The 72,089-nt window shown below is 40.0% G+C and overlaps 2 protein-coding genes across 3 annotated transcripts in view; one reads left to right on the forward strand and one right to left on the reverse strand.

Moving 5' to 3' along the window:
• The window catches only part of LOC149022020 (endoribonuclease Dicer homolog 2-like), a 63,191-nt gene extending 60,148 nt beyond the window's left edge, over positions 1-3,043 (forward strand). The window contains exon 17 of one of the 2 annotated variants that reach the window (XM_089150219.1): positions 2,134-3,043. In XM_089150219.1, coding sequence (XP_089006345.1) covers positions 2,134-2,484 — 351 coding nt within the window. In that variant the 3' untranslated portion in view covers positions 2,485-3,043. The remainder of the gene's footprint in view (positions 1-2,133) is intronic. The other variant, XM_089150218.1, reaches the window with a different exon arrangement.
• Positions 3,044-17,400: 14,357 nt separating this feature from the next.
• On the reverse strand, positions 17,401-30,184 carry LOC149022021 (GPI-anchored adhesin-like protein, putative (DUF936)). The gene is made up of 4 exons (XM_089150220.1): positions 28,318-30,184; positions 27,648-27,914; positions 27,138-27,229; positions 17,401-18,691 (listed from the first exon to the last, which is right to left on the reverse strand). The coding sequence occupies exons 1-4, from the start codon at positions 29,317-29,319 to the stop codon at positions 17,824-17,826; spliced, it is 2,229 nt and encodes a 742-aa protein (XP_089006346.1). The 5' UTR covers positions 29,320-30,184; the 3' UTR covers positions 17,401-17,823.
• Between the last annotated feature and the right edge of the window lie 41,905 nt (positions 30,185-72,089).

The following is a 72,089-nucleotide window of genomic DNA, read 5'->3' on the forward strand; positions in this document are numbered from 1 at the left end:
TGCTGTTTTGTAATTTCAGACTTGGTTCTAATGGTTTTTAGAGTGTGTGTGAGGTTAGGTTGAAGTAGGGTTTAGGTCTAAAGGTTGAAGATGAATTTGAGAAATTTTAATGAAGAAGATGAAGTGCACAATTTTAAAAGAGTTAGGTCTTTGGGTTTTAGGTGGAATTAAAGGTGGCAATGAGATGAGGGACAAGATGTGATCCAGTTAAGAGGGAAAATGGGGATTGGGTGTGGGGATTAGAGACATAACAGGGGAGGCCTGCTGTTGCTGCCGAAGGGAAGAAGAAACAGAGAAAGAGGGCTGCGGGGGTTGGAGAAAGGAGGGGAGGGTTCCTAGGGCTTGCGCACAACAGGGGAGGGGCTGGGAAAGAGTTAGGGTGTTGTAGGGATGACAGGAGGGGGAGTGGGATGTCATCAGGGGTTGGGGAAGGCTGCTGCAAGGTAACAGCAGCAAAGGGGAACAGGAATGGGGTTGCACAGGGGCATGGGGAGGGGCTGGGGGTGAAGAGGAAGGGTGGGGGGATCCTTGCGTGGGTAGGGAAAAGGAGGGGGAAGGGAGCTGGGGTGTTTTCTTACTTTGTGGAGGCTTTGTGGTTGTAACGGTTGCTGGAATTTGAGAATGGTTGTTGATTGTTGAGGAAGAATGCTTCAAAATCCGCCGTGGCCCTCCCAAAGAGAACCACGACCCAGTTTCTCACAAACACCTTAATTTTATTCAATCAGACTTAAAGAATAGGTTTTAGCTTATAACCTACTAAAATGAACTAGACACTAAGTGGGATTCCTTTACAAATTAGGATCCCATCACATAATCTTGTCCATTGAAATAAAATCTAAACATCCAAAGGTCCCTAATGGACACATGCTGAAAAAAAGAATTAATTATCTTAAACTCTAATAAGCACATGCTTAAATTCTGTTTTAATTAAAACTGTAATTGCCACGTGCTAGAATTTAGAAGAACTAAGGACTCAATAACTAACTCAACTACCAAGTCAAAAGAAGACTCTTTAACCAAAATGGATTCTATAATCAAACTGGAATTATTCCAGCAACCAAATAGGGCAGAAAGTGTCCAAAATGCCCCACGTAGGGGGTTTGGCCAGCCTAGGGAGGTTTCTTAGAGCCATCTTGTGGGCGCCACTTAGGGTTTCAGCCAGGGGTCTGAATCATGTTCACATCAGCAATCTATATAAACATGGCTCTTTAAGCTCCTTGTAGAGAAAAGTATTGTTCACATCAAGTTGTTGGAGGTTCCATCATTGGTTAACTGTATAGGAGATAATTACCCTTAACAATGTTCATCTTATCAATTGTGCAGATGTTTCTTGATAGTTGATCCCATGAGTTTCGGTTAAACCTCTTGCTGCCAACCTAACCATGTATCTTGCCTCTGATCCAACAACCATCTGGTTGACCGAATAATTCTATTGTCAGATTACTAATGTAAATAAAATTAGTAGAGAAATTGCAAAGATGTAACATGGAGGAAAGAGATACAGGATTGCAGTTATGATGTCTTTCCCAGTAACAAGAGAAAGGGAGCCATCTGCCACATGAACTCTACTGATATTATGACGCTGACAATTCTTCTCGTTGTAAAATCAGTCAATTCTGCTTCTTGTTATAGAGACCCTATGTTTCAAGATGCTAAACTAGTCCTATGCTTTCTGACTTGCATGCCTACGCACACTAGTCCATGGTGCGAGAATCATTGACTATTTGTCACTGCAACCTGGTCTCATGACTTTGTGTCAATTACAGTGATGCCCTTGCTAACCCTTGCTTACATTTTACTATAACCAGGTCAAAATTTATTATTCTAGTGGACTCTCAGCCATAAGGTGATGAGATTATTATATGATCCATGCAACTAGGTTTTGGCTAATGCTTTTTTGTTGTTGTCTGCTGACAGATCAGTATATGCACATGTTATTTCGGCTCAGGTTGTTTTCAGGTTGGCAGAGAGCCTCAACACAAGCCCAACCAAATGGGCGCCGCTTCTAAACCCACTCTATATTGTTGCTCAATTTCATTGGCTGCACTTTTTTCCTTGTGTATGCTTTAAATGCAATTTTTTGTTATCTTGTTCTCTGAGTATGACGAAGATGTCTCCATATAATCCATGCAGGTGCTTGGAGATATAATGGAATCTATAGCTGGGGCAATTCTTGTTGATACTGGATATAATAGCATTGTTGTCTGGGAGAAAATACGACCTTTTCTAGAACCTATGGTGACACCAAATACTGTAAAACTCCATCCTGTGAGAGAACTGGATGAGCTATGCAGTAGAAGACATTATCCAATTAGAAAGACTCCACCACTGTTTAAGGAAGGTGCGGTTTCTGTTACAATTGAAGTTAAAGCAGAAGGCACTACTTATCAGGAAACAAAATATGGGGCAAATAAGAAGGTTGCAAAGAAACTAGCTTCCAAATCTTTACTGGAGTCCTTGAAGGCAAGTATTCCCAGTCTCTGAATTGCACAACAAAATCAGTTTCATCTCAAAAAGCCATGATGGTTAGACTTTCCTGCATTTCCATCTCCACTAAATGAACACAGGCAAAATCTCCTCTCTACTCAGCATTTGTAAATCAGTGTTTCCAGGAAATGATGGTTACTGTTAAGTTACTATCTTTTCAAAGCTCGACCTCCATTCGTTTCCAGGTAAAAACCACGTAAAAGGAATAAATTCAAGTAAATTTTGAAAATTTGCTTCTGGTTTTTACCTGTAAACAACAAGCAGAGTTTTGAGATACTGAAATATGATGTAAGCACATTGTCTTTCCCAAAAGGAAGTGCATTGTTGACAAATTTTCTATTGGAATAACATTTGAAACAAGAACAGTTCTGATTTCAGAAATATGTATGATACTTCAGGTAGTGAATTCAGTTTTTCACTTGCAATAATAGTAAGTTTCCGTTGTGGTATTAGACTAGAAGTGAAAAATAACACCAGGTGGTCATGTGGTAGGGTGGTTCCTATGCCTAGACACAAACACACCCGTTCGGCCGTTCCCTTTTAATAGTACTTGAGAAGTTGGAAATCATATCAAGGTCGATGCATGTGCATGCACTCTCATTATCTAGCCTGTGTTTGCAGGTTCTAGAGAACCAGGCAGCGTTCTCTCGTCCCAAAGGTCCAATGTTATTCACTTTCCATCTTCTCTAAACATACCATATTCTAGGTGAAGCAATCTAAATCCCAGATTTCTAGTAGCATAATCGGTTGAAGATTTGATATTACTTGAAAGTTGAGCTGGTATATTGAAGCACAGCTGTTTAGAACCTGTTCAAACCCTAACTGGACCAAGCATATATATGTCATATATGTATATATATAATTTTTTGAGCAAATTGCACTGGCACCCCAAAATAGAGGCCTTAAAGCACTGACACCCTACTTTATGTTTAAAAAGCACAGAGACCCCAAAATTGAATTTTTATTAGATAAATTTTTCAAAATTTTCACTGAAAACCTTTCAGACATTGTTTATCATAGGGATATAACCAGTGACAAATAGTAATTTAATTGTTTTCAGTGATAAATTTGACAAATATATACAATAAAAATCCAATTTTGGGGTCTCTGTGCTTTTAAACATAAAGTGGGGTGTCAGTGTTTTAAGGCCTCCATTTTGGGGTGCCAGTGCAATTTGCTCAAATTTTTTTATCATGACAATATTAACTATTCAAAAAGGGCAGGTTTTAGTGCAATCATTGGTTGACACAGTTCTCATTTGATGTCAAGGTGTCTATGAAAGTCTTCAACATTAGGTTTTTCTTTTTCTTTTTCTTTTTCTTTTTTTAATATTAAATATTTAAGAAAAGACAAATTACATATAGACTCCATGTGTTTGGAAGCAATTATATTCACTACAAAAACAAAATTAATTACAAATATTCCTTTAGGGTCTGTTTGGTTATATGAATTCAGAGATCTCATGAACGCGAGATTTATACCCATTTGGTTGTGAAAATTTCTAGATTCATCTTTTTATATTAAAAACGTGAATCTGTAGATTTATGGGTATGGGGATGAAATCCATAGATTTCATTCCTACTATAAAAACGCTAAACATTTGCACGTTCACAAAAATCACAGATGAATCCAAAGATTTCATTCCACATATATTCGGTTAACCAAACACTTAATTTTATAAATTGTGACTCCATGGATTTGAAATCTCCAGACTCTAAGTAATCTCTGGATACTCCATCAGCAAAGCTACTTATTTATAACTTTCAAATCATAAGAGTAGGGGACATCTGTAATTGATTTTTTTTTTTTCTTCAGAGATAGTAGATGTAATTGATTGTAAACACAAGAGGTCTATATGTAATTTTCCTTTTAAGAAAATGTCTAATGACAAAAAAGATTATAAGTTGTCGTGACCAAAATGCCCCCAAACCCTAATTTTAGATTCTTTATTATTCAATTGTAATTGTGTTAGATGAGTAGAGAAATTGGCAGATTCAATCCCACATTATAATATAGAAAAACTATGATATCTCTCTGATATCTCATTTATCAAAGATGACTACTTTGTTAAATCCCTTGGAGGAACTTGTTTTGCTTATCCATAAAAGACATGGTCTTTTAGCTCTTTACAAAGAAAGTCACCAATTTGTTCATCAAGCAATTTTGCTGTATTTGCTTTGTCTTCTTATTTTTCCCTGAGAAAAGGTCAAACTAGTTTGATTTTAAAAAGTCGAATCACCAAATTTTCTGAAAATCGAAACAAAGAAAACAAGACAGTTCTCCAACTACTCGTAGGGCTACAATTGGGTGGGTTGGGCCGGGTTTTTGCAATCCCAAGCCCAGCCCTAATCTGATCCCATTCCTGCTTTGACCCTAATTCAGAGCAAAGAATTATTGTCTCTAGTCCTAAGCCCTATGGGGCCAAGCCAGGCCCATTCCCGCCCTAATTGGGTCGGGACTAGACGGGTTGGCCCTAATTAGCCCTGATTGGCCATGTCCCTGGCCCTGACCTTGATTGGCCCTGATTGGCCCTGTCCTTGACCTTGATTGGCCCTGTCCCTGACCCTGATTGGCCCTGTCCTTGACCCTGATTAGCCCTATCCCTGGCCCTAATTGGCCCTGGCCCTGACCTTGATTAGCCTTGTCTCTGGCCGTGATTGACCCTATCTTGGCCCTAGCCTTAATTGGTCCCATCCTTGGACCTAAAATATCAAATGTAAATTCATAAAAATAATAATAATAATAGTAATAACAAAAGTATCACAAGGAAACTAAAAATAAAATTCATAGAATAAGATGATTCAAGATAGTCAATAAGTTGATAGTGTTGCTTTAAACATAAATAAATTCATACTCATAATTCTATATTGAGCTCTGAAAGTCTCTCATTGCTTTGGTGATGGAAATTGAAACCTCTCCCATTACTTTGGTGATGGAAATTGAAAACTTCTCCCATTGATATCCTTATTCAACAAAAAAATCCATATTCAAAACTTTGTTAACAAGTAAATCAACAATAATTTAGTACTGATATTTTTTTTTGTAATTAAAGAAAATGATATTTTATAACAAACATAGCTATCTGTCCTCAATAAGTTTTTTTTTTTTTCCTGAAATATCACATTGGAGGCAAAAGAAAGATGTTAATATTCATGATGAGAAAAGTTGGGGTGTAGATTTGTTAGATGTCAATTCTCTATATACTAATTGATACGGAGAAAATATGATTGGACTTGGTTCATTCATGGTTCGACCCTTGACTCCGGTCGAGACGAAGGGAATCGACTCACTTCCGAGTGAGCCGGGTTCAGGAGATAGCTTGCTGAGGAAGAAAACTAAATCAGCCACAAGCACGCCCTAATCCAATACTTATGGAGGAGGTTAATTAACCTAATGACGGCAGGAAGATTTCGGCGGCTGTCACTTATCGCTTTCAAAAGGATAATCATCAGATAACGATCGGGTTATCCTAGGAGTCCTCTACTAGTCCAAACTAGTAGAAGTCTATCATTCAACGGATCTATCTGTTGAGATCCAACGATTATCCGAAGAAGGCTCAAATACATCCAACGAAGAAGATTCGAAGGTACACTCTATATAAACATCACCTCCCCACAAGGGAGAAAAACACACACTTGGACGTGAACACTCAGATGCTTACTATTTGAATCGTATTCCAATTATTCATTCCTTAGCTTTGTGTTCTAGCAGAGCCGTTTGTGATTAAGTTCATCAACTGACTTAGCCTTCGGAGGTGGACTCTCGACCCCAGTGGTCGGGCCACATCTGACGCTTTGTTTTGCAGGTCATTCTCAGGAGATCTAAGGGCTGAGCAGATTTTGGACGCATCATTTGGCGCCGTCTGTGGGAAGCGTTTCAAAAAGCTATGGTGACTAGATCAGCGGCAGCAGCAGCAGCGGCAGCAGCAGCAGCTGCTGCACAGCGAGATGTTGGCGTCCAAATTCCTGGAGTAAACAATCCAGATATTCCTCAAAGAAGTCGGCCGCTCGAAGTAGATGGCGGTCAAGGAGGTAATAATCCTCCAGATTCACTCCAGCATCAACTGGATCAACTGAAACTCCAGATGCTGGATGTAAGTCAGGCACTCCGGGCACAAACCAGGCAGGTGGTGGTGCCACCAGAGCCTGATCGTCGTGATGCAGGAAGGCGCGCATCACAGCGAGACCGGAGACTGATTGACGAACAAAATGTCGGTCAAAACTTCCATGAAGGCAACCGAATACCTAGCAGAACTGAAAATCTCCATAGGCATGATGATCGATTCGATGGACCACAAGGAAGTACTACTAATTCAAATACAAGGTTGGTTACAGGAGTGAGAACTCACTCACCAACTATTAGACGTGATGTTCGTGATGATCGTGATGTTCGAGATGATCGCGCTGTTCGTGATAATGATTACGTTGTTCGAGGTCGTGATCGTGTTGTTGAAGATCGATCGACACATATTGGTCAGGAACTGGCTAATATCAATTAGAAGCTCGGGCAATTGGTGAAAGGTAGGATAACTGATGATATCTATTCAGTTATTCGAAAGACTCCGTTTGCCGAACCCATTGCCGAATATCAGTTTCCTCACAATTTCCGTCTGCCAACTTTTTCTACATTCGACGGCTCCGGAGATCCTACGGCCCACATCGGTTATTATCAGCAGACTATGGCAGTTGCAAGTAATTCTGATGAAATTCTCTGCAGAGTCTTTGGTTCATCTTTAACTGGAGCGGCATAGAAATGGTTCTCGAACCTCCCATCGGGAAGGATCGTGAATTTTGACGAGTTGGCACGCAAATTCATAGGGCGGTTCCAAAGTGGAATTCAGATCAAGAAGACCGAAGAAAACTTGTTTACTATTAGACAAGGGAAGAATGAATCAATTCGGAGATTCAACAGGGTTACAATGGAGATAGAGAATCTAGATGAGCAAGTAGCTAAAACTGCTTTGTTCACTGGTCTCACTAATCAAAGACTCTTGGAGTTATTACTTCAGGATATGCCCACAACTTATGCCGAGTTGGTACAGAGATGTCAAAAACAGGCCGAGGTCATGGAAATCTTGGACTCCCTCCAGGGGGACAATAAAGCCTCCGTGAAGGAGCAAAAGGCTCCTGAAAACAAGCAGAAGCCGAAACAGAATATTCGAGATCGAGTTGGAAAGCCTCATCAGGCATGGCAGCAGAGATCTCCCGACAAAAGTGAGTACACTCCACTAAATATTCCTCGGGGTGATATTCTAAACATTATCAAGAAGCAGAATATCTTGAAGTGGCCTCCGAAAATTCCTTCAAAACCAGGGGAGCAGGATCGAGAAAAACATTGCCATTTCCATAAAGATTACGGTCATTATACCAATGAGAGATTGATATCCCAAGGACATTTGTCCAGTTTCGTCAATAGAAGGTGAGAGGAACCACGCGATGCAGTAATAAAAAGGGACCGTTCAGTTAGCCCGGATCAACCGGCAGAGGCTCCTAAGTCTAAGAAGGGTAAGGAGGTAATTGATGCTACTCGGTCACCGATCCTTACAATTTTCGGAGGTCCTGAGCCTGAATCACTTCGGAGGCTGAAAGGAAAATCAAAATTTGCTGAATACGGAGAAATGTGCCTTTGGAGTCTATTCGGGCAAATTCTTAGGCTTCATGGTATCACAAAGGGGTATTGAGGCTAATCCAGCCAAAATACAAGCTTTGATTGACATGGAGGCCCCCAAAACTGTTCGGGATGTACAATGCTTGACGGGGAGAGTAGCCGCTTTGAACCGTTTCATCTCACAATCAGGAGAAAAGTGTCTACCTTATTTCAAGGCTCTCAAAGACTTGAGGGGAAGCAAGGAGGCAAAATGGACTGAAGAATGTCAGAAAGCTTTCGAGGAACTAAAGGAGACACTAGGAAGACCACTGCTATTATCTCGACCCGAGAAGGGAGAAGTCTTGCAGCTATATTTAGCATCATCCCCTTCGGCGGTCAGCGCAGTTCTTGTTCGGGAAAAGGACAAGAAACAATGGCCAATTTATTATGTCAGTCACGTACTACTGGACGCAGAAACACGATATTCTCATATCGAGAAGCAGGCTCTAGCTCTTATGATAGCAGCTAGAAAACTACAACCATATTCTCAGGCTCATTCCATCAAGGTATTTACTACTTTTCCTCTTAGTAAAGTTCTTCGTAAACCTAATTTATCTGAAAGAAAGGTGGAGAAATTCGTGCTCGAGTCAGTTATATACCGGTTCGGAATGCCAAAAATAATCGTTACCGATCATGGCACTCAATTCGACTGTCCACAATTCGAACAATTTTGTGGAACTTATTTGATCAAGCATCATATGTCATCAGTGGCATACCCCCAAAGCAATGGTCAAGTGGAGGTTACAAACCGAACACTACTTGAAGGAATAAAGAGAAGACTCGAAGCTGATAAAGCCTTATGGGTCGAAGAATTGCATAATATCCTGTGGGCCTACTAAACTACGGTTCGGACACCTACAGGAGAATCTCCTTTTAAACTGGCATACGGATCTGAGGCATTGGCACTGTGGGAAGTAATGGCTGGAACACTACGGGACAGAGAATTCGAAGAAAAAGCGAATGAACAAGGACTGCTGATAGCCTTAATTTATTGGATGAGGTTCGTGCAAAAGCAATAGCACGAACTCAACATTATCAACGGAGGATAGCGTCGCATTATAATTCCCGAGTAAAGAACCGTCGGTACTCAGCAGGAGAAATGGTATTGAGAAATACCTTACCTTCAGATCCACGCCATCAGAGGAAATTGGACCCTTCATGGGAAGGACCATATATGATTATTAAACCAGTCGGTTCGGGGGCTTACAAGCTAAAGAACATGACAACTCAGAAAGAGTTGGATCGTTCGTGGAATGCCAGGCATCTAAAGAAATATTATCCTTGAAGATTATCATTTTCGTTCATGATGTAACAAATTTCAAACTCAATCAATACAATTTTCAGTTTTCAACATACTGTCTTTTGATTAGGGGCATCATACAACACATTCGAGGAACAGATCCAGCGACAAAATCAAAAGGCATCAGTTTAAAACCCGAGTGAATTCCTTCTACAAGGCATCGGTTTAAAACCCGAGTGAGTTCCTTCTCAGACTTATTGAATTTCTCTGGAAATTCTTAAGTAAAGGCATTGGTTTAAAACCCGAGTGAGTTCCTTCTACAAGGCATCGGTTTAAAACCCGAGTGAGTTCCTTCTTAGACTTATTGAATTTCTCCAAAAATTCTTAAGTAAAGGCATCGGTTTAAAACCCAAGTGAGTTCCTTCTACAAGGCATCGGTTTAAAACCCGAGTGAGTTCCTTCTCAGACTTATTGAATTTCTCCGGAAATTCTTAAGTAAAGGCATCAGTTTAAAACCCTTGTGGGTCCTTCTACAAGGCATCGGTTTAAAACCCGAGTGAGTTCCTTCTCAGACTTATTGAATTTCTACGGAAATCTCTAAGTAAAGGCATTATAAGACCTACTGCAACAATGACTCAAGTGACTGGCAAAGTTCAAAGATGAAGTTCAATTTTCTTTAAACGACCAGAAGAGGCCAACCTTTACATCAAGCATTCATATGGGACAACAAGTGTTGGGATACAATCTTCGCTCGGTCAAAAAAGAAAGTCATCATCGGTGATCATTAAGAAGTTAAACAAGATCGAAGGAGCTTTGCCAGAAGTAACACATAGTCAAGAAGCAACATAGATTCAAGAAAAGGAAGAAGAACAAAGTCGGGAAAAAGCATGTTATCAAAATCCTCTGCAATTCCATACTCTTTATCCAGCTTGACCGGAAGAAGCCTGATCATTGATCAAACCTGCTTTCAGGGCAAGCTCTTCATAATTGAATCCTTGGAGAGGAGCATAAGAGGGGAATCATCGAGATAATGCATGATATCCGGATCTGGAGGTGGAAGATCGATCGTATCCTTGGACCAGTCAGGGAGAGGAAGACCCAGCTTTGCAAACACTTAAGGATGACAATTGGCGTTGTAGGGAGTCGTGTTGAAATAAGGATCTCTCCTTAATATTGATCCCATACTTCGTTTTCGCCATCCCAGTATGCCTGCAAGTTATAAGCATTCAATATGTCAACAAAAAGCTTACTGTGCAAATACTTGAAGATGCAAGCTCTACGAACATCAGTTAGAAGGGATTCGGGCAAAGGAATAATAGCTTGTCTTTGGGGTAACGCTTTAGATCCTTCCGCCCCTGACCTTCCTGCTTCTCATTCCTGCCGCCGGATCTTCTCCCTGGCATCATCCAAATCCGAATGGAGACGTTCGATCACGGAATTTTTCTCCCTTGCAACTTCCCAAGCTAAGTTTCCAAGACGAGCAATTTATGCGTCTTTGGCTTTGGAGTCTTCTCGAAGCTTGGAAACTTCATCACTCAGTCTACTGAGTCTAGAGGCTGCTTCCACTTGGTTGTGGAAGTTACCAGTAAGACTCCTGCAACAACTTCCGAGTTAGTCATGAGCAAAAGAAAAATCTTCAGAACAAAAAAGGAAATGAAGAAAAACTTACATCACCAGTGACTTCATAAAGTCAATGTCTGGAATGGTGGAGAGGACTTTGCTCTTGGCAGGCATTTGAACAGCAGTGCACCACTCTAGTGCCTTGTCAAACTCGCTTGACACCAAGTCAGACTTCCTCGAAGAACAAGAAGGATGAGCTACATCAAGAGAAGGATGAGCTACATCATCCACCAACCTAGGGCACTTCCTGGTGGCAAAATCCTCCAACTCCAGAGACGGGGAGGAGGAGAATGCCAAACAAGCCTTAGAGTTGGAAATAGAAGCAGCACCTGCAGGGACCACACCTTCATCAGATGCCAACATAGTTGCCTCAGATGTCCGAAGGGTCTTCATTAGGGGATCCCGAACGGTTTCTCCAGCAGGGGCATCAACAATACAAACAACGGCGGAGGGAGCCACATCCTCCTTGGAAGACCGAACGGTTTCTTCAGGCAAAGGGAGCGTAGGAGAAACATCACCAGAAACTATGGGAATCTATCTGAAGATTCACCAACAGCAGTCTCCTTACGTTTAGAAGATTCACCAGATGCAATCGCCTCACAGGAAGCAACCTTCGTCGGTACTGGGGCAGTTTTTTTACAGGAATTCGCCCTAATAAAGCTCAAATCAATTATGGGAGGCACTGCAAATACAAAAGAAGTAGTGTCAGTACGAAGATCCTACAACATACAGAAAAAGGGGAACCCTAGGTCTCTGTTAAGCATGAATAGTTCAGAACTTCCATCATAAGTAAACCCAAAGTATGAATGTTGTGGAGTTTACTCAAGGAGAAGAAGAGATAAAGATTCGTGACAAAAATGGAGCAAAAGACTTACTTTTTCAACTTCTGATTGAAGATGGTGTTGAAGGACAAGAGTACGTATAGAGCAAAAGAAGACGAAATGTTGTTTTGCAAATCTATCAGACAGAAATAATTTGCAGATAGCAAGATAAGGGTGAAGTACCTTTGAGGGGCTTAAATAGCCTCAAGGTGTGATGTGATGGTTGAAACCCCAAGGTAATCAAGGGACAGGATCGAAGAGACGCTTCGAACTCCTCAAAACGAAGGATCAACGGTCAGGGGATAACGGCGCTTCAAATTCAAAATTCGAAGGCTGATCAAAGCTTCCACGTGGAACAATATTCACCTGATACGAGGATACTACCAACCGTCTCACCACATGAGGTATTTCTAACTCATTGGGAGAAGTGATCATACGAATGCAGGAAAACGTTTGGACTTCGCAATAAATAGAGGAACGGTTGGGAGTAAATGTTCAGAGGAAAATGAACACATCTCTCCCGAGCGCATCTCTGTGATATCCCGAACGTTATCTCTAGTTAAGGTACAAGTTACTCTACAAGATTAACTTGTATCATTTACGTCTTGACCTAAAGACGATATTTTGGGATATGAGACGAAGAAGCATTAAGGCAATCATTGGAAGAGATCGAGAAAAAAGATTGATTTCTATTTCATCAAGAACGTAGAGGGCCAACCCTTACAAAAAAAAAAAGAGATATACATATGGGAAATGGTTTCCTATGTTTCTTCTTCATTATCAACCAAGGAGTCTTTATTAGGATCTCTTTCCGAAGCAGGCTGAGAAGGTTCTTCGGGAAGAGGCGGTGAATCAGCAAGATACTCCTCAATATTTGGGTCCGCTGGAATAGGATCCTCCTCTTCCAAAACCCAATCTGGAAAAGCCAACTTAAGCTTCCTGAAGATTTCTTTGTGACACACCTCTCAAAAGGGAGTTGTATCAAAGGAAAGGTTAGATTCAAGGATCTTTTCCCAAACGTCATTTTTCTCTGCTCGATAAGCTTGAAGGTTGAAGCGGCCCATCAATTTGGTAAAGGGGACGCTGTTCAGATACTTCCAGATGCATTTCCTCCAAAGATATGGCTTAATATGTTCGGGTTCGCTGGGAACTGCCATTTTCAATAGGCACTCATTATCCAAGGACTTAAGCTAGAGGCTCTCGCCAAAGGCAATAGCCTCCTTTTTATGCTTCCTAGCCTCACGCTCAGCAACCTAGGCACGGACATTTGATGAGTCAAGTTCCTTCCTTAAGTAATTCAGCTCCTCATCATGCTTCTCCTTTAACTCTTCAGCTTCCTTCTTCAGCCAGTCTACTTCAGAATTGGCCTTTGCCAAATTCTCTTCACAGGTCTGCAGCAAGGAGCCATTGCGACCAACTCGGCTCAATGCCTCCATGTGTTGATAAAAGCTCAACACAACATTCCTGAAAAAATAAGGAGATTATCAAAAAATCTCAGAGAAGATTACAATGCAATTAGCAAACGATCAAGAAGATTAATACCTTGTGGAATGACTAACAAGAACGTCATCCTCCAGAGCTTCAAAGGCCTGACGATCGGCAGGCAGAAGACCGAGAGAGCTCCATTCAGCAGCCTTCTCAGGATCCTGAGTTGCCCGATCTATCCGTGTCAGCGTCCATTGAGGCATGAAGATCTCCTCAGAGTCTTTATTCTTTTTGGATTTCTTCGGGGCGGAAGCATCAACTGAGTCATGCTTCCTTTTGGATCGAGTGGGAGAGGGGAGGTCTATCTCTTCCACCATTGGTTTTTTCCCTCTCCCCGAAGCTTCAGCTACTGGCCTCAGGTTCCTGATACCCTTGTATGAAGGGTCTGGAGGAGGTGCAGAAGATACTTGTACTGCAGTCAAGGCTCGAGGGGACCGTCGTTCAGCAGTCACAACAGCCTTGGCAGCTTTTACCCGAAGACTTTCGGGATCCATTCTTGGAGGCACTGTAAAGAAAGACAAGAGTCAGAGTTGAAAGAATTCTCAGTATCTTCAAGAAAGTAAAACATGGTGGATAGAAAACTCACGTCGAGCCAACCCCTAGTATTGAAGGATGGAGTTGTATTCCATCTCATATCCATATATCTCATGATACCATGGAATTGACTTGATCTTCCCAACAGCTGCTCTGTCTTCTTGGGATAAGGGAAGGACCCGGTTACCCTCAGAGTATGAAGTGTACTGCTTCCAGACGGTTGGGAAGTTAAGATCAGATTGAGGCGCTTGGCAGAAGAAATATCGCTTGCGCCACCCTTTGTGGTTAGAAGGGCAAGTTCCTTTGGCAAGAATGCTACCCATCCAGTCAAGTTCCACTTTGTTGCGCTTGGAAAGCACAATCCAACCAGGAGGATGGGAGATGGAAAGAATGTGAAAATGTATGAAAAGAGGAAGAGAAGGCGTGATGCCAAGTTCAAAACATAAACCCAAGAAGCCGACGATGAGACGCCAGCTATTGGGAAGAAACATTCCGGGACAGATGTCCCAATGGTTTAGAACGGCTGAAAATAAGGGATGGAAGAAAGGAAAGCGAACCCCGCTTTCCAATGCATCTATATACAGGGAAAATTCGCCAGGAAGGGTCGAATCAACTCTTTTATCTAGTTTGGGAGCCCTAAGATGGTACGAAGAGGGAAAGCCAAAACCCTTGACAGCTAAAGGAAGATTTTTTTCATTATAGGAGGAAGCTACAGAGTCAGGTCCACCGGCGGATTTGGTGGATTCTTTTGACCGCTCAGAAGACTCGGCAGTCACCATAGGAGTCATGGAAGGTCCGGACTCAGGATGAACAGAAGAAGTCTCAGTTTTTTCTTTTACTCTTTGTTGGCTAACTTCTGCAAAGTCACGCCAAAGAGCAGTTAGGGTTTTGTTGTCACTATCCGACTGCTCAGAGGGGAGGGAAACAAAGGCCTCATTGCCACTATCGCTTTTATCGGCGCTTGGCACAGGGGAAGTCTCAGAGGAAATCCTACTATCTTCCATTACTAAAAGGTCTGTCTGTAGTTTCCAGAGAAAAAGAAACCTGGAGACAGAAATTAAACTTTGCAAAAAGATCAGTAAACTTACTGATTCACTGAGGCAGAGAGCTCGAGAACGAAAGAATCGTAAAGGCGCAAAGAAGATGACGAGGTTTCAAAATTCCAGACAAGAAGAATGAAACCTACGAAGACAACGAACCGCTTTTAAGCACCCGCACGAATGTTCGAGGACGTGAACGATCGAGATTAATTCGGCACCAACGATCGAGATTTGAAGACGGTTCGAAAGTTTGAACTCACGAATCCAAAACAGGTGTTCAGAAACCGTCGTTTTGATTACGTGAGCCACGATAGTCTCACTGCAGGAGGATGCGTAGTGGTACCCTCACAAAGCTCGAGGAAAAAGAGACACTACCGCATTAAATGCGAAATGACATTTAAAGGATTATGCAAGACTATTACTTGACGATGAACCCAGTTAAAAACCAAGCCCTCGGGATCGACCGAACGCTTGGTCTGGGGGGCTCGTGATACGGAGAAAATATGATTGGACTTGGTTCATTCATGGTTTGACCCTTGACTCCGGTCGAGACGAAGGGAATCGACTCGCTTTCGAGCGAGCCGGGTTCAGGAGATAGCTTGCTGAGGAAGAAAACTAAATCAGCCACAAGCACGCCCTAATCCAATACTAATGGAGGAGGTTAATTAACCTAATGACAATAGGCAGATTTCGGCGGCTGTCACTTATCGCTTTCAAAAGGATAACCATCAGATAACGATCGGGTTATCCTAGGAGTCCTCTACTAGTCCAAACTAGTAGAAGTCTATCATTCAACGGGTCTATCTATTGAGATCCAACGATTATCCGAAGAAGGCTCAAATAAATCCAACGAAGAAGATTCGAAGGTACACTCTATATAAACATCACCTCCCCACAAGGGAGAAAAACATACACTTGGACGTGAACACTCAGATGCTTACTATCTGAATCGTATTCCAGTTATTCATTCCTTAGCTCTGTGTTCTAGCAGAGCCGTTTGTGATTAAGTTCATCAACTGACTTAGCCTTCGGAGGTGGACTCCCGACCCCAGCAGTCGGACCACATCTGACGCTTTGTTTTGCAGGTCATTCTCAGGAGATCTAAGGGCTGAGCAGATTTTGGACGCATCACTAACTTTTATTATTTATAATATATTATCTCGCTTTAGTCCCAAAAAAAATCACTAATTTTTGGGAACTAAAAATGACTTAGTTCGAAAATAAAAATTATCCTAAAAATAATATAAAAGCTGAACTCATGGTCTAATATGATCAAAACGACTGAAGGTCAAAATCGAGACTTATAGTTATATCAGTGTTAATATGAACAATAGGGTAAAAATCTAGTACATGATCAGGGCAATTTAACATTAAGACTAGAGCCAAAATTAGGGTTAGGCTCGGGCCAAAATCAGATGGATGCTTACAACATTGGTAATGAGGATATAATTTATTTTTATTAATTTTATACAAAACATGATCATGTTTTTAAAAATTTGACACGTGTCAAGTATTCACTAATGTGGATTAGAATTAATTCATCTCCATATGGGTGGAGGGTCCAGACTCAAATCAGGGCCAAAATCATGGGCCTAGCTAGATCAATGCCAAGATTATGGTCAATATCAAGCCAAGATCAAGGCCAGAATCAGGGCCAAGATCAGAGCCAATATCAGGGTCAAAATTAGGGCCAGAATCAGGGCCAAAATTAGGGATGGAATGGGCTGGGCGGGCCAGAGAGTAATCTTAGGCCCGCCCTTGGCCCTAGTTCCAGGGCGGAATATTTTGGCCCTAACCCGTCCTTAGGGCCAAAATCTTTAGCCCAAGCCCTATTCGGGCTTAGGGCGAGTTAGGGCTGCCGAGGCCAAACTTGTACCCTAATGACTCGAACACTTGATATGGAAGGGTTTCCTCATAAGCATAGTCTGGGGAGGCGAAAAAGAAATAAATAATGTATCCAAGCATTTATGCCTAATGAAGTTTAGTCATTCACTATTTTTTCTTGGTAATACATGAATTAATCCATAGATTAGTGATTCCACATTATTCTCTGACGCCCTAATTTTAAGCCCAAAAGTATGGACGTTGCTCAAAACTCGAATCCTGAGATTTAGTGACCTCTTCAGGTTTCCGCATGTTACGGGATATAAAAAAGCTTTCGCCTTCTTCCATGTTGTAGTTTAACGAGTGACTATCAGAGAAATCAAGAGAAAACATACCGGCTTGGTACTTCTGTTAGGCATACGGTACTTCTGTTAGGCATACTTTGAATACCATGTATTACCTACTTCAGTAACTGAAGTGATTTTTTTTACAAAAACATCCCCCGATGGGATACGTTTTGCCTTTGCAAAGAGATATCTTTCCTCTAATAAAATGCCCACTAACATGGAGATGAACATAAAATACAAAATGACATACTATGTAATTTTAGCAACTTAACTCATTTTAAACTGAAATTATTATGCCCTGAGATGATTTGGACAATACCACCTTGTGGCATATGGTAACGGGAAGAAGAACCACATTTCTCACTCATAAACAAATCATTTATTTGCTTATCAAACTCCTTAGATGGTGCACTAAACTGCATTCTCTTTACATCTCAGTACATTTGAGCATATATTAGTGCAATAAACGAATACTTGTGTAAGTAAATTGCAATGAGTGCTCTCCCACCCAGTGTTCAAGAGGGGGGCATAAAGCTTCCACCCCCATGGCCCCCAACATAAAGAAACAAAGGAAAACCTAGTGTAAAATTCCAACCAATTCTATCCCATCCCATCTGTAAGGATTTGCAGTAACATCTTGTGTTCCTATCAAACACTTTGCATCATGATAATAAATTATTAACACCCAACTTTATGCTTCTGACCTGCAGGATATGTATATACATCAATTAGTAATCTCAACATGAACACTTGCTGGATCAGTTGGATCTCTTTTCATGTCATCTTGTCATTTTTGTTTCTGTGGTACGATTTGATGGTGTACTCTGAGCTCCACCACCAACAGCAACTGCAGCAGATTCTACATGTGTGAGAAGATATTCATAGATCTTCTTCCTCAGCCTATCAGTTGTCTCACCTAAAGCAAGAGACCCCTCATCATCTGTTGTTGAAGACCCAGCAATTTCATCCAACCAGTCATTCACATTCTTGAGCTGAGACAGCATACTTGCTATCTGGCTATTGTCTGACATAGATCTGGTTTCACTATCAGTGTCTAGGAACCTCTCAATAAATCCCAAGAACCAGTCCTGGGACTCAGCTCTCAATGTCTGTGCCAAGTCAACAGCCTCATCAATGCCATTTCCTCGAATCCACTCAATTGGAGGAGCTTGTGGCTTCAAACCTAAGGATGGGGCAGTCCCAGCTCGGCGAGGAGTGCCGGGGGTAACAGGCTTCGAGGCAGCAGGAAAGCGTGTTTTTGCCTGGGGTTTTGTAGAGGAAGAATTCTTCATTGAGTTCTCCAGCACTAGTATCGCAGGTTGGTTGGCAGGGGTAACTTGTTGGCTTTGAGATGGAATTTTAGCTGGTCCCGAAGATGGCTTATTAAATACGGTGAATAATGATAAGTCAGTGGCCAACGCAGCTTGAACCCATGAAGCTGCATGTTTATGTCTCTCTGAAGATATCTTCAGCGCTTCTTCAGATGGATCATCTTCACTATCTGGAGAAGACACTGTACATGTAGTCTTTGATAAGGAATCAGCAACAAGGCGGGCTTTTTTCAAGTTTGCATGAAGACTCAAGAACTGCTCAACTGTAGGTTGTGGGTTGTCCTCCTTGGCTGAGGAACTTAACTCACCAAATGTGCTGCAACAGAGAAAAATTACATGTCAAAGACATTGATAAAGAGAAAGGCTATTAGTCTTAAACAAGGAATGGGCTTCTCTGTACATCCTGAAAAGAGGCATGTTCTGGCTCCGTCATTGATTTCCAGAATGAAAGTATGAACCAAACTGCAGTCTTATAATCTCAGAATTCTATGAATGCATGTCAAACACTGAATAAGTGTGCATTCTCACTTAGAAAGGCATAATTTGGTGCTCAAAACAAAATCTCTGGATTTTGCTCAATTAGAGCATCCCTCTTTTTTGTACTCCCTTTATGGGGAGACTTCAGGAAAAGGGAACGGCTGCTTGAATTATGAAAGCAAAATGAATATTCAATTTGTTTAGCAAATACGTTTTCCAAAATTTTAGATGTTGGAGTTGTCCATCTAGCATGCATTTTACACTCAACTTTTATTTTAGTCCATTATCTATCCAGAAGAGAACATCTGTAGTATAACTGTCACTTTTAACATTGGAGTTCTACCTATAATGGTTTAACAGATGCAACTAAAAATTTTGACAAAGCATAGGACCAGTCATAAGGGGTGAGATGACCCAAATAGCACTTGATCATAATCAACTTTGGATGCCTACTCAGGTATTGAGCAATTAAATGTATGAAATAAATTCCTAGTGAAAGAAGTCCGTTGTATTTATTTATTTATTTTTATTATTTCTTTTATTGAGAGGGGGGGGGTCAGTAAAAATAAATTTGAAACCATCAAAATGTAGACTGAGTCATGGTATCTCACATATATTAAATTCAATGTCACATAACATGTATAAATACCCTCTCTTTTTTTCAAAATACATTATATGGAGATTAATTTTTAAAACCAGAAAATAAAATAAAAAATACTAGGACTACTAAAAAAAAAAATTTAACATAATTTCATAGATCATGCTCCTAAACAAATCATATATTAGTTTGAAAAGAAACAAACATGTTTAATCAAAATTTAGGAAGGAATACACATACCCAACTTCAAATGATGTTTAATCCACCAAATCCAGCAAAACAGAGGTTTGATCACAAAGGAATAGAGGGATTTGAGGGAGAAACAAAGGTTTGAAGTCAAACACTAAGATTGGAAATCGAAGCTGGCAAAATATCCCTGGCGGAATCAACCTAGATCTGCAAAACAAGCAGATCTTGTTTGAACCCAAGTTAAAAAAAGACACTAGGTTGGACTAATTTCAGTGTTTTGGTCAAAAGTTCGACTGAAACTGGTCAAAACCATATACTTTTTTTGTTCTTAGAAGTTGTCTTTTCGTTTTATTTAATAAAAAATTTAAAAAAAAATTTCGTGATTTCACTGTAATCTTGGGAAGATTCGAACAAGGAACCCCAATCTCCTCCACAAGACATATCTACTATCTATAATGTAATTATTGCTGGCTAATGGCATTTCTAGACTTCTAGTTCCCAACAAGAAAAAACCTCTTATCCTAGAAATTACTCCTTAATCCTTATATCGCTCAATGTACTAATTCTTGAAGAGTTGGTCCAATACAACTTTAAGTATCTAATAATGATGTAACTGTTTAATGGGTTAGAATAGTAATCCCATATCCATTCATTCTGGTCCTTATAGTACAACAATAACAAAGTCTAATCCCAACTAAATGGGGTCAGGCACATGGACCCTTGCTTTACAATTAATTCTACGCAAAACCAGGAGAACTTTATCCTTGTCAATTCTTCAATTTTGTGATTGAATTTCATAGAGGATTTGATGGTTCTTATCAACTGGTATTAGAGCAGTGTCGATCCCAAGGAGGTGAGATGGCATTGTCACTATTTTCCGGCCAAGAATGAGCGCAGGAATGGTTGACTGAAGTCGAGCTCTTCTGTTAGCAACATCAGATTGAGCAAGAACATTGGCTCGTAGTGACTGTTGAACATTTGGAAGGATTCACGTTGGATTGGGTATACGAAAGATCTTGGCCAAAGTTTACTTAGGCAAACTTCAAGGAGGCGCTAGTTACTAGTTTCGGTGATGGGAAGAATGCAAAGAATCCCTATATCGAATCTACATCATTTTTCAGTGAAAAGGATTAACAGAACCACCCTGTAGAGTCAAAAGAAGAGGCAGTGGGAGTTGCAGTTGGTGGGGATGAGTCTCTCCAACCATGGAGAAGAAAGAAGAAGAGAGTGAGAGGTTTGGATGTTGAAGCCTACCGGAGTGAAGTTGCAACAACAGGAAATCACGCCATTAAATGGAAAGGCTGCGAAGAGTAGAGGCACCGAAGGAGGCCAGGTGCGATTGGCAGAGATCAGCAGGTGGCGGCTAAGGTTTCTGTTTGCAAAAAATGGAGAAGATGACGATGGAGTTTGAGAGTTTTGGGGGTTAGTTTGGCTCACCTCAAACCGGTTTATGCATTTGGTTCACACATTAAGGGCCAAGGATCTTATAATTTGGGTCCAACTCAAGTCTGCATAGTATCAAAGGGCCCAAGAGAACCAAGTTCAAAGATTGGGCCATCAGTTTCCCCAAGAAACCTCCTTGGGCCCAGCCCATTCCATTAACCCCAAGCCCATTTTATTTCATTAACCCAATATCCAACCCATATTTTTTAACCCATGCTTTTAAGTGCTTATGCCTAACCCATTCAAAAGAATTATCTTGGGCCCACTCCTTTTTCTTGACCCAAAGCCCAATCTATTCTATTAACCCATTTCTCTTAACCCATGGTTTTGAGTACTTGGACCCCACCCATTTAAAACATTTACCATGGGCTTGGCCCATTTCATTACCCGACAACCCATTTTTTCTCATTATTACTTTGGGCCAAAATTACTCAAATGGACCAAGACCCAAACCTAAGACTAGTTCGAATCAAGCACTTACCAAAGAAGCGGTCCAACCGAACCAGCAAATTGGGGAGTCATCGTCTTCAACCTCTCAAAAATTGAGAAGGAAAGGGAGGCAGCGATGTAGGGGCTGCAGCAATTGAGGTACATGCTAACCAACAAGGGAAACCACCGCCTTCTACCTCCCTCTTGAGAAAGCCTTCACATCTGGTTGTCCAAAATCCCAAAGCGGAGACACAACATTCAACACCGGTGAGTGGAATTCACCTCCTTCATTTGAAATCTAGTGCAACTCAGGCTTCCAATCGATCGGCTCTCCCAACACCGGCAATAGTTGCAGAGGTGCAACCTGCATCAATAACGCTTGGATTGAAAAATCTGCTGGAGAAAACCACCGTTCAGCATCATTCCCTCGATTTTTCTCGATTTGCTTCGGGGTCTGTCCTATGGTGGATTCCATTCACTTTTTCCTCTTGGTGGTATGATGCTTGACTTAAGAGGACCTGCGCTCCATCACTGCCTATACCATAAATTCATTAACAAAAATTGCTTCCCTCTAGGATGGATTTTAGGCAGTGTTGGGTCTTTGAGAATATTGCTGAATTCGCCTGGCTGTGCGGCAAGCATGTGAAGACCAAGCTTCAATTTTTCCTTCACCTTGAGGACAAGGTGAAATTTAAGGGTGCGGGAATGATAGGACCCTAGAGGGTAGCCACATGGAGGAGGGAGAGAGGCTTAAGGGCATGGGAGGGGATTATAAATAGAGGGGAAAGGGAGAGGAAAGGCATCAAAGGTCATACGAGTTATGTAAGGGCAGCCGTAGGCTGAGTGGCACTGTTGGGTGTGGGGGTGACTGGCACCATTAAAACCAGCTTTATCCTTGTCAATTCTTCTATTTTGTCATTGAATTTCATGGAGGATTTTGAAGGTTCTTATCATTATCCTGTCATCCTCTCTTTTTAGAATCATAGTTACAAGGGGTTCCAAGGAAGGGATTCTTATGAAAATATTTGAAAAACTATCACAAGGAGCATGGATGTAGATCATAGGGACACTAAGCAACCATTTTGGTTGAGTGATTAGACCTTTACTGGTCGCCTTTGAAGCCAATTGACCCCCCCCCCCACAGTTGCTACTTTTTTCCACCAGCCTGGGAGTTCTTTTTTTATCTGCTCTCACCTGGTAAGCCTTGGGTTGGTTTGTTAGGTGCTTTTGGGATGCCCTAGGGTGTATTCAAGTTTACATAGTGCTGCTCCTTGTTCCTTGAATATTGGAGCTTCATAGCTCTTTTTTTTCCTTTTCTTTTTCTTTTTTTCACACTTTAGTGCCACTGCCATACTCTCCTGAAACTTACGTTCTTGAAGCTGTGATGCTGGGTTCTCTTTTGGTGGTTGACAACTGACGTTATTCAAGCCTACTCAGTAGTATCCTGACGAAGATGTGATTTAAGGAGTGAATTTGGCTGTTCCTCCCCTGTTTTGAAGGGCTTTGTTTGCTAGTCCTCTTTTTTCAGCTCTTAGCTTGCTTGCTGGTTTGATGAGGTTATTTGGGTTGTGATCATTCTCCCCATTGGAATTTGAGAGTTAACCTCCTCTTGTTGCCTCTTTTATATTTGAGTTGAGAACACACCTCTTTGCAACGTTTGGAAGAGGGCGAGCCTTGGTGCAACGGTCGATGGACCATAGTTGTAGCCTTAGTCAAGGAAACGAAACAGCCTCTCAGCAAAAATTGCTGAGGTAACACTGCGTAGGAAAACTGTACCCCCCCCCCCTGACTCTACTTGTGTGGAAGCCTTCGGCACTAGGTTCACCTTGCAATACCTGGAAGTTACTTTCATCTCCAGCAGTTTTCTTCACCCACTCGAGTGTTCTTCAACAAAAATCATGCTCAAATCTCTCTTATGAAGTTGGATCCACAAACTACTTGGATAGGACTGAATCTGTGAAGCATTCCTCGTCGAGTAGGGGAAGCTAGACAATATTACAAGGGCAATCAAAGTTCCTCCTAAAGTTGATCCTTGGTCTCTCTCTAAGTGGGAATCAGAAAACTCTACTGTTATGACTAAGCTAATCATTTCCATGAAGGCCAAGATGGGAAGAGGTTTATAAGGAAACAGCCAAGGCGATTTGGAATAGAGATGCTGGGGACTCATCTAAAGTATATCAGCTCCTCCAAGGTAAGGGTGTCAATCGTGTACCGATACCGAAACGTTGCTGTTTAAACCATACCGAAGTGCACCGTTTCAAAATTTGGTACGGTACGGTACAAAACTGAATTTAGCAATTCAGTAGGTACAGCATCCATTTCAGGTACCATAATGTCGGTATGTACCGAATGCCGAGCCGAATTACCTTACTGTCAGTATGTACCATAACAGAACTGAATTACCATACTGAATCAGGGTTATTTCTGTAATTTCTCTGTTAAAACTTATAACACCTAAGTTTTACCCTAGTTCGGTTTCCCTCAAATCTGAATCATTTCGTAACTTCGTCTTCTCTCTAAGAGACTGAGAAAGTGCAATTCCCTGAATCCTTTCTTCCTATTCCTGCAAATTCCTGCAAAAGTGCGAAGGTACGTTCTTTTTCTCTTCCAGTTCTTTTCATTGTTGAATACTTTAGTTTGTTTTATTCTTTTTGTTTGCTTGTCCCAGTTTCTTCCTCTCTTCACTGAGGCTGCCAGAGAAAAGTCAAGTACCTTCAAGCCTCAGCCTTCTGCTCAACTCTAGTGAAGTGGGTAGGAAGGTAACAAACATTCTTCCTTAGTCTGAAGGCTTTTCTACCTTAGTTTTAGTTTGATCATATGGTTCAGGTTAACGAGTTCCAGGGTTCAACCTTAAATCCCTTGTTGATTCTCTCTTAGAGAGTTCATTCTCATACTAGGCTAGTTTTCTTTTAGTTCCTTAATCCAATTATTTCATCTACTCTCTCTTAGAGAGTTCATTCTCATACTAGGCTAGTTTTCTTTTAGTTCCTTAATCCAATTATTTCATCTACTCTCTCTTAGAGAGTTCATTCTCATACTAGGCTAGTTTTCTTTTAGTTCCTTTATCCAATTATTTAATCCACATGAGGAAAAGGAAGGAATGGTTTAAACAAAGAAGAAGAGAAACTGAAATTTGAATTGAATTTCCTGTGCAACAACGAAGGAGATAAGAGTTAAGAATTTGGTTTTGTTCTGTTTCAGTCTTCTGCTACTCTTTTTGTTCTCTCATTTGAAGGGACAATCTTGATCAATTGATTCTTATGGAGATGCCAAATCGTAGATCTCACAACATACTTGGTTCTTTGCAGTTCTATATTCTTTGGGCTGTCTATTGCTTTTACAGAAGCTGGACCCTTTTCATGTTTACGACACATGAACTTTCTAATCCAAATTAGACACAGAGGGAGGCACTTGAAACCCTTCTAAGTTGCTGTTGAAATGGTTCTAGATTTGAAATCTGAAACTGATACATATATAGAATGGGTTCTTTCATACCGAAATCATACCGTACCATATACTGTATTAACACCGTTTTTCTGCACTGATTTCAAACCAAAACCATACCGTACTATTTTTTCAAATACCATTTTCATACCGTACCGTATGAATTCGGTACAGTACAGTTTCGGTTTTCAGTATTGAAAGTTGGTATGGAACCGATATTGTGCTGATTGACACCCTTACTCCAAGGCTCCAGCAAATCATTACTGTGAAGCATATGACCATTATATAGATCCTCATTTCACCAGCCCTGAAGATGAAGCAAAGGTCCACTACACTTTGAGTACCAGCCAAGGAGACTTGGGATAGTGACACTCGAACTTTTGAGAATGTTGGGAAATCATCTAGACTTCAGAGTATATCAGCTCCCCCAACAAATCATTACCATAAAGAGTATGACCATTATACAGATCCTCATAAAGAGTATGACCATTAGGGACTCATCCAAAGTATATTAGCTCCTCCAACAAATCACTAATCTGAAGAGTATGACCATTATAGAGATCCCCACCTCACCAACCCTGAAGGTGAAGTGAAGGTTTTCTATACTTTCAATACCTATTCTCCTTGGAGCATTGAACCCCAAATTTGAGCCCATCCATATACAAATTTTCGGCACAAGTCTCTTCTTTCATGATTGGATTATGTAGTAGCTTACAAAGAGAGGAGACACGCAAGGCTGCTACAGAGCCTACCCACTCTCGAGTCATCAAATCTTTCCCCTAGTTTTCAGCATGATTGGCATAATTGACCCAAAAGAGAGTTCAGGTGATGAAATTGAAGATTATAAACACTCACTGTGCGGAACTTTGGGTTCTGAAAAGCTGTACTCTTGGTACATGTAGTGGTGCTAGCTGTAATCATAGGAGTCGCAAGGGGGAACTAAAGAACATTCTGTGAAGACTGATCACTGATGGAGAGTCATGACCAATTTGCACAGCTCAACAGACAAAAGAAGAAGCCTTTATGGCACTGATTTGAACAATACCAATAGCCTAAATCCAACAACTCTATTGCTGTACATCTACTAAATCCTAGCAGACACAAATTTTAGAGTTTCCCGGCCTCAAAAAGACATATGCTGGGGTCCAACCCTATTTACCAGCCCAGTTTTTGAACGCATATCAGCCCAGTATCATTCAGCTTTGGTATTGGTTGAATCCTCACAAAAGGTTATCTAGTTGAAAAGCTTGATGCTCACATTTTAACATATTAGTCCAAGTACATAATGAATACTACAAAGAAAACAAAATGGGACCCATGAGGGTCGTTTGTAGTCAAATTATGTTTTGCCCCTGTTTGTTTTTTAAGGAGCTTGTGTTTCTGTTTGTCCTTGTTGAATATAACTATTTGTTTACCCAAAACAAGTCCACTCCCTATAAGAAAAATGACCTAGAAAAATTAGAACGTCCAAACACAAATCACCTAGTTCCTACTCTCAAACATCAGTAATCCCATTGATTGAGTTTACTTCCATGGCATTTCTTCCTCTCCAAACACCTACTAGTTCATATTAAGCAAGTTCATCCAACATTAGTGTATCAAAACTACAATTTATGCAACATAATCCTGATAGACAAGCTCTAGGCATTTTTGCATACCTATCCTCAAGGCCAATTGGATTGCAAGAGAAACGCATAAGCAAACGTCATGTCACCTATTTAGTCACTCTTTGGGAGCAACATATGGTCCGAACTTTAACCAAAATTAGAACACAGGTCAGGACCTTATACTTTATCACTATGACAAATTAATTTCATTCAATTCCAGGATGATGCTTATGTTAACAAGATTAAAGACTTCACAAATTCAATTCTTATCGACTTGATTGAAAACCCTGCAGAGTCCACCTCTCAACTTTTTATAAGTACATTCAAAAGGAAAATAAAAGAAGTGTTTAAACAGAACCCAATCACCACCTCTTAAAATATAAAATTTTAAAGCATGAGGAAAAAAGGAAAAAAACAATGGGTACTAACATAAAGAGATTTTTGAACAAATGTTTTAACAGCATGCTAAAATGCAGTATTACTTAGGCTGGTAAACATTGCAGGTCCTAAAAGTATAAGCCAGACAAAGATTCTCATAAGGGCTTCAAAATTTAATAGAGGATATCTGCATTTACCTCAAACACCTTATTAAGCTTTCTGCAGCAGAGGCTTCTTGCATGGCTTCAATCGCTGCCATTTGTGCAGCATCTCTTTGCTTTATAACCTCCTAAAATAAAGAGTTCATAATAGTTATCAGAAAAGCATGAAGAGTAAATAGCTACAAATTGCAGTTAGTAGAAAACTAGCAATAGTAAGAATAATATTGAGCCCGCATATAGGGAATCAGTTAAGAATTTCCTATCTAATAAAATAAAGTGTGTTATATAGCCAACACCTAAGTATTAATGATTTCCATATGCCATTAATTACTTGTATCATTGTCAGTAAGTTGTCAACCTGAAGCTAGCAACTCATGGTGTGTCGTACAGGTTCAGATTAAGGCGATTTCAGATGTGATTAAAAAGAAAAGAATCAAGGAAAATGAAGCCATGTTTTAACAGTAGTCAAATGACATGACACCAATACATGACAATCATTCGAAAAAAGCACCACCAAGTGATTATTGACCAGTTTCTGAACTTCACCTTTCCAAGCTTAGCTAGAGAAGATGGGATCAAAGACCATGAAACACTCCCATCTGACGATCTTCTATTATTAGGAAAAACCTTGACTAAGTTCCCAGGTAGCCCATTGCTAGCAACTTCTGATGTTTTCTTTCCGACTGAAGTCCGCTGATTATTTGACTTATCAAGATCACCCACTCCATTTGCAGCAACTTTTTTGGGAGTCATCAGAACCTTTTCCTCTTTAGATGACAACTTGTCATTTGTCACTAAATGCTTCCGAGGGGCCTGCTAAGATACAAATTAGATAAAGAAGAATAATTGCTCCATAAATTCCTCACAGCATACAGTGACAAACCAGGGTGGAAATTTGTAAAAGGCAAAGGAAAAGGCTGAAAAAATCACATCTCTGGAAATGCAGCACTATATGATTGAACTCGTTTAAGCTTAAAACAAGAATCAAGACAATGAAAAGAGAAGCCCATGCAATAAATCACCTAAACCTTCAAGATCTTCCTATGATGAGCCATTTAGTGTTTAATTTACTTGAGCCCATGAAACTATGGTATACTAGCAAAATGCACATAAAGCTGCAAGTCAACAGGCTAGGAGATTTCATCATTTTCCAGTCAAAGTAAGAATAAGAGAGGAAAGAAAGAAAAAAAATTTGCAGACAGAATCCAAAGCTTACCGAGTTGCTCCGACCTTGAGGTTTCAAATCAGACTTGGCAGCAACTGCCAAGCTTGAATTCTCCCTACCCTTCTTCACATCCATACCCCCTTCCCAGCTCTTCCTCAAAGCCTTGGACCCAACTTCAATACCCTGAAACATATTCCCAATAGAATTCCTTGCAGGCACCTTCTTCCCTGCCGAACTAGCCCGAAAAATAGAAGCTGTCTTCTCCATTAAACCCAACGCAGCAATTGCCTTATCCGGCTTCTTGATACTTGCTTGTTGCTTAACTCCATTAGCAAACTTCTCAAATGAAGTAGGCAATGAGTAACAACTTGTTGGCGACGAAGGGATCGACCATGAATTTGAAGTCTTCGACTTTGATTCCTTCTTCTCTGCCCGATTCAAAGCTGTCTTCGACACCAGAGACTTTGATGAGTTTGACCTTGTTAGTGGGCTCACCACCTTCTTACCTGATGACTCAGACTTAGCAGTACCGTTTTGTTTCTCCAAACTTAGGTTCCTTTTAACACCTTTTGACACAGTTTTGGGATTCTTCTCTCCATCCCCGAATGAATTGCAGCCAGTCAAGACCTTTGATAGCTTTAACTTCTGGACATGGTTTGATCCAGACGAATTGAGGAACCCAAGGGAATGAGTGGCAACCAGATCCTCAGGGTTGCCGACGCAGGGGTGTCTACCAGGAACCGGCTTCACGCCTCTTAGAATAGGCACAGGAGAAGCAGCCTCAAGCCGCTCAACATGAATGAACTGACCCAGTTGAATCTTATCACTAAGGATCAAATCGTCGTGTTCATCTGGTAGAGATACATAGGTAGCATGAGAAGAATCTGATACCTTGAGATAAAACCCTTGATTTGGGAAGAGCTCTCCTCCTGTAAGTGCAGGAACGATACTAACAACCTGAAGCAGTGACGATCTATACTCGCCTGCAACCTTCACATCTGTGTTCATATGCTGTAAAAGCTTCAAGAGAACACCAGGGACCAAACTCGCCATTACCAAACCTTAGAATAAGCATCACCCTCCAAAAGCCAGATGGGGAATCTCCATGGTTTTGAGCGTTATAAAAAAGACAAAATTCTATGAGCTCTAAATAGAAAAAATTAATGAAATACTATACTAACCGAACTAAAACGCATGGAATTTAAGAAAGAGTAAAAAGCACCCAATGCCCGAATCGAAGAAAGAGTAAAAGGCACCCAATACCCAAATCCAATAACAAAAACCTTGAAATTTGAATAGAGCTTGTAGAGGCCAAGAGCTGAAAAGATGAAAACCTAGAGAACCCACTGAACTTCAGTAACCCAGATTGGAAAGTTGCTTTTGTTACTCCTCTGAAAAGATTTGAAACAGTATACTACAAATACTTAACAGAGAAGCCCCCAGAAAGACATGAAACTTGGGAGTTCAGGTTTTAATAACTGTACGTCGCAGGAGCCGAAAATCTCTGAGCAAGACAGGCAGGTCCAGGTGCGAGAACAGCAGGAGGAGCAGGAGGGTTGTTGGCAAAATAGATTAAAAAGTGAACTCTATAATTGCTTCAGCCTTCAAGACTAAATGCTTCACTGAAACCGAGCTATAATTATTAACCAGAAACGCACAAAGACGCGCATCCACGAAATGATCCCTTCCCGCCTTCCTCTTCTTCTTCTCCTCCTCTTTGAAACTACAAGAAATTAAAAATGGTAGATGGGTGTTCAGATTTCAGAATCAGAACAGAGCTTTGCAGATAGACAATGCGAACGAATCAGAGTTAAGCAAATGCTGCAAATCATTGAAAAATAAAAGAAGAATTTTTGGTTTATTATTTATTTAGAATTGGTTATACTAATTGTTACTTTGTTAGGTTACTCACTACTCAGTTCAGTTGTGGTGTCCTTTTCAGGATTGTTCATTTTGTCTCAATATATGCTGGAGGCTCTTTTTTTAATTATTTTTATAATATGTTATGTGAAACGGAAGCATGTGAAAGATAATGGGAGTGTCGGCTACCCAAAGAGGTCTCAGATCCCGCCGAGTATAATTTTGCTCCCGTCAGGCATAGTTATTTTGCCTCCTCAGTCCTCATTAAAGATAGACCCAAAACAATCCCCCTCTAGGTTTTATTATTTTTTTGGAACAATTCAAGAGTCCATCTCGAAAAGTTTTAAGGGTTAATTTAGGCTTAAAGATAGTATGTAACCTATTTTAGGCCTTCTAAATTTGTAAGAAGATAATCTTGAGCATGACTTCTAACTCAACCTAAGTTTGAAATTGAAATTCTACACGAATGAGCATGTAAGGTTGTAAAACATTAAATATAAAACTATTAGGACATATAAATAAAAAGCAAGTGATAAGATGTTTCAAATAACTTAAATAGCAATAGAATTCCATCCATATGAGTACAATACAACATTACATTTTCGACTCTTGAAAGTACAATAATATAACTATCATAAGTTCCATTGCCAACATCATTCTCCCTGATGTATCCAAAAATTAATTAATCCTTAATGCGTGCTTGCAAAACAAGATTAAAAGTGGGCTGACTCCACGGTCTAGGAGCCAACTCCGAAGGTCAAATCAATAATGGATCACCGCAGAGCTCTGCCTAGTTACAAAGCTTAATTGAATAATGATAAGAAGGAACGACATCCTCCCTTTGGGCTCTTTGTTACTATGTATGATAATAGAGGAACGATTCGGTACTCCACTTTGTGTAATGCTTAAGTTTATATAGGATTTACCTCCCATTATTGACCATTGGATCAATTCACCATTCTCCTCTGTAAGCGTTCGATCGTAGGGTTTTTCTCCTTCAATGTGAATTGGTTGAGGTTTCCATGTACAAGTACGATCGTGTATCCCTAGTGGGGGGGGGGGGGGGGGGGGGGGGGGGGGGGGGGGGGGGGGGGGGGGGGGGGGGGGGGGGGGGGGGGGGGGGGGGGGGGGGGGGGGGGGGGGCTTAATGGGAGCACGTCTCTTTCCACAATCGCTAGGTTCCTTCACACTTATGCTACTTATTGGTTCAACTCCTGAACCAGTCCAAACCAGGATCCTTGATCCGATCGTGGTTGAACCCGATTCACTATTATTTTATCCTTATCATGAGCCCCTCATGCTAGTGATTAGTAAGACGCAACCGATTGCTTGATTTGTCTTTCCTCGATCATGAAACCTTGGAATGGCAGACGGTGAAGTCCAAATGTCCTCCCATTCTCAATCTCGTTCGATCATAACTTTATTCTTGGCTTATTTAAACTTCTTCATTTTTCTTCTTCAAGTTTTACTTACCATTTCGTTGCGCTTGAAGACTTCAGCAAGTTCCTACAATTTCCAGCCTTCCACTTCAATCTTCAACTCATTTAAGATAAGATTAAAATAATAAATAAAAAAAGAAGTAAGTTCCTTGATCCTTTTGCTTTGTTTCTTATTTGTTCCACCCTTTCTTTTCTTTTTGAGTTCGGGGTTTCTGCTTTAGTTTACTTAGGATTCTAGCCTTTCGTTTTCCTTCAAAAACCTTTAGAATCCCTTTCTTTCTCTTCAATGGGTAGTGGCAAGATGTCTGACGATGACTCCATCGATCGTATGATTGATGGGGGAGGACTCTACTAACCAATCAAGCCCCTCATCTTCAATTGAGTTGTCAGGTGATAAGAGTGAGAGGATTACCGACTGTTGGTGAGCAACTTGGAAACAAAATGGAGAGCAAAAGTATTGCTTCTCCTTCGCTTTCCCTAAATCAAAAAGCCTCTAAACAGGCTACTACTAGAGGTTCCCGACCATCAAAAAGACCTTCCTAGGGTCCCTGCTTCTTATTTCTCATCTTCGGAATGATGAGATTGATTATGCTTCCGATTTCTACTCCATCCCTTTTTCTTATCTCCTTTAGGTCTCCAATCCGAACGAGAGGGTTAATTCCAATCCTCCCGAGGAGTTTTCTCTCTACATCGACACCCTAAAAAGCAGTGTTTGATTCCCCTTTTATTCTCCTCTATTTTCTGAAATTTTGAATCACTGAGAAATTTGCCTAGGGATGCTCCTCCCAAATAGCTGGCATCACATCGTTGGCTTTCTCGAGCTCTGCTTCGAAGTGGAAATTACTCCCTTTCTCCCTTTTTCTTTGCACTTCTATTACCTCAACAAATCCAACTCTCTTGGTTGGGTTATCTTCTCCAAGCGCCCTCAAAACAAAGTTTGGATGGTCGAGGTGGTATTCTTGCTGAGGGTACATGTCCTTCTAATCACAAGGGTGGTGCCACTTGTATCTTTTTTGTCAAGCGCCTCCTTCCGAACTCATCTTCCCGATCACCTGGAATTTGCTTGATTCCTATACCCAGGCGAAATTGTGCTCTACCATTGTCTCCGACAAAGAAAGCATCGTCAAGAAGATAAAATCTATTTAGGCGCATCAGGAGATCCATGGTCTGACCATGGAATACAAATTTGTTCACCAAATGTGGGATTTAGCCCCCACTGGCTCCCGATCCCTTTACACTTTTTTTGCTTTATTCTTAACGCCTTGGTATACTTTACAGATCTCTTTTTTTTCTTCTTATAGTGCCTCCGCATTATAACCCGAAGTTAGTGAAGGCTTTGGCTTCCCAAGGATTGGAAGGTGCAAAAGACCGAGCAATAAGGACAAAGAGAAAAGAGTCCGAAGCTACTCACCCAAGGACCTCAAGCCAAGCCCCCAAAGGGGTTCTTAAGGTTCATCAAGAACCATCGGGGAAGGGAAAAGCTCTTGTTGATGTGGAGGAGTCCATGCACGACGATGTTGTCCTCACCAAGAGGAGACACGATCTACTAGACGATGCTGCTTTGAAAAAGAGGCAAACCGTAGCTAAGGAGGGGGAGATCTACATTCCTTCCTAGAAATTGAAGGTAACCCAGTCATGTTTCCAGGGACTACAATAAGGCATTGGAGTAGGGGACCTCTGCACAAATGCCTCTTGTCACACCCCACCCGCCGGTCTCGGTTACTCGCCCGACAACCCATGGGTGCGATCGTCACAGGATCCACTGTCTTACCATCAATAATAATAAATGCAAGTACTAGATAATCATGAGCAAAAATAAGTTCAATAATTAAATAAAAGGATTACAGGAGTCCAAATACTCCAATAAAGTCAATGAATGAATCAAATGAAAGAAACAAGAATCAAATGTATAATCGAGTTCAACGGAAGCAAAATAAACAAAACTAAATAATCTTCTTTCCAGTTTCTTTCTCCATATCTAAATGATATTTCTCATGAATAATAAGGAAGGGGGGGGGTCCTCTAGTCCTTCTCAATGCGGTTCTCAAATATCCTGGCAATCTGCCTCCTTCGTCCGTCAATGGGTGCTATAAGCACACTCCAAGCATCCGCAGGAGGCTTCATGCTCTACAAGTTCATGTACCACTGTCTGTGCCACATTAGCTTCATACGTGAAGGCTCTTTCATACGAATCATCTCCAACTTTTGACATTGTGCCACCATCTGTACAACTCATATAATATATACAATGAAAGGAATAAGTTCTGACGAACTTAGTAAGGAAGAGACGATTCTCATATATATGTCAATACAATCCACGAATGCACAAATGAAATGATATGGATGGTATGCAGAAATATGAATGCTACTAAGATCTAACTATGCAAGCCTCTAACGGTTGACATGCTTTAAGATCTACACCAGCCCTCCTCTGGGTAGGTCCAATCACTCTGATCCCTCACGGACTGGCTACCTCTATTGGGATCCTAGGTAAAGGGGTAAGTCCACACTTGTCTCTCAAACCATGGCTGGGGTTTAGGTCAACACTCTCCTACCACGACCATTGGCATGGGTACTGGCGCATGTCGAGGTTTCTAATCCAATGCAAGTCATACTGGTAACATACTATATGAAGTCCAGATACTTCCCCTATGGCACCAACCAACTTGGTTCAGTATCCTTCGCAACCTAGGAATGATAACCCTCACGAATTGGTTACCGCTGTTGGACTCCATTCCTTAACCTTATGGTCATCCACATATTATTGGAGCGGATGCTCTCATGACTCCTCACAACACTCGGTCCGCTCCTTGGACGTCCATAAGCCCAACCCTAACATATGCAACCCTACCATTGCATGACCAATAGTGGACCACTAAATCTCCACACTGACTGGTTACCGCTTTAAGATGAAACAGAGTCACATCGCCATTGTCACGGGTCATCTGGCTTCAATTCCTCTGCCGAAAGGGTAATAGTATATAGGGTACCTATCCATGCAATTCTAGACTCCCTAGGTATGTCATCCAGTAGTCATGATAGTGCTAGAGGCATCAATGAGCAAGTGTCCCATACCACAACCCTTTGATATCTCCAGCCAAGATATCCTAGTGGAATACCCTTTCCATCACAACTACACTTCATCACTCATCATCATACCAAAACAGTTGTGCAATATCATAAAAGATAAAGTACAACAAGGAACACCACAAACAACAAGTATACAATAAGATTCACATGCTTTATACAATTACAACAAGATACATGATCAAATAATAGTAAATAGAACAGCTGAATCATCATGTATATGTAATTGCATGTATATAAGAATGCATATCCTTACTTGTAAGTAAGTAAAAGCTTACTAAAGTGCAATCCAATCATAATTATAAGACCTTCAGTAGACCCAGAGAACACCTAAATATAGGGTTACAAAAATACACAAGAGTCATGAATCAAATCAGAGCAACAAACAACTTCACATAGCTACTGTGACCCAGCCGGTTGCTTGTGTCAAGCGACCTCCACAAGCGACCACCCCTATTATAGATAGTTTTCCAACTCCGAAATTCAGACTATTTGATCATCCGATTTCAATCCGTTTTGGGATTATCTTAATCCGAATTTAAATCTTAACAAGTCTATAACAAAGGAGCAAAAGAACAACCTAAAATTAACACAGATCTAACATCGAAATCATCTCCCTTGATTAGATCCATCCTTTATACAAATGCAGGGATTTGTTTTCGGACCAAACACATTGATTAGGGTAACCAGTTAATCATAAATAAGCCACCTCAGCATGATGGAGATGAAATCAACACCAACCAAAGTTGAAAGAAGAGAATGAGTGAGAGGGGAATACACTTACCTCAACCAGAACAACAAAAACAGAGGCAGAGAGGTTCCAGATCTCAATCCGCACTTTCCTCACCTTCCAGCACATGTTCACTGCCTCCTAAATGTCCAAAACCGCAATCTTGAATATAAAAATGAATTAAAAACATGGGATTTGCTATTTATAGAGGACAGGGGGCAAATTAGGGCAATTTCCTGCAAGCAGACCATGGCGGTCGCTTGTGGCGGTTGATTGGTTCAATCAACCGCCTCAAGAAACTATCCCCTAGTACATTGCTGTACAAGGGTGCTTTGCCCAAGGGGTTGAAACCCAAACACAACCTAACCCTAATCAACACATGGGGGAGGTCTAACCTTCATTCCAGACATCTCTAGACACCTCATGCCTTCTACCAAAGATCCAACTTCCTAGCAAGGTAGGTTCTTCATCAAGAGAATCCAGATCCATGGGTTCAGAGTATAGATCATGGACTTCTATACGGATACTCCACAAATTAACTCGACTAGACCTTCGAGTTCTTGGACCTGCAATACGGACTCCGGGTTAGAAATATGTGTTATACCTACCGAGTGCAAAACCCTTGGCGCTGCCACTGATGAGGAGTTCGTAAACTCCTCGATCAAGTAAGCTCTTCATCTGCTTTTTTGTTAATTTATACAAGTGTTCATAATTCTCGATCTCGGTCACTAATTCTTCCTTCTTTTTGTAGGGTGCTTGTGACAGCTTCCACAAGCAGATAGAAGTTGTTCTTCGGATCGGTCATCTCAGCGTCCAAATGAAGTGGCACGAGGAGGAGGCAAAGGCTAAAGGAGCTAAGATCTCTCGGCTTAAGGAAGAAATTTTCAAACTGGAGAGAGTCACCGAAGAGCTGGAGGTGACCACTGGGAAGATCAATGAGCTAGATCGGGAGGTGAGGAGGTTCCAGGGGGTCCTAAAGGAGTCTGAGGCCAAGATAAAGGGTCAGGTTAGAGAGAAGGAAGAACTCCAAGATTGAGCAGCACCTTCTGAGCCCAAGCATATCTTTGTGGAGGCCAGGAAGGCTTGCGTTCGGAAATATCTGAATAGCAAGCCTTTTAGCAATCTGATGGTACACTATAACGCAATGGCGTATCGCGACAGCCAAAACGAGGTATGGAAAATCAATTCTGAAGAAGGACCCTTCTTTCGATACTAATCCTCACCAAGAAGTGTGTCATTCGAAAGTTTTTAAGGATTTGCACTTTGATGCTCCCAAATGGACTCTTCAGAAGATTGACCCTCCAGCGTAGGACCTGAACATTGAAGGCTACAACAACTCTCCTCCTCTTTCTCTTCAGCCAAAGGTGGTACAAGAAAATGAGAAGCCCGAACTTCAAGCTCTCGATCAAGATCAAGCCCCCAACACAGCCAACCAAGAAACTCCCATTTAAGAAACATGATTTTTTTCTTTCTTTCTTTATTTTCTTTTGTAACTTTTACTAACTTCATTCAGTACTTTACCTTTTTCTTTGTACTCATTTTTTGTAAGGGTTGGCCCCCACTGACCTTTTTATGAATACAATCTTATTTTTGCGAATAGTTTCTTGCATACTTGTCAGTTTGCGAGCTTAAACTGAATTCAATCGGTAAGAGTATACACAATAGAACCTTAGTCGGGTAGACAGTAGACTTTTACTTAGAATAATTCTGAAATTTTTCTAACTGTTAGAAGGTCTTAGTCGGGCGTAACCGAAGCCTTTCCTCAGAAAATTTCTGAAAATTTTTCTAAGTGTTAGAAGGTCTTAGTTGGGCGTAACTAAAGCCTTTTAGTAGAAAATTTTTGAAATTTTTTCCAAGTGTTAGAAGGTCTTAGTCGGGCGTAACCGAAGCCTTTTGAATTCCAACTATACACACATGCCCCCATTCAAAAGAGGTTTGGTTTTGGAAATCTAAACATCATTGAAATCTCGAGTCATATCGCAAATTTCAATCCTGAATACATAAAAATAATTAAGAATAAAACTTTTTCAAATGTCTTGCATTCCATGATTGGTCCAACTCTCGATCACTTGCTGGATTCTTCAACTTGTAAGTGCCCGATCCTACTTGCTTTACAATCATGTATGGTCCTTCCTAAGAAGGATACAACTTCTTTTGGTGCCAAGGGTCTGAAGCAGTTGTATTCCTTAGAAACAAGATCCCTTGAATGGAACTGACGGTGTCTTACTCGGGCGTTATAATATGATGAAATACTTATGTGATAATGTAAACCTTGGGATTATTGAACTCCCTTTTCTTTCCTAGTTTGACTTTCCATTTCTTTTTGATAGACATTCTATCAATTTTGATCACACTTCTGTATCTTTGAGATTCTTTTGAATATTCTTGACTTTTATTACAAATAAATTATTGGATTTTTTGTTTCTTGCTAATGATTATGTTATTATGTGGGTTGGTATGTGACTGTGTATGAACTTGATATTGTGATTGTAGATCACTCCCTCGGATATTCAGGTGGATCGAATACCGGTTGGATGGATGTGACATGTTATTCTTCTTATCTAATGACGAGAGGGGCGCAGAGTTCCTATTGCATCGTGCATGGCAATTGGTAGGGGTGTCAACGGTGCAGTTTGGAGTGGTTTTGGGTGAGGCTTAACGGTTTAGGGCTGAACATCACCCAGACCAAACACAACCCGTTAGCAAAATAACAGTTTTAGACTAGTTTTAGTTTGGTGCAATTTGGGTTCAGGCTGACTAACAGTTTGGGCTAATGGTTAAAACTTGGGTTGACTAAGGGTATGGTATGCAAGAAAAAGAACAAAATGAAATAGTTGAGCACCCTACAACAAAAGCCAAAATTCCATGCAAAGCAAAATTGCTATTGGTCAATTTCCATTAACAAATAAAAGTCATTCCACGTTGTAGAAAACCCACCCACCCTATAGAAATCAAGAACCCATATAGTAAGTGCTAACATAGAGATTGCAAGCTCATTTCTCAGGCTCCATTGGAGGGTCCTCCAAAAACAAATCCTCATACCAAAAGCCCTTTAAATTTCCATCTTGTGCTATAATTGATTGTCTTGAAATTGGGTTTTTGTTCTGTGAAAAATGTTGATTTTTTCCCCCTTCTATGAAATTCATCTATTTCTTGGGTTGGTCTTTAGTTTGATATGCAAAAGAAATACCTTTGGATTAGTACTCAATTTATACGAACTTATAACATTAAGTTGGCATTCATACTTAATCTTTTTGATTGTCCCTTACTACCTTACAAGTAATAGATTGATTATTCGATCTTTGAATTCATGCTTAATTTTTCTGATTGTCTATACTAACTACCAAGTGGTAATATGACGATTCAAACAGTATTTTATGTAAAACTATAAAACGGGTTATAAGGGTTGCAGTTTGGTTTCGAGCAGGTGCAGTCTGTGCCCCCCCCAACCAAACACAACCCATTAAGGTTCGGTTCCGACTACAACAGGTTGGTGCGGTTCGGTTTTAATGGTTCAGGCTTCAAATTGACACCCCTAACAGCTAGTATAGATGAATAAAGGTAGACCACTTGAATGGGGCCTTTTAATAGGTGGCAAAGTTGAATAGGAAAGGGGGCCGAGCTGATGATGGATTGGCTTAGTAGTAGCTTGGTTTTGGAGATTCTAAAAATTATTTTGACTCTTTTAGGTTCCTTTATGCTAGTAGATTTAACAACGCCTTGGCTGACTACCTAGCCAAGAGGTTTAGGAAGTTCCTCTTGTGAAAGTTTGGTGGCAGTCTCCACCTTCTTTCATTGTTCGGGACTCTCATAGCGCTTCTCATATTACATTAGAGAGTTTAATATAAGTTTATCTTTGACAAAAGAGAGAGGAAAAAAAGAAGAAGATAATTCCATAATTTCTAAATTGTTCATCTCTTGTGACTTTACACTGTTGCCCTTAATAAAATAAAAATAAAATTTTATCTTTTTTCTTCCTCCACGAATTCTTTCTTGTTCATCCATCCATAATTTTATATTTTAAAATATAAAACAATTTAGAAATATTCATAATTTTCTCGAGCCAACTACTGGTTCTAACGGAAATTGGAGCTAATTGTCAATTTGACATAGTTTTGAAATGTCTATACTTTTCATTAATTTTCTTGAAATGTCTCTAAAACTTTTATGAAAAGTTATATTAATGACTTTTCTACATGGAAAAACCAATAATTTTAGAGCAGTTGTGGCTGTTGAGCTTTCATAGTGTTGGTGTTGGTGATGGAAGTGTACACATCAACTTTGTTTATTATCTAATTTATTTAAGATTCAAGACAAAAGGTTTCGTGCATGTTGCACAAGGTCTTTGGAGGACAAGAGAAGTTGAAGTGAGCAGACCAAACATCCCAATTGATGAACTGGTTGCGTGTTTGTTTTTGGTAAGAATGAGTTGTCACATATTACTGTCTTAGATGGTGGACTATGAAAACCTTTGTCTTTATTTAAGAAAAATGAATCTGAACATAGTTTAAGAAAATTGATTATTGGGGGATGGGGGAAGGGAGCATCCATTATTTCCAGCCAATATTGGGGGAGAAATTGATGCTCTCCACTCACCTTAAAGAGCAAAATGACTTCCCACTTGATGGTCTCACTAGCACAAGTGTTCTCTCTATACTCCTTCCTACAAAATTATTACTTTCTCTATAATTTATTAGGGTAAAAGATTAATAATTTTTTCCCTTTTTTCTGAGGTTCATCTGAGCTAACTTGCTCATACCTTGATTACATCATCAGAGGGAGTTTTGTCGTTCGCAAGGGTCGAGTCCATGATCTCTCCACTGAGAAGTATGGATCTTACCACTCTACCAACCCTGCATTGACTAAAAGAACAATAGTTGGTCATGTGGCCACTGGACCAGTGTTACCAAGTGTATGTGTTTATGACCCCAAATAAATAAATTAATAAAACATAAAAGATAATAAAAAATAAAAAAGCGTATGTACAGGCATCAACTAGTAGGGGTACCGTGGTATAGTACTGTGCTTGGTAGAGTACTGTGCTCTCTCCTCACACTTCTTTGGGCACCATATATTTATGAGGAGATCCACTTTCTTATCTATCTTGTCAATACTTTAGATGTGAGCTCTTTTCTAAATGTACGGTGAAGGGGTTGAGAAAAACACAATTGGATTCAGACACTGAGCAAACTACGTTTTCTCCCTATCAATATTTATTTTCTCAAACATCTTTTAATTTTATGGTCCAAAAGATTACATAGTATTCATGATGGTGTGTTGTGGCATTTCTTGTATCTTACATGATTAGTTATGAGTTGAGGATGTATGAGCAACTGGTCAAGACTCAAGAGATGATGAATGGATTTTATCCTATTTCTAATAATTATGATATAAATAGTTTTAATGATATGATGAAAGAGACATCGCATTGCAAAGAAGATGAACCAAAGTAATCATGTATAAGACAAATTATGACCTATGTTGTGCTTGAAATGAAGTATGTTCTAAGGAATTGAAAAGATGAAGTAGATAATGGGATTGTTCTTGAAATTAAATTTATAATAATGAATTGTTTGCACAAAGTAAATTATGCTATCACACATAATATCATGATATTTTGTGATATTGTGTGATACACTATATCTTCAATAAGCACACACCCTCACCCCTTTAAAGTCATATATTGCATCTCCTATTGCAGTGGCTCCCTCCACCCAACTGCTAGAAGAACCATTGAGCCCCCCACAACCCATAATGACACCATGAATGCTATGACCATACCCACTTATTTTTGTCAAAATATGTGTTTCACTAATGCTTTTCAATCTCTCATCTTACTATGTGTAGGGGTACTTTACTTAACTCACGGCTAAACTTTGCAGAGTGGAGTGTGGGTTTATTCTGGGGTGGACAACCGCAATATATCAGGCAGTACAAGAAGCTTAGAGAATGATGACATCATCGAAGTTGCTATCATTAAGCTTCGTACAGGAATAGATCAAATCAACTCTTTTTTGGTCAAGTTAGCAAACATCTGGTGTAACTTGTAAGAAATCATGGATTTTTTTTGACACCTAAAGCACAACTAGTGGCCGATTGCCCATGTCTCTAGGATCTCTTTTAGCTCAAAAGGGGGAACTGGAAAGAACACTAAAAGTCTTCTGATGAAATATTTTTTTTTTTTTTTTTTAGTTACAGCCAATGCTTGGTATTTTAAAAGAATAATTACCATCTTAACTCTTCTTTTTCTTTCCATACATCCAACTCTTTTTATTTCTTAACACATGTAACTCTATATTTTAAATAATACCAATTAGAAGAAGAAAAAAAAACCCCCTTAAATCCAATGTCTATTGTCTCCTTTTTGAAAAAGAAGAGAAGGAAAAAAAAAAAAAAAAAAACTTTTTTTGCATTGGTTAGAGTTGTTATTGACGTTATATCTCTCATTTTCTATTTTTTTTGGAAAAATACTCAAATTATTGAAAATAAAATTTTCATTTGTAATTCACTTACTTTGTTCGTCAGTTCCTGCAGCTTCCTTTCTCCAATCTATATGTTTCCATAGAATTAATGCAGAAAAAACACTTGTAACTTTCCAAACTTGAATATTTTTAGCTTCCCTCAGTTTCTTTGCTAATTTATTTTTGTTTCATAATAATCGATTGGATTTGTCCTCATCTTAGATTTACAGGAGGAGTTGAGAATAATTAATTAATGATGCAATTCTTACTGATTGTGTGTGAGTTTTACCTTCATGTTTCTTTCTTTTATTTGATGCATGGTTCAATGTTTTTCTTTTGTTTACTATCCATGAGTCAGCTGGATCATGTTTGAGAAACTAATGATGTAAAAGTAGAGCAAATGATAGGTTTAACAGTTCATGAAGGACATGAGATGATATCCTTTATTTCATGTTGTTGAATTGGTATCTAAACAATTGGTTTTGGTTCGATTAATAGTGTTGGAAAGATTTATCCTTGAAGAAGAATAAAATAGAATTGTATCCGTCCACTTCGTATGCAATGATCTATGTCTGTCGAGGCCTGCATTCCTTTTATCAATTACTGCAAGTCCAAAAAACACTAGACCAATACTTCAATGTCAATATCTCATTTATAGGTTCAAGTTTCTTTTGATAATACAAGGTTAGTCAACTGATTGATTGTATACGATAAGGGTGCTGTCAATTTTGGGAGTTGATAAGGATGAACCGATCGAAGATGGCCCAAATCAGAATGGTCGAACCGACCACTTGCCATCCAAAGGTAGGGGCATGACGGTGCTCGGATCGATAACCCCAAGGCCAAGGTCATACTAGACTAACTATATGACCAACTGTATAAACCCAACTTCACGACGCACAAGGTGCAATGCATTCGTCACCTATTGCTAGTCTCACAAGCTTTGCAATTCTTAGAGCCTTTTCTCAAGTTGTCGCCTCCTACTAACTTTTCCGTTGGAGACGTTACTCAAATCAAATTGGTACGGTACATTGTTTTGCAGGTGAATACTTGCTTGCCCGATGTTGTTTCAAAATTTGACTGAGGACCCACTGGCCGGTTACCTCTTGAGCTGAACCTGGCTCCTGAGAACAAAACGAAAGTGAGAGTAGACTGCCTCTCTGAACGCAAAGCTACCTCCAATGATTAAGTCAATAAATGGAAAAACATGGATCCTCCTGAAGAGGAGTAAATGCCCAAGAAGATGAAGAGGAGAATGTCTTCTTGGGTAGTTGTAGGTGAGTAATGGCTAGAGATAGAAAGTTCAACCTGACTTACATGATGGATCATGACGATATATACAGCAGGTCCATACCTCAAGGTGAGTCGATGCATCAAAACCTTATGATCTCCTTGTTCAAAAAAAGAGGGTGAAGATGACCTCTAGATTGTAGGTTGATCAACAAGCCAAGGTCCTAATTTGTGATTCAGCTATGTGTAATCTCACTGAAACAAGGGGTCAGTCTCACATTGACATTGATGTGACATCAATCCCCACCTGGGCAGACAAAACATGAGGGCATTGTACTCGAGGGTGGCTCGAGCGAATGAGAAGCTTCATTGTCGGCAATGAGCATTTAATGAATCTCAGTGCTGAAATTAATGCGATGATTGACGTCTGAACGAAGATACATTGGATCTTCTCACAATGTCACTTTGGCCGAGAAGTCTTGCTGTGACAACTGGGTGCCACCATGTGACTCACTTATGAGCAAGCATTCCCTTGAGAAGTGCCCTCCCAAGAAGTGCCAAATGAACCATCTCAGACTAGGCTTGAGTCCAATGGACTAATTTGAGTGGTTTATTCCTGTTTAATGGCTTGAATCATGATGGATATAACATTAGCCTCATAGTCTTGATGATAAATCTTGACATGGATATTAATCTGATAAGAGTCACTACCAAAGAAGCGCAAAGGTTAGCTGAGAAGTGTAAGTGTCACATCCCGCCCAAATACACCCAGCCTATACCCTATCTGGGTTACTCGGGGGAGTGATCCACAACCCAAAAGATCAAGTTTAGGAACGATCATATCCATTTAGCACAATAACATAATCAAAAGCAAGAACAAATCATTGTATTCTAATAAGTTGATAGTAAAAGTCAAGAAAGGATCACAGAAGGATCACTAAAGAATATCAGAGTGCGAAATAACAAGATACCAAATCAAAAGACAACTGTAGAGTATAGCGGAAATATACCCCACAACATATGCGGAAGGTAGATCGAAATCTAAAGCAAGCTCTAAGCTAATACAAGTAAAATAAAAGTCTAGAAGAAACAAGAGAATCTAATCCACTTCTTCAGTCTTCATCCTCTTCACTTTAGGGTCATGCTCTTGAAGCTTTAGATCAGCATCTAGTGCACGATCCCATCGGCGAATAAGATGATGCCGGCTGCCATCAATAGGAGTCGTCAGTGCAGCCCAAATCCGAGTGTTGGCTGCCTCGCTGTTCATTACCTTGTCCAAGGACATCCAGAGCTGTACCATGTAAGGAAAGGTTCTGCGTACTGGTGCACGGGTCCTCTTTTGTACCTGCAATGTCATCTAAAAACAAGTCCCCCGAAGGGTAAGCTCAAAAGAGCTAAGCAAGTAATCCAAACACAATAAGCATCTTCACATGCATTCACAAACAAACATATATGCAATGATATGAAACAATATATGCAAATATGCTTCTAACTCTATAAATGTATGCTGGTCTCTATTGGCAGACATGCTTTAAGTCATAGCACCATACTTCTTTGGGTAGGTCTCATCTCACAACGCCGGTTGGCAAAGGGTCCTTCATCCATCTTGGACAATCCATGGCTGGGGGTTAAGTCACCGCTCTCTCACATAACCGTTTGGTCTAAGTATGGCGCATGTCAAGGTAAAGCCTAGCCCAATGCAAGTCTTCTACTTAGTCATATCAACTCAGATCCAGATACGTCCATTCCTCGCCCCTGGCGATCCTTTCCGGTATCCTTCACACTAGAGTCAGCATAGTCCCAGACTACGGACTCATCAACCCTATAGGTCATCCACATATAGTAAACGGGAAGCTCTCATGTCCTCTCACGGGTTGTTTACCGGTCTTAAGCGCCCATGAGCCCAAGTCTATCCATATGCAACCCTACCCATAAATGGCCCCCACAATGTGATTCATGTCCCCTCACGGGTTGGTTATCGGTCTTGAGCGCCCATGAATCCCCATTGCTACCATGGGTCGTTGGGTCTCAATACCCTTCCGAATTGGGTCTGATATAACAGGGAATATCCTAGCCAAACACTGCTAGACAAGTCCTAGGTATGACAACCAATAATCCGGGAAAGTGTCAAAGGGCAACATTGAAAATATCCCATACTATCCCCAATGATGTCCAAGGACATAAATGTCAAAAGGACATTCCCCAATCCCAAATCATACCTAAACAATCACAATCACAATTCAGTCATATCATCCACGCAGATATCTCATCAAATAGAAGAGTATAATAAGACAAGATTAAATGAATAAGAAACATACATGAATAAGTATTCATTCATGATCAAGTACATAAAGTAAATAAGGAAATAAGATCCTACTATACTTATAGCATTCATATCATAATGGAAACTAACATAACAGTAGCTAAATCATGCATTCATGTCATAATACATAAAGACATGTAAATAGGCATATTGTGAGTTGGAATACTCACCTCGTAATCCGAACTTATAGTCTTCAAATAAGAAATCAGAGAACAGATCCAAAATCACCTAAACAAGCTTGACAAAACATGTATAGGTCATAAGAAGTGATTCCAAAAGATTGGAGTCGAAACGGATCAAAAACAGAGTTACTGTCACTATGGGTTGATTGGCTGGGTTGAGTGCTCCAGTCGACCCAGGCAATCTGCCCAAGAGAAAATCCGAAAATAAAAAGAGAATCTTGATCCAAAACCTATGCTACACAAACCGGAATGCGACGAAACTTGGAGAGATTGTCTAACACAGTAGTCTAAGACTAAAAAGCATAATTTAGACATCAAACCACCATTAAAACCATTACTTCCTAATTTAGAATCATAGTTTCTATTTTGGAAAACAAGACTTTCTAATTTGGAAAACAACATGGTTTTCATTGAAAACAAGCTATGAATGAAAGAGATGAACTAGAGATGATGAGATCTCATTCTAGTACATGAACACAGTAAATCAAGAGTAAGAATGATCATAGAGATGCATCTAATATGCTAGAAGAAATCGAAATAAGAACATGATCATAGTTTAAGAAGAAATCATGAAAATCATGTAAAGAATGAATATGAAATCATAGCTTATAGAATGAGAAGAGATTGTAGAAGATATGATTGCAGAGATGCAATATTTTCTTCATAATCTCAGATTAGAGAAGAGAATGATCATAGTAAGAATGAATCAATTGCATAATAGATTGAATACTAACCTTTGATTGAAGAACAAGAGAGAGAAAGCTTGAGAGTTGAATGTAGATCTTCTTCTACACCAAAGGAGGCTTGGAGATGAGTTTCCTTCATTCTCTAGGTGTTTTGGAGGCTAGGGATACTAAAAACACGAAGTTATGAGGTATATATAGCAATAAAGACCTAAACAGAAGATTCTGCTCGAATTCTGTTTGCTTGGGTCGAGTGGGTGGGTAGCATGGCCAGTCGACCCATGCACTCGACCCAAGCTGACAGCATAGCCTAAAATAGGGATTTGAGGGCCTTTCTCTTATCGGAATCAAACGAAACTTTCTACACAACAACTATAACTTACCTAGCATAGGAAAATGGCTTTAAATCATATCTAACCATGCTCTAAGGTCATCAACCAATCTTCCCTTCATCAAGGTGCATTCTCTTTTCTAAATCAACCAAGCTCTTCAAGTAGGGAATTCCATCATCAATTTTCTATGGGTTTTCGAATCTACACTAAGGGAGAGGTCCGACTTGACTTGCTAGGACCTTCTAAACATATCAACACCATACTCAAGGTCCAACTTCAAGGTCAAACATCAAACAACTTCTTCTTCATCCAAAACAAATAGGGTGTCTAATTTAGGTTTTGGGCTGGATTTCACAGTAAGCATTCTTTTGAGAAGCAATAAGATCTTGATAAGCATGCGTTTAAGGCATTAATTACTCTGACGGTTTTGTTAGCTAATCATGTAGCTTGTAATGGTGTGCACAATGCTCAAGGCACCCACTAAGTTGCCACGTTTCTTGAATAATGTAACGCCATGGAAATGGGAGCATTGAGGCTTAAGGACCGTTGATTTGGAGAAATCTAATTCATTGATCTCAATTTCAAGGTGGTTATAAATTGGATCATTCTGCACTTTCTTCCTTTCTCTTCTTATTGCATTCGCGAACTTTGCAACTCTTCGTTCAAACCGAGTGTTTTTTCAGAACTTCTAATCCTTCACTTCTTTGTAAGTTTTCTTCACGAGCTGACACTATGGGTAGGAAGCTAGTGAAGAGGCATGTTCCATTTGAAAAACCAAGCCCTAGAGCCCCTCTAGAGCCCTGGAAAGATGTAGGGATCAGTGGCGACCCTTTCAAAGGTAGGTTTCCTTCGTCATCCTCTTCTCCTTCCCCTGACATGGCTCCTGGCTCCACCAGTGGACAAAAGACATCCCAGCGTGAGGGCGTTGCTCCTGGAAATCCTATAGAGGAAGAAATTGCCCCCAATGTAGGATTCAAAAGTCCTCTAGACTGTAGGCATTCTTCTTTCACCTCCAAGTCTAGTCCCTTGTACTTCCCAATCTTTTTCACCCTCATCATGTTCAATTGATGAAGAGAGCCTTTAGAATTCATGATTACTTCCAACTTAGACTCCCTGGTTCTTATGAGATGGTCAGTCTATTGAGAGAGGGAGAACTTCCTCTTTATTTTGATTCAATGTTGGGGGGTATGAGGGTTCCCTTCTGTCCTTTTGTTATGCAGGTCCTTTACCACTTCAATCTAAATCTTGGGATGTTAGCTCCGAATGGGTGGGGGTGTTTAGTGGGTTTCATAGGGTACTGCCACAATCTGTATGTGGAGTGCAACTTGAACGTTTTCAAGTGGGTCTTTGCCCTTAGGACCATTGAGAGAGAGGGTTGGTATAGTTTCAGTAAGCAGGGGACTTCTAGTATCAAATTTCATGTCATCGAAGATGATACCCACCCAACCAGTGACAAAGGATGGAGGGATAGGTATATCACCTGTCTACCCACACAAGAGTGTGCAATCCTTGACTGGCCTACCATCTCTGAGAGTAGTATGAGGAGAATGAACGTCAAACCCCTTTTTGACCAAAAGGATAGAGCCCTATATAAGCTTTTTGTACAAGGACGGGGGGTCCAGTCCATGGCAGGGAGATGGACTTCGATGCTCCCCTATTTCTCTGAAAGTCATGGTTGGTGAGGCCCCTCCTTGCCACCTTCCTTCAGTTTCTTTTATATAGTTAGTGTGTGACCCTCCTTTTTTCTTGTGCACTGTGACTAACACCTAATTGCTCTCTGTAGATCCAAAGATGACCATTAGCTGCGAAGCTCTCCTCCAATGCTACAGGGAGTCACAAGCTGCAGCAAGGAATGAGTTTGAGAAGACCAGAGGAACTGCATCTGGGCCATCCCTCCTTGCCTCTGAACTTCCCAGCCCTATGGCCAGGGTCCCCCCAGAGTCTGAGGTGAAGACTTTGGCGGAGATTGCCAAAGAGGCAAAGGAGGACGTTGCTGCAAGAGGAGACAAGGCAACTACTCCCATCTCTTAAGACGGTGGTTCCCGAGAAGTTGCTTTCTGGGGTCACAATTGCAAAAAGGACCTCCAAGGATGCCACTACTAAGGCATCAAGGGCATATTCAACAACCAGCGCCCCTGCCCTTTACACCTCCAACCACTCCTCCGAAGCCACTGCCACAACTACCATGCCACCAACGATGACAACAACAACAACAGCAGTAGCAACAACAACAATAGCATCAGCAACAATAGTAGCAACAATGGTTGCCTCCCCTTCACCTAAAAGAGATGCAACCAATGCTGGACTAGCAAAGCCCTCTCTCCAACGATGGGTTCCACAATGGGACATTTTTGAAGGGGATGGCATCGCTGGAGAGACATTCAAAGCTAGGGAATGGATAGAACATGGGGTTCTTGCAGTGGATAGACAACACTGTGACAGGTTAACCCTATGCACCCTCCATTCCCAAGTTGCCCAGTAAGTATCTTGAGACCCTCCTTCGAATAACTTTGACATTTACTTTCCATTATCTCATTGGTCACTAATTAATCTGTATTGCAGGAGTATGTATAACTCAGCTAACTTGACAGAGGGGTTGCTAAGGCAAAGTAGGAATTTGGCTACTGATGCAACCAAGCTCAAAAGTGACATAGGGTATCAGCATTACTGGTATGATATCCTACAAGCTACACATGAGGATACCTATAGGAAGGGTCAAAAAGGACCTAGAGTCAAAGATAGAAATTGGAGGTACTTTGTGGGAATTGTAATTACTACAGGAATGGTAGGGAGGAAGCGCAAAAAAGGGAGGTTGAGGTAGTGAAGGCCAAGGAAGTTGTCCTCCAAGAGAAGATCAATGTGGAAGTTGAATTGGCCAAGTTGACATCAAAAGTGGAGAGGCTAGAGAATTCAATGACTAGGCTTCAAAAGGAGAAGGCTACACTATCAACTTGTTGTGTGAAGCTAGATTCTAAGAAGCAGGCGTTAGAGGCTAAGCTGAAGGAGGTAGATGTCAAGGTGGCGAAGTTAACTGAGAAAGCTGCCACTTTTAGGGAAGAGGATATTGAGGACTTCAAGGCTTCTAATGAGTATAAGAATGAACTGCTGAAGGCAGCCCTTCTAGGCTTCGAGATGGGCCTGTATGAATCCTTCAGACTTAAGGTGGAGAAATAACTTGAAGCTGCCTTGAAGAAATTCTGTGAGGGGGCTCTATTCGATGCTAACACTTGTAAATGGTTGAATATCCCAGTGTTTAGTTGGATGTTGTCCTCACATGAAATGCCTACTCCTGAAACTACTCAGGAATCTAAGTCTCTCCCTGATCATGCTCCAACTGTTGCGTCAACCATACCACCCCTAGGGACTCCATACCCCGAAGCTAATTCTTGAGGAAGCTAAAGAAGAAGCTATCAACCAAATTCCTCTACAGCAGATTGCCATAGAAAGTGACGTTGCTACTGAAGCCAAACCTGGTACTGCTAAATAACTGGCCTTCAACTATGTTCTTTTCCTATATATGTTTTCATATTGTCTTTTGTTTCTTCTTCTTCTTCTTCTTTCTTTCTTTCTTTTTGTGTGTGTGTGTGTGTGTGTGTGTGTGTGTGTGTGTGTGCAGCATACACTGATCAATGAAATGGATTTTTCTTCAATATTGTACACTTCTCATGTTTGCACTTAAAATAATTGTAATTGGCTTTATCTCTTACTCTTCATACTCATAAATTTCTCTTACTCTTCACACTCATAAAATTTTACTAAGTGTGCGCTCTCGGGAGAAGTTGAATGACAACACATTTTCTTATAGAGATGACGAAATACTTGCAAAATGACTAAGTACATATTCTCAGGAACTATTCCGAGACTATAGGCTTTACAAAAAGAAAACAAACGTGTACAAGATAAATACTTAGGATTTGAGTAAGTTGTTGACTCTTACTTGCTTAAGGAATTATCTTGTTTACTGATAGAACTTCCTTAGATGCATTGCATTCCAGGCATGAACAAGTTCCCTATTTGTTTCCAAATCTTTGAGCTTGTAAGTTTCAGGTTGGAGTTCACATGCAACCAAACAGGGACCTTCCCACCTAGGAGATAGTTGTTCCTTCCTCTTGGAGCTGAAACATTAGCTTGTCTAAGCACTAGATCTCCTTGCTGAAAAGTCTTACTATGTACTCGGGAGTTATAGTACTTGGCAACTTTCTTCTGACAAGCCACATTTCAGTTTAAAGCTGCTTCTCGAACTTCATCAATGAATTCCAAATTTGCCTGAAAGCCTTTCCTCATTTTCTACTTCATCAAAGTGTGTTGATCTAAGTGATCTTGTTAACAGTTCTACAGGAACTAACGCCTCAATGCCATAGGAAAATTTGAAAGGAATTTCCTTCATTGGTGTTCTTGATGAAGTCCTATAGGCCCAAAGAACATGAGGTAATTCCATTGCTGGTGACTTTCCTCCAAACGCCTCTTAATGCCATCAAGTAATGTACGATAAGTGACCTCTACTTGACCATTGCATTGAGGATATGCCACTGCAGCTGTAATATCCAGCCCTATTCTAACCTTGACCCTAACCCGAATCCACTGTTGTATTTAGGTCCGAAGACCCGAAGCAGTGGTAGAAGAGACTTATGGACCATTCTGATTGATGATCATGATTCGGAGACCGAGCCCATGGACATTGACGATGATACCCCTTGCTTAGATCTTTGTCAGTATTTAAGGAAAGTCTGCGCATCAGAGAAGATTAATCTAGTTGAAGTACCTAATGACCTCCTGTGCACAATCCGAAGGTATTCCCCGAAACTAGACTTCTTGATTGAATTGTAGAAGAAAACCTCACCCAAATTGACCTTGTATAGCCTTTCAAAACCCTACTTGAAGTTGCTGAACTAAACCTGTTTTTCTGCTAAGAAACATTTTGGTCGATACCATCGGCCAAGGACATCTACCAAAGTTTCCCAGTCTGCCAAGTTAATGATTCCATGGAATATTCCCATTCTATTTATTATAACCTCAAGCCTTGAGCCCTATTGCAATCATTTTCTCACCTGAAAACGTGGGGGGGAGCTTCCCAAAGCAACTCCTTGGATAATGTGAAGGGCACCTCACCAAAAACTCATTGTTTATCATTGATTCTTGTCTACATCTTCCACACCAAGGTATGAATCACCATTCCACTCTCTATCCTACCATTTTCTATTCTTTTCTATTCCTATCTTGTTGATGAGACATTGGAGATCGTGCTGAAACCGTGCAACCACCACTTCAAGTGTCTACACATGATTAACCTATGATCTTCTTAGCCATCAATTGATGCTATGCCTCCATCTCATGCCTAGCATATGTATTCCTTAATTTTTCTATTAACATCATGCCATTTCGTACCAAACTGAGTTGTAGGGTATGCTATGTTCATGTTTATCACTACTATATGATTCCAATCGAATTTTTATTAGTTCCCCTAGCTATTACATGCCATTTCCATGTTAATGCAATCAATCCCAACTCATGCCATGATGTTTGTCACTTAAACTTGTTAGCTCAATTTGGGGCTTTTTGTTTGGACCATTGGATTGGGTAAATTTCTTGACTTATCGTGTCCTACTACTATTGTTAAGCATTCCTCCAAGTTTCAGAATGATCCGAACACCGGAAAACCAATTTCGGATGAAAACCCCCAAAATCCACTATTCTGTGCCGAAGAAAATTTTGGTCGATCCTTTTGGTCGATACCATTGACCAAGGACCATCAACCAAAGTTGTTGCTGACAGCAACCTTGGCCAGTTTTGATCGAATTAGTATCCGATCTTCCCAATTTCTTCTCTAACTTATTTTTTATGTTTGTTTAGGGTCTTAACAATTCTTTTGGACTATTTCTTGGTATTCTCAATTCATCAACAATTCAACCCAAGGTAAGGATGGTTATCTCCATAAACATATAGATCATCAACTTATGATTTATGTTCTTATTTATGAATATAATCTCTTGATTACTTTTAGATCTTTATAAGACTGTTATATATGTTAGAACAGTAGTATTGAAATCTTTATACTCTTGTCATGTTACATTACTATTCTTGTTTAATTATGTCTATGATGATTCGTTTCAATATCATGATTTAACTTTTATGATAAGATGTATTGGATGCATGAAAGATGATGAACTTGAATATGTGATTGCCTACGTATAACTTGGGATTGGGGAGTGTCCTATTGACACTTTTGTCCTTGGGCATCGGAGGGAATAGTATGGGATGTTCTCCGAAGGTGCCTATCAACACTCTCCCGGGTTATTGGATGACATACATAGGACTGTCTAGTTGGGTGGCTAGGTTTATCCTTGTCGTGTCAGACCCGAATCGGAAGGGCATTGAGACCGAACGACCGGTGGTAGTGTATGGTTGGATGGGCGCTCTAGGCCGGTAACCAATCCGGTAGGGGACATAAACCATGCTACGAATACCCGAAAGGGGCCATTTATTGGTTGGGTTGCAAATGGCTAGACTTGGGCTCACGGGCGCTCGAGACCGGTAACCAATCCGTGAGAGGACGTGAGAGCTTCCTGTTTACTATTTGTGGATGACCAATAGGGTTGATGAGTCCGAAATCTGGGATTTCGCTGACTCTAGTGTGAAGGATACCGGAAAGGATCGTCGGGGGCGAGGAATGGACATATCTGGATCTGACTTGACCGACTGAGTAGATGACTTGCATTGGGCTAGGCTTTGATGTGACATGCGCCAGTACTTATACCAAACGGTGATGTGAGAGAGCGGTGACCTATTCCCCTACCATGGTTTTTGAGATGACTTTATCGAACTTCCCTGGCAGACCCAAGATATCTTGTATGATTGAGGGGGAGTGACTGACCACCCAAAGAAGTATGATGCTATGACTTAAAGCATATCTACCCTAGAGACTAGCATTTATAGAGTTAGAATCATATTTGCATCATATGTTCCATATCACCTTGCATTATGTATGTTCTGTATGTGTATGATTTCTAATTATGGAATAACTACCTTGCTGAGTTCTTCGAACTCATTCCTTTTTTACAAATGTTTTTAGATTATCCTACAGGTACCGAAGATTATGATGGCACCCCCTTCGAGATGGACTATGATTCCGCATACTACCCTTCGGGTAGTGGCATCTATGAAGATCCGAGTGTTGGTGCCGAGGAGGATTACTATTCGCACCAGGGTTAGCCCCACGGTTGTGCGGGAGAGGCAGAGCTGGGTTTTCTTCATCCGTACCATTGAGGAGACTATTATTACAGTAGAAGAAACCCTAGCTTAGTGCCCCATTTCCCTGGTGTATTTATGGAGTCTTTGGACCTGTAATTAACTTGTTTGGATTTATCTTTTAAATACTTGGACATGTAACTAACCTTATCACACTTCTTTTCCGCTACTCTGAGAGGGTGGTTATCACACCTTCTCTCACCTTTATGATTATGTTCACACTTTGGTATTATCTGGTTTTCTGCACTCGATTTATTTAATCTTACCTTATTCATGATACTTAGTATTAGTTGTTTTACCTTGATTATTATTGTTCATGATTATGTCATTGTGTATGTGGGAGGCATGGACCTACGAATCTTGATCCTTGGACTGTGGATCACATTCTCGGGTATTCCAGATGGGGTACCGGCTGGGTGGATGTGACAGCAGCTCTCCTGAAGTCAATGTGATAAGTTTGACAAAATTCTTTATACGCTGGATTATTGAACTGTGTCCCATTGTCTGTCAAAAATATCTTGGGCAAACCAAATCTGTAAATGATTTTGTTGAGAGGGAATTTTTCCATCTACTTCTTAGTGATGGTAGCTACAGGTTCAGCTTCTACCCATTTCGTGAAGTAATCGATGGCAATGATTAAGAATTTTCTTCCTCCTGACGCAGGTGGAAATGGTCCCAAGAGATCCATTCCCCATCGAGCAAAAGTTTTGGGCTCAAAATGGATTCCAATGGCATTGCTGGGGCTCTTTGTATTGAAGAGTGAAGTTGACAAGGTTCATAATGATGAACATAGTCTTGAGCGTCCTTTATCATGGTTGGCCAATAAATCCCTTGTCATAAGATTTTGAGAGCCAAAGCTTTAGCCCCCATATGAGCTCCACAAATACCCTCATGCACCTCAGATAAGGCATATTGTGCACCTGCGAAACGCATTTCAAGAGTGGCACTTCAATAGATCTCTTATACAACGCACCGTTTATTAGTGTGAACTTTGTTGCTCATCTTCTAACGACATGTGCGTGTATTGAATCCTTAGGGAGTTGATCATGCTTAAGATAAGAGATTAACTCATCCATCCAGGAGGATTCTATTTCTTCAATTCCCATCATTTCTTAGGCGTCAATACTTGGTTCTTAAAGAACTTCTTGATAAACTAAAGCTTCTATATCTTTTATGCCTGTTGATGCTAACTTAGAGAAGATATCAGCCTTTGCATTTTCCTCTCTAGGAATTTGAACGAATTTGCATTGAGCAAAGCAGGCATTTACTTCATTTGCCTTGGCAAGGTACTGTGCCATTTTATCCTCCTTGGCATCATAAACGACTCGAATTTGGCTGACTACCAACCGTGAATCATTATGTATCTGTAAGGTTTTGACACAAAGAGAATTGGCCAAACGTAATCCTGCCAAGAGAGCCTTGTACTCGGCTACATTGTTGGTGGTCGAGAAAACAAAATGAGGACATAGTTGATAAAAAAGCCATTAGGACTTTGTAACACTAAACCTGATCCACTGCCTGTTGCGTTACTGGTTCCCTCAACAAAGAGAGTCCATGTTTCTAGAGATGTCTCTTGTTCTTCCCCCATTCTCCATCCAAAGGTTGATTCAACCACAAAATCAGCCAATGCTTGTCCTTTCACAACAGCTCTTGGTTGAAAATCAACTTGATGCTCACTCAATTTGATGGCCCAAGTGACCAATCTCCTTGCTAGATTTGGATAGTGCATAATCTTTTTCAAGGTTGTGTTATTGAGGATTGTCACAGGATGGGCCTGGAAGTAAGGTCTAAGTTTTCTGACAGACACTATATAGCCAAGGCTTGTTTCTCTATTTTAGGATATCTGGTCTCAACGTCTAAGAGAACATGGGAAATATAAAAAATAGGCCTTTGAATGCCCTTTTCTTCTTATATTAAGACAGACCTTGCAGCTTGGGTGGATGTAGTCAAATACAAAAAGAGTCCCTTTCAGGGGGAGGGAGAAACAAGAATAGGATGAGAACTTAACTTGAGCTTGAGTTCTTCAAAGGCCTTCTAGCATTTCTCAGTCCAAACCAGTCCTGAGGTGGTATTGAGAGTCTTTAGTGCTGCGAAGAAAGGTAAGCAACACTCTCGAGACTTTGCCAAGAAGCTATTAGGGCAACAACTCTTCCTATTAGACATTGGATTTCCTTCACAGTATGAGGTGGCTGCATATCTAAGATTGCTTTGATTTTCTCTGGGTTGCTTCTATGCCCCTTTGTGACACCATAAACCCAAGGAACTTCCCGAATGAGACTCTGAAAGCACACTTCTCAAGGTTCAAGTGCATCTTGTGTTCTCGAAGAACACTGAAGACCTCCAACAAGTCATTGATGTGATCTTTCTACTGGATGTTTTTTGTTAGTCATCTACATAAACTTCCATGTTATGTCCAATCTGTTTGCATAAAATTTTGTTCACTGCTCGCTGATAAGTGGCTTTAGTTTCTTAAGGCCAAAGGGCATAACCTTGTAATAATAGCTCTCCCTGTTGGTCACAAAGGCAGCATGGATCTCATCTTTGGAACTCATCATGATTTGATTATACCCCGAATACGCATCCATAAAACTCAACACTTCATACCCTACCGTAACATTGATCAACAAATCAATGCAAGGTAGGGGATAACAATCCTTAAGACATGCCTTGTTAAGATCTGTGTAATTTGTACACATTCTCCATTTCCCATTCGCCTTTTTTACCATCGTCACATTGGCGAGCCACTTGGGACATTCGATTGGACAAATAAAACTAGACGTCTCAAGCTTTTCGGCCTCAACTTGGATGGCTTGTTGCTTTTCAGTGGAGAAATTTCTTCTCCTTTGAATCACTGGAGTTGCCCAGTTGTTGATCCACAAGCTATGCTCTATGACGTCTCAGTTGATTTGTGACATGTCATCAGCAGACCATACACATCTGCATTCTGGGCCAAGAAGGTGGTTAGCTCCTGCTTGAAGCTCTGTTGCTATTTTGACCCAATATTAGTTTCTCGGTCCAGATGAGTGATACTCAGGGGACTCTTTGCAACTTCTCAACTGGTTCTCCTCTTTGCATTTGGCTCTCATCTCTGTCATCACGCACCTCAACAACGAGAGTAATTCCTGCAAGCGGAGTTGTCGGCTGCTTTCTAATAAAATTGAGATAACATGTCCTAGACTGTCTTTGGTCAGTCTTGTAGACACCAATGCCTTCAGCGGTTGGAAATTTTATCATCATATGCCTGGGAGAGATTATGGCTCCCATCGCCATTAATGTGGGGCTACCCAAAATAATGTTGTCAGCCAACAAGTTGTGCACAACCATGAACAAGGTGGGCAAGGTTACTTGTCGGGAAAAAGTTCCCACTGTCAGGTCTAAATGTATATTTTCTTCTACAGTGGTGGAACTTCCAGCAAAACCATAGAGCAAGGCTGCAATTGGTTGGAGTGCTTCTTGATTGATCTTGAGTAGTCAGAAAGTATCTAGAGACAGAATGTCTGCAGATGATCCAATATCAACTAAGACTCTGTAGTTCACGTGATTTACCAACCTAACATTGATCACAATAGCGTCCTCATGAGTGTTGTGGACATTAACTAGCTTCTTTTCTGCAAAATTGATTGGTTCACTTTGAACGAAACATGTCATTGCTGACGGCTCAACAGCGCCTACAACACGTGTACTTTGCTTAATTTGCCTTGTTGACTTGGGAGTGGGCCATCCAAATATAGTATTAATTATGAGTCCTCATCCTAGGCACCATTGGAGTTTTTCCTCTTGACTCTGTCCTATCTTGGGGAGGAGTCCTGCTGCCCTTCTCGAGGGAGGTGAGGTTTTCCCGTGATGAGCAACTTTCATGTTGATTTAAGTGCTCTCTGGCAATCAATTTCTCAATTCTACTTTCAACATACGACAATCATTAGTATGACACCCTCTATCTTTGTGGTATTGACAATATTTTGACATGTCAGCCCTATTTTGGGGCGTGCATGTAACCTCCTAGGGGTTTTTAACAACCTTGAGTCTCCAGAGTCTCGAATCAACATCAAGACTGCAGATCGTGACTTATTCAAAGGGGTGAATGCTTCTTCATCCTCTTCCATCACTCGCTTGCATGCCACTCCTGTCTAGGCTTTGGATATTTCGTCTGGAAATGTGACTTAGAACTTGATTCAAGAGTCTTTCGTATGATGGGTCTCTCCTGATCCTTGTAATGACTACGATTTGCTTCTAAGACCTCCTCTACTATGCCCATCTCATATCCTAGGCCCAACAACTCCGCCAGTGTCTTGCGTTTTTTCTCAATAATAGAGGTATCCAACCTTTCATTATTTACAGCTCTCTTGAAGGCTGTGAAAGCCACTTTATCATCAAGGTCTTTGACCAGGATGCAAACGTTATTGAAGCGAGTGATGAAGTCTTGAATAGACTCTGAACGTCCCCATTTAAGGTCTAGCAAGTTGTCCTCTGTCTTATCCTTTTTTATTCCACTTTTGAACCTTGCTACAAAGGCATATCCCAACTCTGTGAAGTTGTGAATGGAGTGCTTGGGCAAGAGGGAAAACCAGGTTGTGGCCGGTCCAGTTAACGAAGTTATGAAACATCTCCATTTAATAGGTTCCCCTCCCCCTCACATGGTCATGGTAGATGTGAAGTGACTTATGTGCTCCATGGGATCTGTAGTTCCAATATAAAGTGTAAAAGTAGGGGTATGGAAACCTATCGGTAAAGGTGCAACCTTGATCTGAGGTACAAAAGGATGCTGACTCAGTACAAGCTGAACTTCATCAGGGAGCTTCTGGTCAAGTTGATAGAGACGCTCGTTTATGTCCCTAACTTGACGATATAGACTCTCATCAAGAACAAATACAGAAGTTTTGGAGCCTCTGTTGTTAGATAAAGGACCTTTGGACTCAACCACACTCTCCCTCAATTCACATTGAGGTTTTGAAGCGTAAGGTAGCTTTGCTCCAGCTCCAGGGAAGGAATGTCTGTCTGCATGAGCACCTAATCTTCCAAAGACAAATCGGTGTCCACCTTCATCCACAACTTTGGCCTTGCTCTTCCCCTTATGCCTTTCCTGTTGAACATGAAGCGTATCTGCTTCATTTCCCTGGGCCCTGTTGTGGTGACCAATAGGGGAAGGAACCACTATTTCAGGTAGAACTACAACAGGGGCAAAGGGTGGCATGAGTTGGCTGCATTGGTTCACCATTGACTAGAAGGAACCCATTATTTCCAACAATTTTGGCTGTAGATCCATCAATTGTATAGGATCTGGAGTAGAAGTAGGAGTGACTCCTTGCATAAGGATTTTTGCATGTAACTCTGCAGTGGCTGTTAGATGTTCAGGTACTACAAGCACATGTGTGTCCTTGGAGGTCCCCCCCCCCCTTTGTGGGCAGCCCCCTCTTCTTGACATGGGGATTTTCCTGGGGATTTGGAACCATGATCACCTAATTTATCTTCGGCCATCTTTCTTTTTACAAATGTCCAAAAAATCAGAGGGAAAAGCTACTGATGACTTTTTGTTAGCGTTTCCCACAAACAACGCTAAATGTTGTTCCGAAATCTGATTGAGGACCCACTAATTATCTCTTGACACGAACCTGGCTCCTGAGTATAAAACAAAAGTGAGAGTGGACCACCTCTCTAGACGGGAAGCCACCTCCAATGATTAAGTTAGTAAATGGAAGAACATGGATCCTCCTGGAGAGGAGTAAATGCCCAAGAAGATGAAGAGTAGAATGTCTTCTTGGGGTAGTTGCAGGTGAGTAATGGCTAGAGATAGAGAGTTCAACCTGACTTACATGATGGATCATTGTGATATATACAGCAGGTCCATACCTCAAAGGTGAGTGGATGCATCATAACCTTATGATCTCCTTGTTCAAAAATGGAGGGTGAAGATGACCTCTAGATCGTAGGTTGATCAACAAGCCAAGGTCCTAATTTGCGATACAGATGTGAGTAATCTCACCGAATCAAGGGGTTAGTCTCACGTTAACTTTGATGTGACTTCAATCCCCAGCTAGGTAGACAAAACGTGAGGGCGTTGTACTCGAGGGTGGCTTGATGTTACACGTCAGCACCTTACCACTTCACCTGGTCCATCACGTAGATCCACTCGCCCAAATAAACTCCCTGCCTTTATGAAAGACTATACTTTCTAGAAGGGGATCTCAAGTGGTTGTCATTGGAGGGACGAGATTGCCTCAACTCAAGTGGTTATCATTGGAGGGACAAGATTGCCTCAGCTCAGATCAGATGTAACCGTTTCATGTTTTCAAATTCCTTTATATTGTAACAGAGTACCGTAGTTCAGCATGAATAGATAGAAGCTTAATCTCTATTCCTCAATTCTCTATTTCTAATGCTTCTCTCTTGTCTCTGAACTACTCTTCTTCTTCCTAATTTTCTCTAGATCTGTAACAATTTGGTCCGACCTGCCCGGATCCCCATGGCTGAAGGAACCAGAGGACGCCAGGCTGAAGAATTACTTTGACAGCTTAGCTCAACACCAACTGATCATGCTAATAAGATTGGCTCTCTTCAGGAAACAATGGCTGAACAACGGGACTCGTTAACTGAGCAACGACTGATGTTAGCAGAAATAATGGCTAAGCTAACAGCTATGGATGAAAGGCATACGATCGATATTTCAACTCCAGTTAGCAGGGGAATCTTAGGCTCTCCTCCAGGAACTTCCAGTAGCTCTGTTGGGATTCATGCGAGACCAGCACGAGTGGATTTACCAAAGTTTGACGGAAGTGATCCGATCGGATGGGTGTTTCATGCCAATAAATTTTTTGAGATCCACAGTACACCAGAAGAGCAGCAACTCAACTTGGCTTCAATCCATATGGAAGGGGTCGCTCTACAATGGTTCCAATGGGTAAGCAAAATAAAACTCTTCTCTACTTGGTTGGCTTTTACCAGAGCACTTGAGATCCGTTTCGGTCCAACTGATTTTGAAGATCCAAGAGCATCCTTATCTAAGCTGATGCAGATAACAGTAGCAGATTACCAATCTTAGTTTGAAGCTCTAGCAAATCGAGTGGATGACCTACCTAACGATTTCTTGGATAGTTGCTTCATCTCTGGACTCAAATCTGAGCTCCGCCATAAAGTAAAGGTGTTTAGACCGACGGAGTTGTTGGATGCTGTAATGCTGGCTAGAATACAAGAGCAAAAACTTACTGAAACTAATAAGCAATTTGCACGACCATCGGCCTAACAGAACTGATCTTCCACGCCCTCTCTGCCATCAACAGTGACTAATACAACAAAAATTCCAGCACTACTAGTGCCGTCAACGGGTACATTCTATAAAAAGTTAACTCTCGCCGAACTTCAAGCTCGTAGGGAAAAGGGATTATGCTACAGCTGCGAAGAGAAATATTCTCCAGGTCACCATTGTAAAACGAAGCAACTCTTCTTACTTGAATACAAAGAAGATGACGGAACAGAGAATTCCGTTGATCAAACAAAGATTGCAGACACCGAGTCGAACCCACTAAATGAACCGGCTCGTGAAATGTTCTCCCTTATGGTTTAGATTTACCAACCACGTTACGCCTAATCGGGTTCATTAAGGGTCAACCGGTTCAAGTACTAGTTGATGGAGGTAGTACTCACAATTTTATTCGTAACGAGGTTGCACAACACCTAACTCTGCTGAAACCTGCACGTGGCATATCGGTATTGGTTGGAGGTGGAATAAATTAGCATGTGAAGGGTACGTGCGTGGCATGACACTTCAAATGCAACAGCATATTGCTGTTCTAGATGCATACATATTGCCAATATCCGGAGCAGATGTCATCCTAGGGGTACAGTGGTTCTTGGGCCCATCATCTTCGACTATTGAAAATTGACAATGCAATTCCAAGAAAAACATCAAACGGTTCTGCTACAAGGAGCTACAACACACGTACCATACCAATTGTAATGTCATGGGCTCAGAAAAGCTTGCTCGGCCCATGATACAATAAATCTATTACGGTTAGAATTGAATTCAACCCAAAAGCCCATTGCAACTCCATCACAAGCAGGATTACAAGAATTATTGGATCGATATATAGACGTCTTCATTGAGCCCACAGGGGTTCCTCCAAAAAGAATCTATGACCATGCGATCACACAGGGGCTCAACCAGTGAATGTTTGACCTTACCGTTACCCTCATTTTTAGAAAGAAGAAATTGAGAGACAAGTCACTGGAATGTTGAGCAGCGGTGTCATACGATCCAGTATTAGCCCATTCTCCTCACTAGTATTACTTGTTAAAAAAAAGATGGAACCTGGCGTTTTTGCGTCGATTATCGCGCTCTCAACGCCATTACTATCAAGGATAGATTTCCTATCCCTACCGCCGACGAACTATTTGACGAGCTTCATGATGCCTGTTTCTTTTCTAAATTGGATCTCTGGCATCGGATTTCATCGATTTGGGTGAGGACAGAGGATGTCAAGAAGACCGCCTTCCGCACACACGAAGGACATTACGAATTTCTTGTAATGCCCTTCGGCCTCACGAACACTCCAACGTTTCAAGCAGCCATGAATCAGATATTTTGTCCATATTTGTGCCGGATTGTGCCGATTTTCTTTGATAATCTATTAGTATACAGTACAAATTGGCAAGAGCATTTGCAACATCTTCAATTTGTGCTGGAAATCTTATGGCAACGCCAGCTATACACTAAGATGAGCAAATGTTCATTCGGCAAAAAAGAGATCGATTATTTAGGGCATATCGTCTCTGGCAGTGGACTCTCAATGGATCCAGCGAAGGTATTCGCCGTTACAGCTTGGCCAGTTCTTACAACACAGAAAGAGGTAAGAGGTTTTTTAGGATTAATAGGATATTACCGTAGATTCGTTAAAGGGTATGCCTAGATCACCTTACCATTAATTGATCTTCTTTGCAAAGGAGAATTCTCTTAGACAACCACTGTAGAACAAGCATTTTGTCAATTACAAATAAGTCTTGTACAAGCTCCACTACTTGCACTGCCTAATTTTTCAGAAGCATTTGTGGTTGAAACCAATGCGCCAGGAGGAGGCATAGGAGCAATTTTATCACAACGAGGCCATCCCATTTCTTATTATAGTCGGAAATTATCACCAAAATTACTAGCATCATCTACTTATGCAAGGGAAATGTTTGCGATTACTCAGGCGATTACCAAATGGAGACAATATTTGTTGGGGAGTAAATTCATCATCTGCACAGATCATGGCAGCTTGCGTGAGCTCACCAATCAGATCATACAGACGCTGAAGCAACAATATTGGGTAAGTAAATTGCTCGACTTTAATTTTGAAATTCAGTATCGTGCAGGAAAAGAAAATCAAGGGGTCGATGCTCTATCCCGAATACCTCACCTCTGCACTCTCGCAACAATTTCTCCCTCTGGCTAGTTTTTTGGAAGCTCGCAAACAGAGACATTGAATTCAATCGAATTAAAAGAAATACTAGAAGGAATTCGTCTCAACTCAGAAGGATACCAGGATTATGAGAAAAGAAATGGAATTTTACTCTACAAGGGACGAATTCTTCTCCCAACAACCTCAGCCCTGCGCCATCAATTCTTAAAGGAATGCCATGACTCACCTGCAGGTGGTCACGCTGGATATATGCGAACATTAAAATGCCTGACTGCAAACGTTTGGTGTACAGGGGCAGCCAAAGACATTCGCCGTTACGTCGCCAAATGTATAACCTGTCAACAATTCAAATCACCAACGCAGACTCCAGCAGGTCTCCTTCAACCACTTCCAGTATCGAATAGAGTTTGGGAACATATCACCATGGATTTCGTTGTGGGACTTCCTTCTTCTCAAGGAAAAACAACAGTCATGGTTGTAGTTGATCGGCTGTCTAAATACGGTCATTTAAGCTCCCTGCCCTCCGGATTTACAAGTATACAAGTTGCTGCAGACTTCACCTCTGATGTGGTCCGCCACCATGGAATTCCTTGCTCAATAATTAGCAATAGAGATTCAATTTTTCTCAGCAACTTCTGGAGGGAACTCCATCGTCTTCAAGGTACCACCTTATCATACAGTACCGCCTACCACCCGCAAATGGACGACCAAACTAAGGTACTTAATCGAACTCTTGAGATGTATCCTCGTCAATTTGTTTCTGACGCCCCGCAACGATGGAGTAAATATTTTGAATGGGCAAAGTTGTGGTAAAACACTTCTCACCATTCTGCCATTAGTACCACGCCTTATCAAGTTCTTTACGGCAGACCACCGCCCACACTGAGTCGGTATATCCCACGCTCCACCACCAACGCCACTGTTGAGGATGAGTTGCAGAGTTGTGAAACTATTTTAGCCACTTTGAAAGCCAGTTTAGCCAGAGCTCAAGAACGCATGAAAATCCAAGCTGATAAACATCACAGGGATAAAGTCTACCAGGTGGGAGATTGGGTTTTTGTACACTTGAAACCCTACCGTCAATCCTCTGTGGCACACCAACTGAACACAAAGCTGGGTCGTTGATATTATGGTCCTTATCAAATTCAAGAGCAGATTGGAAAGGTCGCATATCGGGTTGCTTTACCTGAGGGATCGCAAATACACCCTGTCTTTCATGTGTCAATTCTTAAACCATGCACAGGTGAACCTCCACCGTTTGCTTCCACTATCCAATTACCCCCACCACAGCTTCAACCTGTTTCCATACTTCAAACCCGATAGGTGCTCATTGATGGAAAGCCTTGCACGCAATTGTTGGGTTCAATGGAGCAGCCTGCCTTTAGAAGATGCCACCTGGGTAGACCATTTGGCTTTTCAGCAACAATTCCCTGCTTTTCACCTTGCGAACAAGGTTATTTTTGATGGGGAAGGGAATGTTACACATCAGCACCTTACCACTCCACCTGGTCCATCACGTAGATCCACTCGCCCAAATAAACTCCCTGCCTTTATGAATGACTATACTTTCTAGAAGGGGATCTCAAGTGGTATCATTGGAGGGACGAGATTGCCTCAGCCTAGATCAGATGTAACCGTTTCATGTTTTCAAATTCCTTTATATTGTAACAAAGTACTGTAGTTCAGCATGAATAGATAGAAGCTTAATCTCTATTCCTCAATGCTCTGTTTCTAATCCTTCTCTCCAATCTCTGAACTACTTCTCGTCTTCCTCATTTTCTTTAGATCTGTAACACTTGAGCGAATGAGAAACTTCCTTGTTGGCTATGAGCATTTAATGAATCTTAGTGCATTCAATGCTAAAATTAATGCGATGATTGACATCTAAACGAAGATACGCTGGATCTTCTCACAACGTCATTTTGGCAGAAAAGTCCTGCTGTGACAACTGGGTGTTACAATGTAACTCACTTCTCAGCAAGCATTCCCTCTAGAAGTGCCAAATGAACCATCTCAGACTAGGCTTGAGTCCAATGGACTGATTTGAGTGGTTTATTCCAGTTTAACGGCTTGAAACGTGATGGATATAACACCCGATGTTCAGGTTATTGGAGCAACAAGAGCACACCAATAACACCAAACAAATCAACCTATTAAAGCCCAAATCCAATTAAATTGAGGCTTATTGAATGGGCTATGGCTGAGGGTTAAAAACCGACCGGTTTTTGGATTAGTTGGTCCAACACACTAGTGACCCATTAGCCGAACCAAACGATCGAACCACTATTGGAACTGTTAAATATCCAAACTATTAAAGCCCATTAAAACTATTTATTTTCTTTCTTTTTAGGTGTCCGAGCTAAAGTCACTAGTAATCTACTTTGATGAGTGATAAAGGATGTAATGGACTATGATTATTTATTTTCAAATCGTGAAGTGTGGAAGTATTTGGGTACACTAGGGTTTTTTTTTTTTTTTTTTTTTTATAAAAGAAATAATTTTGAATTGATTTTTGGTTTTTTCTTTAGTGAAATTTCATAGTGGGTTAAAGAGGCCAAAAATTAAGGAACTATTAACTATGTCGAGATGATAGCTTTATATGTTTCCACATTGATATCTCATGTACATGTTTTTGTTAAAACAGAATTCTAAGTTTATTTTTCTATTTAAAGAGATTTAGGAAGTCAAAGAGATTGATTTGGTTGGACCTTAAGTCCAAGAGGCAAGATCCCAGATTTTTTATTTTTAATTTGAATGGGAATATAACAATTTGATAATGGGTTGGTATTGACTTTAAAACCAATTCAACCTAGACATAAACTGCACCAATTAGATCAAAACTCTAATTTTGCTATGCTCTATGTTTGAGCTTGGTGTTTTCAGTCCAATACCGTTAAGCCCAAACTATAACTACCTCAAATCGAATCGTTGTTCAACGCTAGTAGGACTCTTTCTCTTTCTCATATAATCTCTTTTCTATTAACTTTCATGGCAATTTTCTGATAATTTTCAATTTTTGTGCATGTTTGGTATCTATTATGGAACCTAATTTTATTTAAAAGCACAGAAAATTTATCATAATACATAAAAGACAAATTTTGGGCAAAAATTCATTTTAATAATTTTTGGACTAGCTTTTAATGAGAATATACTCATATGACTTGAAAATCAATGGTAAAATTGTTATTTATGTAAGATATTAGAAAAATATATCCCTTCCCATCCATTTCTCTCTTGGACTCCTTCACTAGCTTGCGTCACATTTAAAAGTATTGCAGAACTATTTACAGCTATTCACTTACTAAACGTATATTTTCCAGTCTAAATCCTTTACCCACATGGAGAGAAAAACGTTCTACCTACATAGTTGGATCCTTAACATGTGTTTATAAGCAAATTTTTAAAGTAATTGTGATTAGTAGTGTTAAGTCTTCTTTGATCTAATTTACCAAAAAAGAAGAAGATATTGTTTTGAGTTTGCACACATGTCAAAAATTTAATTTTGTAGATAAAAAATCTTCCTTACATGTGGGTAGAGGATTCAAACTAGTCTTATTCCATAATTTATACGGGATAATAATTAGGTTTTTTGTTTTGTATTATCTTTCATTTTCCTTTTTGCCTATTTGAGAAAAATTCAAAACCATAATTCATTTTTTATAAAAATGAAAAGAAATATTATAAAACTAAAGGACAACTAGAAGAAATATAATAAAGATAAGAAAGAAAATTTGTACAAAATGAAAAGTAATCTCTCAATTGTATTGTGTTTTGGCATTTTATATTTATAGTGGAAGTAAAGATACTATAGTATATTCTCTAGCATAAAAATATTAGTGTCTATAAGAAAAATACAATATATGATATGATCATAATAGAATGTAAGTATTCAAATTGATTCTTGCAAACAATAATACACCCTTAATATTGAATGATAAATTGCTACTCATGATAGAAGGTGCATAGAATGAAAATATTAATTGTCAATATTGTAAGTTAAGGTAACTGGTGATTTTTAGTTAATATGAAAATGTGAACCGCCAAAATTGCATAATAAGTAGTTGAGATCTTCAATTAGAAATTATACCTTTTAGTATTATTTTTTTTGGAGTTATTGGCATCGATAATCAATATTATTTATAACACTCTTCCTTGAATATCCATCAATAGATTATATACCTTCTTAAAACCTTACTAAGAAAAAACCATGTGGAAAAAAATCTTCTTGAAGGAAAAAGAATGTGAATTTCTAAATAATACATATTATTAGCTGCCTCATTAAAGATGATACCAAGAAAACCCAGTGAGATGAAATTTCGGTGAAAAGAAAAAAAAGTGCAACACTTATTCTACTCCCCCTGATGATAACATTATCGAATATCTTTAAGTTTGTGCATCACAATCTTATATAGTAGCTTTTTAAAATTTAAAGTAGACATTGTCTTACTAAATAAATCTGTAAAGTTATTACTTAAACAATTTTGTTGAAAATTGATTTCATCATTTTGTTGAAGATCATGAGTGAAGACAAATTTTATGAACTATGTTTTGTCAGGCGACCCGATGAAATATTCCCCACCCCCGTGGCATCTTTTGTCACACTATTGTCCCTAGCTTTTCCCCTCTTTTTTTATTATTTTGCCCCTATGTTTGTGGGGCCCCCTTTTGGGGTTTTTGTTGTATTTTTTTCCGCTTGGTTTGCCTTGATTATCCTCTTCCCCTGTTGTCGCCTTTTTCTTTGGTGGGTGTCCTTTTTTTGGTGGTGCCCTGGCTTGTTCCTCTCTTGTTTTTGTTCCTTCTCTTATTGCGGTGCATTTTCTGTGCGTTTTGGTCCTTTGTGGGTTTTTTTCTTTTCTTCCCCCTTTGCGTTGGGGGGTTTGGGAGGGGGGTTGGGTTGGTTGTTCTTTCTTTGTGACTTTTGTTTTTGTACCTATGTGTTTTTCATTTCCTCTCCGGTTTATAGCGATAATGGGGTGGATTGGAGTTGGTTGGGTTGTTTTTATTGGTGCCTTGCCCTTTTTTCCTTTATTGTTCTCATTTGGGGGGGCCTGCGACATTTCACATATGGAGGGTGCCGGGAATTGGGATTTATTTCTTTCCGGGGGATGGGGCCTCCCCCTCGGTCCGCCCCTGTGTTTTGTTTAAATTTTAATAAATTATGTTTTGTTTTATTTCTTTTGATGTATCATCCCTTCAATTGAGCTATGTATACAACATTATCTTTACATAATATTTGCTAAAATCCCTTTTTCTTATGGAATACTACACTTTTCTTGGATGCATTTAGTTATTGATCTTAACCAAACACATTCTTAGTTTTCTACTATCTATATATATATTTGAAAAAGTAGCAACTATAGTTTTTTTATTGAATGCCATGAAATAGTTGTATTTCTACTTGAAAATAAATAGTCTGTCTAGGATCTAGCTTTGTATGGATCAAATAAATATTATGCATTTGCATAACCAGTAAGTTGATGTCCACGTTCATTTGAATAAAATAATCTCACACAACAATTCATCGAATGTATCAAATATATGTTTACTACTGTTTCGGTGTCTTCGTGTTGAAGAAGAATTAAATCTTGCTAGTAGACTTACATAAAATGCTAAATCCAACTGTAAATTGTTAGCAAGATACTTTAGTGTTCTAGTTGCACTGAAATATGGTACTTTAAGGTCAACAAGTTCTTAATTATTTTCATAGGATCGAAATGAATATTTATTTATGTCAAGCGATCTCACAATCATCCAAAAACTCAATAAATGTGCTTTATCTGTATAAAATTAATTTAAAACATTTTCTGCCTAAGTTAATTGATAAACGAATATTATATTTATCAAATGCTCAATTTACAAGCCAATATAAAGCTTTGTCTTTCCAAGGTCTTTCATTTTAAACTCTTTCTTTCAAATAATCTATTGCTTTTAAAATCTCTTCAGAAGTTGATGATATTTAAGTCATCAACATATACAATTATTATAATAAAATTAGAATTAAATTTCTTTAGAATTTTATTGTACTTATGAATTTTGAATTCTTCAGGGATTTTTATGTAAATTCACTATTGAGCTGTATAAATAACTGGAACAACATTCAAGAACGCACGTCAAGTTTTTGTGTACTACCAAATTAATAAGATATATGAAAGTGATTAAATCTGCCAAAGGAGCATATGTTTCTATATAATTAATATGAGGCCCTTGCAAAAATATTTATGTTACAAATCGTGCTTTATATCATACTATTTCATTTTAGTTTTGCACAAAAGCCATTTATACTCCACTAGCTTTATACCTTTAGATGTTTGGCCTATAAGTCCAAAAGCTTTATGTTTTTCAAGTGAATTCAGTTATGCTTAAATTGTGGCTTTCAATTTTGGCCAATCATTTCTTTATTTACAGTCATCAACATAATTAGGCTTAAGATCTTCATCTTGTTTTATTATTTCAATAGCAACATTATATGTAAAAAATTTATTGCCAACTATATCTTTTTGGGTCTTTTTTTTTATAATGATATAACTAATCGAGATATCTTTATTATATTTAAGTGTCTAAACTTCTTCTACGACTTCATGAAAAGTTATGTCTTCAAGATTTTTATGAGCAATTGTTTTTATATTATGACTATCTTAATCATTTTTTCATCTCAGTGATTTGAAGAAGATTCAAGGAGTACTTGTTTTGAGTTAATAAGATGCTAGATGAATCACGTTTTGCCTCAATATCCAAAAAATAGTGTAATGGGCCTAAGTTGATTGTAGCAAATTTCTTATTGAGTCTTTAGATGATGGCATGTACTGTATTAAGATGCTCCCCTTTTAGAACGATATCATCTACATATAATAGTTGCAAAATTACTTCATAGGAAGTGGTGAGCGTGAACATGGATGTATAAGTTGAACTTTGACAAAAGCCTTCATAACCAAGTAAAAGTGAAATGTTGGAACTAGGCATGAGGTGCTCAGGAGAAGGCCATATAAAGCCTTTTGAGATGGCAGACACGGTTTGGTTTGTCAGTTGAAATGAAGCCTTGAGGCTGCTTCCATGTATACATCCTTTGTGAGTGTGCCATTGAGAAACACATTTTTGATATCCAATTGGTGAATTGGCCAGAGTTAGAAACTGATAAGGTCAATACAATCTAAATTGTAGCTGGCTTTACAACATGACTAAATGTATCGAGATAATCTACTCCAAGTTGTTGGTTGTATCCCTTTGCAACTAAAGTTCCTTTATACCTTTCAATAGATCCATCACTCTTTGTTTTGATGCAATATACCCATTTACAACCAACTAGATTCATACGTTGTTAATAAGGCACCAAAGTCCATATATTATTGTGCATCAAAGCATTATATTCTTCTTGCATAGCAGAGACCCATCTTTTGTCCTTGGCTATTGGTTTGAAGTCTTTTGGTCCTATGGATATTGAGTTAAGAGAAGTAAGAAATGCATGGGATATGGGATGCCTTGTTGTTAGAAAGGATATAAGTACTTTAGGTTTACTATGGCTGATTTTGCTTCTTATAGCTATAGTGTGGGTATTAATAGGAATTGGAGGGATAGGCTGGGTTTCTGTTATAGAGGATGGGATGGGATAGGATGTGGTTGTTGGATGGGACGTGGATGGGAGGGGGAGGGCTGAGTTAGTCACTGGGGGTGTTGGATTTGTTGTATTATTATTAGTTAAGGGAGGGGTGATAGATGTGGATGATGGAGGTGTGAACTGAGAGAGTTGTAGTGGGGAAGTTTGTAGTTGGATAGGTAGAGAGATGGCAGGACATGGAGGTGCTAGTGTTTAAATAGTTGGTGATGAGGTGAAAAGAAAATGGGTCTCATTGAAAGTAACATAGCGAGAAATGTATGTTCTACCAGTAGTTTCATTTAAACACTGATCTCCTTTATGATATTGGCTATATCCAAGGAAGATACACTCAATGGACTTTGGTGACAACTTGTCCTATCTATATGGTTTGAGATTGGGTTACCATGCACATCCAAAAGTTCCAGTGAGTATAGTTTGGCAAGATTCCAAACAACATTTGATGAGGTGATTGACCTTGTAATATTGGTGCGGGGGAATAGCAATTGTGAAGGCCTCTAACCAATATTTTATTGGTATCTTTGGTTGAAATAAAAGAGTCAATCCCATCTCTGTTATATGTCGGTGTTTATTTTCGAAAACTTCATTTTGTTTAGAGGTGTGTGGATATGTAATTCAATAAAGAATTCCACATTCATCAAGAAAAGTTTTGAAAGCTCCTTTGGTAAGTTCATTGGCTCTATCATTTTGAAAATACTTTATGTGGTGAGAGAAAACATTTTCAACCATGTTTTTGAAATGTTTAAAACAAACGATGGCATCTGAATTCTATTTTAGTGGATACAACCATGTATAACGAGTGTAGTCATCAATGAAAATGATATAAGAAGAATAACCACTAACAGGAAGTGTCTTGGAAGGACTCCACAAATCACAATGTATCAAATGCAAAGGACGTGTAGTTTTAATCATAGAAACAGGAAAACTAGCTAGTGGTGTTTTCCTAATTGACATGCATCACAAAAGCATGAGATTTAGAACAATGAAAATATTGAAGTAAATTAGAAGAATGTATTTGATGCAAAATGATGGACGATGGATGGCCAAGCCGACAATGCCAGATCTCCGGTAAAATACTATTCCCCCAAAGAGTCAAAGGAGGCAGAACTTGGGTTGGAAATGTATAGATATTATCTTTAGTTGGTCCTTTCAGAAGGGTTACGTTTGACTTCATATCCTTAACATGAAAATGCCATGGGAAAAATTCAACAGAAACATTATTTCTCTAGTTAGTTGGGAGATGGAAAGTA

Source organism: Hakea prostrata, chromosome 3 (assembly GCF_041222555.1).
Source record: "Hakea prostrata isolate BN-2017 chromosome 3, UWA_Hpros_2, whole genome shotgun sequence".
Taxonomy (NCBI): domain Eukaryota; kingdom Viridiplantae; phylum Streptophyta; class Magnoliopsida; order Proteales; family Proteaceae; genus Hakea; species Hakea prostrata.

Bases quoted from the DNA above. Each gene is read 5' to 3' on its own strand.
- LOC149022021 (XM_089150220.1), bottom strand. From the start codon at position 29,319: ATGGCGAGTTTGGTCCCTGGTGTTCTCTTGAAGCTTTTACAGCATATG. The intron at 27,915-28,317 runs GTAAGCTTTGGA...GTATCTTAGCAG, and splicing joins CTCAAGGTCGGAGCAACTCG to GCCCCTCGGAAGCATTTAGT. The intron at 18,692-27,137 runs GTAAATGCAGAT...TCTCTGTTGCAG, and splicing joins AGCTTAATAAGGTGTTTGAG to CACATTTGGTGAGTTAAGTT.